Raw genomic sequence first — 72,089 nt, forward strand, 5'->3', positions numbered from 1 at the left:
CAGTGATCCATCCTCAAGACCCAGTAACCCAAAGGATTTTCGGTGGGAAAGGTGTCCAAGTCAGATCTTTCCCCTAGGTATTCCTGCATCATGTAAAACAGACGCTGGCGATGGTTGCTGGAACCGATCATACCTTGGGGCTGCGGACCAAAAAATTGTCTGAACGCATCGGTCAGACGGCCACCTTCTCCACCGCTCCTTCTTTGACTGACCGAAGCCTCAGCAACACGTTGTCCAGAAACAGGAGTTTGTAACCTCCCAGTCTCTGGGAACGCGTTGCACAGACCTTTCTGCAAGGCCTCCCGAAGATGTTTCATCCTCTGCTCCCTCTGCGAAGGCAAGATAAGGTCCGCAACCTTACCCTTGTAATGTGGATCAAGGAGGGTTGCCAGCCAGTATTGGTCCTTCTCCTTGATACCATGAATACGAGGATCCTTACGCAGGCTTTGCAGGATCAGGGAGGCCATGCAGCGTAGGTTTGCTGAGGCATTCGGTCCGGAGTCCTCTGGGTCACTAAGGACAACATGGTCCGCAGGCACCTCCTCCCAGCCACGTACAAGTCCATGTGTTTCTTGGGACTGATCCCTTAAAGACTGCTGCTGATGCTGAGTGCCAGGCTCCACCTCCATACTAACACAATCTTCCTCCTCCTCCTCCTCCTCCTCGTCCTTTTCCTGTGTGATCGGCGGGCATGTAGGAACACTGTCTGGATAAAGGGGGCCTTGAGAGCTAAGGAAGTCCTCCTCTTCCTGCCTCTGTTCTGCCTCAAGTGCCCTGTCCATTATTCCATGCAGCGTGTGCTCCAACAGGTGGACAAGGGGGACAGTGTCACTGATGCATGCACTGTCACTGCTCACCATCCTCGTGGCCTCCTCAAATGGTGACAGGACAGTGCATGCATCCCTGATCATGGCCCACTGGCGTGGGGAAAAAAAAACAAGCTCCCCTGACCCTGTCCTGGTGCCATAGTCGCACAGGTACTCATTGATGGCCCTCTGCTGCATGTGCAGCCGCTGCAGCATGGCCAACGCTGAGTTCCACCTGGTGGGCATGTCACAGATTAGGCGGTTCTTGGGCAGGTTAAACTCCTTTTGGAGGTCCGCCAGATGAGCACTGGCATTATATGACCGGCGAAAATGCACACAGACTTTCCTGGCCTGCCTCAGGACATCCTGTAAGCCCGGGTACCTGCCCAAGAACCGCTGCACCACCAGGTTAAGGACGTGAGCCAAACAGGGCACATGGGTCATTTGTCCCTGTCGGAGGGCAGAGAGGAGGTTGGTGCCATTGTCGCAAACCACCATTCCTGCTTTAAGTTGGCGTGGCGTCAACCACCTCTGAACCTGCCCCTGCAGAGCTGACAGAACCTCTGCCCCAGTGTGGCTCCTGTCCCCCAAGCACACCAGCTCAAGCACCGCATGGCATCTTTTGGCCTGCGTACTTGCGTAGCCCCTTGAACAGGTACGGAGCACCGCTGGTTCCGCGGACAAAGCACATGAAGAGGCCATGGAGGAAGAAGAAGAGGAGGGGGTGGAGGAGAGAGGTGTGTCACAATCATTAGCATTTTGGAGGCGTGGTGGCGGAACAACCTCCAACACTACTGCACCTTGTCCTGCATCCTTCCCAGCTGCCAGCAGAGTCACCCAATGCGCCGTGAAACTTAGGTAACGTCCCTGTCCATGCCTGCTGGACCATGAGTCAGCGGTAATATGCACCTTCCTGCTGACCGCCCTGTCCAGCGAGGCATGGACATTGCCTTCCACATGCCGGTAGAGAGCCGGAATCGCCTTCCGTGAGAAAAAGTGGCGTTTGGGTACCTGCCACTGAGGAACCGCACATTCCACAAACTCACGGAAGGGTGCAGAGTCTACCAACTGAAAATGTAGAAGTTGAAGTGCTAGCAATTTTGCCAAGCTAGCATTCAACCGCTGGGCATGTGGATGGCTGGAGCAAACTTCTTTCGGTGGTGCAGCAGCTGGGGCAGGGAAATTTGCCTGGTACAATCTGACGTCGGTGTACCAAAAGCAGATTGCCCACAAGTACTTGGCTGTGACACACCTAATTCTACACCTTCATTCCTCTCAGTGCAGGTCTCAGAGAGGACTGAAGGTATAGTGGGGTTGGAGATCTCAGCTGATGAGGAGCAAGGAGAGGTCCTCTTTGTTCTTTGGTGTGGGTCTTTTAGATGCGCTTGCCAACGAACTGCATGGCAGGTCAACATATGTCTGGTCAAGCATGTGGTACCCAAGCGGGAGATGTTTTGGCCACACGAGATACGCTTGAGACATATGTTGCAAATAGCAGCGGTGCGATCTGATGCACTCGTCTCAAAAAAGGCCCACACCAAAGAACTTTTTGAATAACGCGCAGAGACAGCAGCACCCTGCACATGTGGAGCTTTGGGGTGTGATGCAGTCAATGTGCTGCCCTTAGGCTGGCCCCTGGAGGGCATCCTGCCTCGTTGGTGATGTGCCGCCTCCTCCTCCTCTCTCCTATCAGGCACCCACGTTGAGTCAGTGACCTCATCATCCCCTCCCTCCTCATCACTGGAGCAAACCTGGCAGTATGCTGCAGCAGGGGGAGCATGACTGCCAGATTGCTGTCCTTCTTGGGCACCCCCTCTGTCCGTGCTCATGTTACTGCCTTCATCAAGCTCAGTATCATCATCAGAGCCTTCCAAACACTGGGCATCCTCCTGGAGCATGTACCCAACACTGTGGTCAAACAGTTCGAGGGACTCCTCAGGAGGACATGGTGGCGCTAGGGAAGGAGTCACTGATGACATTGAGCCGAGGGAAGAGGCCGCTGCTTTGCCAGACAAAGTACCCTGGGCATGGGTGAGAGAGAATGAGGAGGATGAGGACGGCTTGGTCATCCACTCGACCACGTCTTACGCATGTTGCGGCTCAACACGGCCAGCTGCCGAAAAAAAGGCCAAGCGTGTCCCACGGCCACGTGCTGATGAGGATGCACCGTCTCCACGACCAGCACTAGACACAGAGCCTGCTTGCCCTCTCTTATTGGCTTGTGACTGTCTGCCTCTCCTTCTTGGCCTTCCAGACATACTAATGGCCTGTAGCTGCACTAAGCTGGGATATATATATATATATATATATATATATATATATATATATATATATATATATATGTAATGATACTGCAGCTAGCAAAATCAACTGCCTGCCTGTAGTATGAGAACACCACCAACCTTCTACAGGTAGCTTTAGCTGAACACTGTGCAGAGCTTGCAAAAAACTAACTTGTAGCTTTTTTAGCTGCCTGCAGTAGTGATAGGATCAGGAAAACACCACCAACCTTCTACAGGTAGCTTTAGCTGAACACTGTGCAGAGCTCGCAAAAAAATAACTTGTAGGTTTAGCTGAACACTGTGAGGAGGACGCACCACACTAACTTGTAGTTTTAGCTGAACACTGTGAGCAGGACGCACTACACTAACTTGTAGCTTTAGATGAACACTGTGCAGAGATCTCACTACACTAACTTGTAGTTTTAGCTGAACACTGTGAGCAGGACGCACTGCACTAACTTGTAGTTTTAGCTGAACACTGTGAGCAGGACGCACTGCACTAACTTGTAGTTTTAGCTGAACACTGTGAGCAGGACGCACCACACTAACTTGTAGTTTTAGCTGAACACTGTGAGCAGGAGGCACCCCACTAACTTGTAGTTTTAGCTGAACACTGTGAGCAGGACGCACCCCACTAACTTGTAGTTTTAGCTGAACACTGTGAGCAGGACGCACTGCACTAACTTGTAGCTTTAGATGAACACTGTGCAGAGGTCTCACTACACTAACTTGTAGTTTTAGCTGAACACTGTGAGCAGAATCTAGTTTGCTATTCATTCTAGTAACAAACACATCTACACAACCAAAATTAGTTTCATACAAGTAGGCCCTAAAAAATGTGGTGCATTATGCATATGGCAAAAACAATGGTGTTTTATAGGCCGAAAGAAAAATTTTGATACGAACGAATAATGTGCCCATGAACATTAAAGTTGCCATTTTAAACTGTACAACAGTTCCTAAAAGCACGTGGAGCAGCACGAACGTAATAAACATAAAAAGAATAGGAACACAGCACAACTACTTTTTTTGCAGCACTCTCCGGATCTTTCTGTACTGCTCGTGTTCTCTTAATTTTAGGTCCGACCACTGCTTCCTGAGCTGATCTTTCGATCGTCGTACCCCGAAATTCTGGTGCAGACTCTTGACCACTTTCGCCATGATCTTGGCCTTTCTGACATTGGGGTTGGGGTAAGGTCCATACTTTCCATCATAGTCAGCCTTCTTCAGGATGTCCACCATCTCCAACATCTCCCCAAATTACATATTTGAGGCCTTAAATCTTCTCCTTCTGGATCCAGACGTTTCTGGCTCCGGGCTTTCCTCCCCCTCCTCCTCGTTGCTATAATTAGCACGCCCCTGTTGTGTCTCCGCCATGTGCGCTGAACGAAAAGGGGTGGGGAATAGACTAGAAAGAACGTCAGGGGCGGGCGGAGTTACACGCATGCGCAGTGTGTATAAAGCATTACACGCGTGCGTAGTACGTACGATCTGTGAGCGGAGGAAGGAGTATCGGAGGCGCCGATCGTGATAACGAAGGTAAGAGCCAAACTTGGGCCTGTACTGCTTCTAGATTGAGGCCTATATTGTAACAAGATTAGGAGAGTTTTGCCTGACATTAGGGTTTGTCTTGTGCTGTGTCTTGCAGTGAAAATGGATATCTTGAAAGATGACGACTTTATGGCAATCTTCATTGACATGTTCAGGGACCTACCTTGTCTGTGGCAGATAAACCACCCACATTATAAGAACCAAACAAAGAGGAAGGCAATTGCTGGAATTTGTGAAGATGGTGATCCCCACGGCTGACATCACCTATTTGAAGATCCTAATTGGTGGCCTGAGGAGAACTTATCTAAGGGAGCACAAGACGGTGCAGGATTCCCAGAGATCCGGAGCTGCAGATGACATCTATGTCCCCAGACTGTGGTACTATGACAGGCTGCATTTTCTGGCAGGTCAGACTGAACCCAGGTCATCACTCTCCAGTCTTCCTTCCACGCTTCCTTCCACCCCAGCTGAGGCTTCCGACGCCCAACCTGGGCCTTCCAGGCAGCAACATGTGGAGGAGCCCAGCTTGAGCCAGGTATAGCATTTCTCTAAATATTTCTGGTTTTCCAATCAATGATGTTAACTAGATTTTAGTTTGGAGTACTAATTTCTGATTGTGATTGATGATGCAAAAACTAAAACCATGTCCCTTTTTCATACACAGGGAAGTCTCAGCCAGGAGGTGGCCGGGCCAAGCAGGCTGCCTGATATGCAGGTCCCTCCCCTACACCCACAAAAACAAAGTGGCAGGAAGAGGAGTACCCTGGAGGAGGCTGCCATAGGCCTCTTTTGGAAGGCTACAGAGGCGCTGAGAAGCCCACACACTGTGGAGGAGGACTTTGCTTGCATAACTACCTGCAAAATGAGGCAGATGGAGGAGGGACAACGACTCCTTTGTGAGTCCTTAATTTTGGAAGCTCTCAATAAGGGGTTGAGGGGCCAAATAACATCCGCTACCCACATTTGTGACCTCACACATGGTCCTCCTTCTCCTCCAGGTCCTACTACTCCTCCTCCTCCTCCAGGTCCTACTAGTCCTCCTCCTCCTCCAGGTCCTACTCCTCCTCCTGCCACATCTCCAACACCTGAGCCACAGCGGGGAAGGAAGCGTGGAAAGAAGACCAGAAAGTGATGACCCTGGGTCAAGTCTGGTCTGGCAAAAGATGCAGCCTCTTGTGGTACCACAGCCTGGGGACATACATGTCATCTGCTGCTTTCATGATCTCTGGGACTTCTGGACCAGACTGCACTCCCTTAGATAAGGACTCCTCAGGCCACCAATTTTGATGTTAAATAATTGATGTCTGCCCTGGGGGTCCAAGGCTTCGCTAATTTAAGCTGTTTCTTCAGTGTTGCCTCCCTCTTTGTTTGGTTCTGAGCCCTTAATAAAGGAATTTTTGTTTCAATTATATTCTCCTATGTGTTTTTTCCTTCAAAAAGGACAGTTTGTTTGTGAGGATTCAGGTACATTTCTAAAGTACAATGTGAAATTAACAAGGGACACCAACACCAAACAATCTCCTTGAGATTAAATAACATAAGATATCAATGGTGTTGTGGTAACTTGACACACAAAACACACACAAAAATATTATGGAGTAAAACTAAAAATAAAATAGAACAAAGATCAGCCTTGAAAAAAATACAAACCTAAAAAAAAAAACAAAAAAAAACACAGCCTTTAAAAATAAAAACAACCCAAAATTAATTTTGTCTGATGTGACAAATCCAAATATATTGAGGGAGTCCCGATAAATAATAAAGAAAGAAGTATGTGAGAAGTCTGTGTGAATATGAGCAGCAAAACTACTTAATTCTTCTCACATTATAAAGAAGAAGAGAGTGCGCTGTATTAAACTATTTTTGACATTGCAGCGTGACGAAAGTGCTGTATCCATTCCGAACGCTAATTTTACCCGACCGAGCTGTTCCGTCTCGGAAATTTCTTCTGAGCATGCGTGGCACTTTGTGCATCGGAACAGGCCACACACACAGTCGGAATTGATGCGATTGGATTTTGTTGTCAGAAAATTTTATAGCCTGCTCTCAAACTTTGTGTGTCGGAAAATCCGATGGAAAATGTCCGATGGAGCCCACACACGGTCGGAATGTCCGACAACACGCTCCGATCGGACATTTTCAATCGGAAAATCTGACCGTGTGTACGGGGCATTAGAAGGGTCTGCATAAGCTAGAACCGGAGCAGTGGTAAGGCTCCATTTCAACTGTCTGGAAGCCTCTTCACACTGTGTAGTCCATTCTTCTTGGATGGACTCCTTCTTTCTGGGACCTTCCTTTGGCTTCCCCAAATCTTCTGAGTCTAAGCCAATGCCTGCCCTATATACTCAGCAGATATTTGGGCCTTAGGTGTTGTTGTGGCCACAACACTGTAAGCCCTCACAGGGCCCTGCTGTGAAATATTAGATCAATAATTGTAACTACATGCCCCTGTTGAACAGGGGCAGAAAAACTGGGCCTTTGGTGGTGGTGGTGGTGCTGGTGCCACAACACTGTAAGTCCTCACAGATACTCTTGGTGGGCGCAGAAACGGGCCCTGCTGTGAAATATTAGATCAAGAATTCTAATTACATGTCCCTGTTGAACAGGGGCTGAAAAATTGGGCCTTAGGCACTGGTGCTGGTGCCACAACACTGGAACCCCTCACAGATACTCTAGTTGGAGCGCAGGAACTAGCCCTGCTGCAAAAAATTGCATCAAAAATTGTAATTACACGCCCCTGTTAAACAGGGACAGAAAAATTGGGCCTTAGACACTGGTGCTGGTGCCACAACACTGCAACCCCTCACAGATACTCTAGTTGGCGCGCAGGAACTAGCCCTGCTGCAAAGAATTGCATCAAAAATTGTAATTACACGCCCCTATTAAACAGGGGCTGAAAAATTGGGCCTTAGACACTGGTGCTGGTGCCACAGCACTGCAACCCCTCACAGATATTCTAGTTGGAGCACAGGAACTAGCCCTGCTGCAAAGAATTGCATCAAAAATTGTAATTATACGCCCCTGTTAACTGGTTCAATACAGGGCAATTTCACCCCCTTCCTTCCCAGGCCAATTTTTCGTTTTCAGCGCTGTCGCACTTTAAACGTCAATTGCGTGGTCGTGCGAAGTTGTACCCAAAAAAAATTGCCGTCCTTTTTTCACCACAAATAGAGCTTTCTTTTGGTGGTATTTGATCGCCCCTGTGGTTTTTATTTTTTGCGCTATAAACAAAAGAAGAGCGACAATTTTGAAAAAAAACACAATATTTTTTACTTTTTGCTATAATAAATATCCCAATTTTTTCCTCAGTTTTGGCCGATACGTATTCTTCTACATATTTTTGGTAAAAAAATCGCAATAAGCGTATATTGATTGGTTTGCGCAAAAGTTATAGCGTCTACAAAATACGGGATAGATTTACGGCATTTAAAAAAAAAAATATGTATTTATTTTTTTAGCGGCGACCGCGATTTTTTTTCATGACTGCGACATTATGGCGGACACATCGGACACTTTTGACACATTTTTGGGACCATTCACATTTATACAGCGATCAATGCTATAAAATTGCATTGATTACTGTGTAAATGTGACAGGCAGTGAAGGGGTTAACCACTAGGGGGCGGGGAGGGGTTAAGTATGTTTCCTAGGGAATGATTCTAACTGAAGGGGGAGGGGACGCACAAGGGGAGGAGACCGATCAGTGTTCCTCCGTTCTGGGAACACAGATCGCTCTCCTCAGAGCTGACAGGCTGTGGATCTGTGTGTTTACACACACAGATCCACATGCCGGCCCGGTTAACGGGCAATCGCGGGTGCCCGGCTGACATCGCGGCCGCCGGGCACACGCATCGGGTCCCGAGCAACGCGGCGGGCGGGCACGCTCCCGGCGGCGCGCGCGCGCCCACTAGACGGCCGGGAATCCCAGGACGTCATATGACGTCCACCCAGGATGGGAGATCCCATCTGTGGACGTCATATGACTATAGGCGGGTATTGAAGTGGTTAAACAGGGGCTGAAAAATTGGGCCTTAGACACTGGTGCTGGTGCCACAACACTGCAACCCCTCACAGATACTCTAGTTGGAGCGTAGGAACTAGCCCTGCTGCAAATAATTGCATCAAAAATTGTAATTACACGCCCCTGTTAAACAGGGGCTGAAAAATTGGGCCTTAGCCACTGGTGGTGGGACTGGCGGCGCCCAAAACCAAAAATGTTCTTACAAGCTATCATCATGATCATTGAGGAGGAAGAGGATAATTACTCAGTATAACAGGATAGTCAATCAGCATCAGCATAGGCAGTCTTTGAAGGGATCTGACATTTCAAAAAAATGTATTCGGTTACATCAGCATCAGGTGCTTGGTAGCTGGTGGTGATCCAAGACTGATTCATTTTTATGAAGGTCAGTCGATCGACCGAGTCGGTGGACAGTCGCACCCTGTGATTGGTTACAAAGCCTCCAGCAGCACTGAATGTGCGTTCCGAAAGAACGCTGGATGCAGGACAGGCCAGTAGCTCAATTGCATACTGTGCAAGCTCTAGCCAGTGATCCATCCTCAAGACCCAGTAACCCAGAGGATTTTTGGTGGGAAAGGTGTCCAAGTCAGATCTTGCCCCTAGGTATTCCTGCACCATGTAAAACAGACGCTGGCGATGGTTGCTGGAACCGATCATACCTTGGGGCTGCGGACTAAAAAATTATCAGAATGCATTGGTCAGACGGCCACCTTCTCCACCGCTCCTTCTTTGACTGACCGAAGCCTCAGCAACACGTTGTCCAGAAACAGGAGTTTGTAACCTCCCAGTCTCTGGGAACGTGTTGCACAGACCTTTCTGCAAGGCCCCCCGAAGATGTTTCATCCTCTGCGACGGCAAGATAAGGTCCGCAACCTTACCCTTGTAACGTGGATCAAGGAGGGTTGCCAGCCAGTATTGTTCCTTCTCCTTGATACCACAAATACGAGGATCCTTCCGCAGACTTTGCAGGATCAGGGAGGCCATGCAGCGTAGGTTTGCTGAGGCATTCAGTCCGGAGTCCTCTGGGTCACTAAGGACGACATGATCCGCAGCCGCCTCCTCCCAGCCACGTACAAGTCCATGTGTTTCCTGAGACTGTAAATGATCCCTTAAAGACTGCTGCTGATGCTGAGTGCCAGGCTCCACCTCCATACTGACACAATCCTCCTCCTCCTCCTCTTCCTGTGTGATCGGCAGGCACGCAGGAACACTGTCTGGATAAAGGGGGCCTTGAGAGCTAAGGAAGTCCTCCTCTTCCTGCCTCTGTTCTGCCTCAAGTGCCCTGTCCATTATTCCACGCAGCGTGTGCTCCAACAGGTGGACAAGGGGGACAGTGTCACTGATGCATGCACTGTCACTGCTCACCATCCTCGTGGCCTCCTCAAATGGTGACAGGACAGTGCATGCATCCCTGATCATGGCCCACTGGCATGGGGAAAATAAAACAAGCTCCCCTGACCCTGTCCTGGTGCCATAGTCGCACAGGTACTCATTGATGGCCCTCTGCTGCATGTGCAGCCGCTGCAGCATGGCCAACGTTGAGTTCCACCTTGTAGGCATGTCACAGATTAGGCGGTTCATGGGCAGGTTAAATTCCTTTTGGAGGTCTGCCAGCTGAGCACTGGCATTATATGACCGGCGGAAATGCACACAGACTTTCCTGGCCTGCCTCAGGACATCCTGTAAGCCTGGGTACCTGCCCAAGAACCGCTGCACCACCAAGTTAAGGATGTGAGCCAAACAGGGCACATGGGTCAGTTGTCCCTGTCGGAGGATGGAGAGGAGGTTGGTGCCATTGTCGCAAACAACCATTCCTGCCTTAAGTTGGCATGGCGTCAACCACTTCTGAACCTGCCCCTGCAGAGCTGACAGAATCTCTGCCCCAGTGTGGCTCCTGTCCCCCAAGCACACCAGCTCAAGCACCGCATGACATCTCTTGGCCTGCATACTTGTGTAGCCCCTTGAACCCCTACGGAGCACCACTGGTTCCGAGGACAAAGCACAGGAAGAGGTCATGGAGATAGAAGAAGAGAAGGGGGTGGAGGAGAGAGGGGTGTCACAATCATTAGTAGTGGCATTTTGGAGGCGTGGTGGCGGAACAACCTCCAACACTACTGCACCTTGTCCTGCATCCTTCCCAGCAGAGTCACCCAATGCGTGATGAAACATAGGTAATGTCCCTGTCCATGCCTGCTGGACCATGAGTCAGTGGTAATATGCACCTTACCGCTGACCGCCCTGTCCAGCGAGGCATGGACATTGCCTTCCACATGCCGGTAGAGAGCCGGAATCGCCTTCCGTGAGAAAAAGTGGCGTTTGGGTACCTACCACTGAGGAACCGCACATTCCACAAACTCACAGAAGGGGGCAGAGTCTACCAACTGAAAAGGTAGCAGTTGAAGTGCTAGCAATTTTTCCAAGCTAGCATTCAACCGCTGGGCATGTGGATGGCTGGGAGCGAACTTCTTTCGGTGGTGCAGCAGCTGGGGCAGGGAAATTTGCCTGGTACAATCTGACGTTGGTGTACCAAAAGCAGATTGCCCACAAGTACTTGGCTGTGACACACCTAATTCTACACCTTCATTCCTCTCAGTGCAGGTCTCAGAGAGGACTGAAGGTATAGTGGGTTGGAGATCTCAGCTGATGAGGAGCAAGAGGTTCTCTTTGTTCTTTGGTGTGGGTCTTTTAGATAGGCTTGCCAACGAACTCCATGGCAGGTCAACATATGTCTGGTCAAGCATGTGGTTCCCAAGTGGGAGATGTATTGGCCATGCGAGATACGCTTGAGACATATGTTGCAAATAGCAGCGGTGCGACCTGATGCACTCGTCTCAAAAAAGGCCCACACCAAAGAACTTTTTGAATAACGCACAGAGACAGCAGCGCCCTGCACATGCAGAGCTTTGCGGTGTGATGCAGTCAGTGTGCTGCCCTTAGGCTGGCCCCTGGAGGGCATCCTGCCTCATTGGTGATGTGCCTCCTCCTCCTCCTCCTCCTCTCTCCTATCAGGCACCCATGCTGAGTCAGTGACCTCATCATACTCTCCCTCCTCATCACTGGAGCAAACCTGGCAGTATGCTGCAGCAGGGGGAGCATGACTGTCAGATTGCTGTCCTTCTTGGGCACCCCCTCTGTCCGTGCTCACGTTACTGCCTTCATCTAGCTCAGTATCATCATCAGAGCCTTCTAAACGCTGGGCATCCTCCTGGAGCATGTACCGAACACTGTGGTCAAACAGTTCGAGGGACTCCTCAGGAGGACATGGTGGGGCTAGGGAAGGAGTCACTGATGGCATTGAGCCGAGGGAAGAGGCCGCGTTGGCAGCTGCTTTGCCAGACAAAGTACCCCGAGCATGGGTGAAAGAGGATGAGGAGGATGAGGACGTCTTCCGCATGTTGCGGCTCAACATGGCCAGCTGCCGAAAAAAAGGCCAAGCGTGTCCCACGGCCACGTGCTGATGAGGATGCACCGTCTCCACGACCAGCACTGTTGCCTCTAGACACAGAGCCTGCTTGCCCTCTTTTATTCGTTTGTGACTGTCTGCCTCTCCTTGTTGGCCTTCCAGACATACTAATGGCCTGCAGTGAGATGTAGCTGCACTAAGCTGGGATGTATATATATATATATATATATACTGATACTGCAGCTAGCAAAATCAACTGCCTGCCTGTAGTATGAGAACACCACCAATCTTCTACAGATAGCTTTAGCTGAACACTGTGAGGAGGACTCACTACACTAACTTGTAGCTTTAGCTGAACACTGTGCACTACACTAACTTGTAGCTTTAGCTGAACACTGTGCAGAGGTCGCACTACACTAACGTGTAAATAATGTAGCTGCCTGCGGTAGTGATAGGAACAGGAAAACACCATCAACCTTCTACAGGTAGCTTTAGCTGAATACTGTGCAGAGGTCGCACTAAACTAACTTGTAGCTTTAGCTGAACACTGTTCAGAGGACACACTACACTAACTTGTAGCTTTAGCTGAACACTGTGCAGAGGTCGCACTAGACTAACTTGTAGCTTTAGCTGAACACTGTGAGGAGGACGCACTACACTAACTTGTAGCTTTAGCTGAACACTGTGATGAGGACGCACTACACTAACGTTAAAATAATGTAGCTGCCTGCGGTAGTGATAGGATCAGGAAAACACCACCAACCTTCTACAAGTAGCTTTAGCTGAACACTGTGCAGAGGTCGCACTACACTAACTTGTAGCTTTAGCTGAACACTGTTCAGAGGACGCACTACACTAACTTGTAGCTTTAGCTGAACACTGTGCAGAGGTCACACTACACTAACTTGTAGCTTTAGCTGAACACTGTTCAGAGGACGCACTACACTAACTTGTAGCTTTAGCTGTACACTGTGCAGAGGTCGCACTACACTAACTTGTAGCTTTAGCTGAACACTGTGAGGAGGACGCACTACACTAACTTGTAGCTTTAGCTTAACACTGTGCAGAGGTCACACTACACTAACTTGCAGCTTTAGCTGAACACTGTGAGGAGGACGCACTACACTAACTTGTAGCTTTAGCTGAACACTGTGCAGAGATCGCACTACACTAACTTGTAGCTTTAGCTGAACACTGAGTAGGATGCACTACACTAACTTGTAGCTTTAGCTGAACACCGTGAGGAGGACGCACTACACTAACTTGTAGCTTTAGCTGAACACTGTGAGGAGGACGCACTACACTAACTTGTAGCTTTAGCTGAACACTGTGCACTACACTAACTTGTAGCTTTAGATGAACATTGTTCAGAGGACGCACTACACTAACTTGCAGCTTTAGCTGAACACTGTGAGGAGGACGCACTACACTAACTTGTAGCTTTAGCTGAACACTGTTCAGAGGACGCACTACACTAACTTGTAGCTTTAGCTGGACACTGTGCAGAGGTCACACTAAACTAACTTGTAGCTTTAGCTGAACACTGTGAGGAGGATGCACTACACTAACTTGTAGCTTTAGCTGAACACTGTTCAGAGGACGCACTACACTAACTTGTAGCTTTAGCTGAACACTGTGCAGAGGTCACGCTAAACTAACTTGTAGCTTTAGCTGAACACTGTGAGGAGGACGCACTACACTAACTTGTAGCTTTAGCTGAACACTGTGAGGAGGACGCACTACACTAACTTGTAGCTTTAGCTGAACACTGTGATGAGGACGCACTACACTAACGTTAAAATAATGTAGCTGCCTGCGGTAGTGATAGGATCAGGAAAACACCACCAACCTTCTACAAGTAGCTTTAGCTGAACACTGTGCAGAGGTCGCACTACACTAACTTGTAGCTTTAGCTGAACACTGTTCAGAGGACGCACTACACTAACTTGTAGCTTTAGCTGAACACTGTGCAGAGGTCACACTACACTAACTTGTAGCTTTAGCTGAACACTGTTCAGAGGACGCACTACACTAACTTGTAGCTTTAGCTGAACACTGTGCAGAGGTCGCACTACACTAACTTGTAGCTTTAGCTGAACACTGTGAGGAGGACGCACTACACTAACTTGTAACTTTAGCTTAACACTGTGCAGAGGTCGCACTACACTAACTTGCAGCTTTAGCTGAACACTGTGAGGAGGACGCACTACACTAACTTGTAGCTTTAGCTGAACACTGAGTAGGATGCACTACACTAACTTGTAGCTTTAGCTGAACACTGTGAGGAGGACGCACTACACTAACTTGTAGCTTTAGCTGAACACTGTTCAGAGGACGCACTACACTAACTTGTAGCTTTAGCTGAACACTGTGCAGAGGTCACACTAAACTAACTTGTAGCTTTAGCTGAACACTGTGAGGAGGATGCACTACACTAACTTGTAGCTTTAGCTGAACACTGTGAGGAGGACGCACTACACTAACTTGTAGCTTTAGCTGAACACTGTGCAGAGGTCACGCTAAACTAACTTGTAGCTTTAGCTGAACACTGTGAGGAGGACGCACTACACTAACTTGTAGCTTTAGCTGAACACTGTGAGGAGGACGCACTACACTAACTTGTAGCTTTAGCTGAGCACTGTGCACTACACTAACTTGTAGCTTTAGATGAACACTGTGCAGAGGTCACACTAAACTAACTTGTAGCTTTAGCTGAACACTGTGAGGAAGACGCACTACACTAACTGTAAATAGTCTAGCTGCCTGACTGTGGTGCTAATAGGATCAGAAGAACACCAGCAATTTTCTTCAGGTAGCTGTAAATACTGTAACAACACAAGCCTGCCAGTAGGAAGATAATAACAGGAATGGATCTAGCTAAACTGAATACAGTGTATATATATATATATATATATATATATATATATATATATATATATATATATATATACACACACACACACACATATATACACACACACACACAACACCTGGGATGCATATATATATATATACACAATACACTGTAAGTGCAGCTAACTCACTGACTGTCCTGCCTAATCTATCTAACTTAAATCAAATGACACTGTCTCTCTGTCTATCTCTCTCAACGCCGGAACACACACTACACAGGGCCGCCGTGCAGGCGGCCTTATATAGTGTGGGACGTGTACTAAACCCCCTGAGCCATAATTGGTCAAAGCCACCCTGGCTTTGGCCAATTACAGCTCTCTGTACAGACGGTGCTGTGATTGGCCAAGCATGCGGGTCATAGTGCGTGCTTGGCCAATCATCAGCCAGCAATGCACTGCGATGCCGCAGTGAATTATGGGCAGTGACGCGCCACACGAATTTGGCGCGAACGGCCCATATTGTTCGGCAAACGGGCGAACAGACGATGTTCGAGGCGAACATGGGTTCGACTCGAACACGAAGCTCATCCCTATTCAAGACCTTCTCCAGGAGCTCTTCGTGCTCCTCCAGTGTTCTGCCAAACACTATGACATCGTCTAAATAGACCAACACCTTGATCAGGTTCATATCACCCACTGTCTTCTCCATTAATCGCTGGAAGGTTGCTGGGGCTCCAGACAGACCTTGAGGCATTCGATTAAACTCGGAGAATCCTACAGGGGTGATAAAAGCGGTCTTCTCTCTATCTTCAGGGCACATGGGGATCTGATAGTACCCATTCTTGAGATCTAGCACACTGAACCACTTTGCTCCTGTTAAACCCTGTAGAGCATCCTCTATCCGAGGTGTGGTGTACTGATCTGGGATGGTCCTCCGATTTAGTGTCCGGTAGTCAATGCATAGTTGCAAAGAACCATTCTTTTTCCTTACAACCACTATGGGAGAGGCATATGGACTCCGGGACTCTCGAATAATCCCGTCCTTTTCAGCTCAGCTAGCTGCTCCCATAGGTCTTCCAGATCTCCCAACAGGATCCGCCTTACCCTCTCCCGGAAAAGTTTATCTTCCTCCAAGCGGATTTTGTGTTCGCCACTCTTTGCAAGTCCCACATCGAACTCACTTCTTGAGAAAGCAGCCCTCCATCTCAGGAGCTGATTCTTCGCTCTCTCCATCCAGGCTGGGGTAAGAGGTGTGTTCTTTGGGTAGAACACTTCCAGGGGAATCTCTTCATCTTGTTCTCCCATGATACCATACTGTGAGACTGGGGTTGCTTGACTGACCTGTCCTAGCAGCACTCTGGCAGGCACCTTCACAGGCAAGGCTGTTGTGTTGCGAACACTGACCGAGACTCTTCCTTTACTTCTCTTCAGCGCCTTGGTTGACAAAACTTCAGGGATAACTTCCAGGCCCTTGTCTTCTTTGTGCCTGTCCGTCTCAAGGACGATGAAGGAACCGGGCTGTCTCCAACTTAGCTTGATAGAGGCTTTTAGGCAGACTACCTCACCCGGTTGTACCAGCTTTTTACTCTTGTCTAGATGCCAGATTTTTCCCACTCCTTCGGGTGGGGCCTTCTGTTCCTGCACAAGATCTTGGTACACCTGTGTTAGCATGGGGTGCACACTCTTGGCTGAAGTGCTCTTCCCCTGCACAAATGGTGTGAGCAGTCTTCTTACCAGATCAGTGTTGGTCCCAATAATGAGGGAATTCTTATCGGCCCCTTTAGGGCGAGGACACACCACTGCCAAGGTTTCGGCCTTCCCTGCCACACTTGGGTCGAAGGTAAGGCTGATGGGTAGGTAGCTATCATAGGGGAAACTCTGAGTCCCAATGCCCCATATTTGCAGTTCTTCTAATTTCTGCAGTGGCAGGTGTTTAAGGTACTTATCATAGAAGTCCCTATAAAGGAGAGTCACTTGAGCCCCAGTATCCAGGAGACCTCTGGTATAGATTCCCTTCACCTGAATGGGAACATCGAAGAAGGTCCCACTAATCTGGGTGGTAATTTAATGGGGGTAGCCAGTTTGGCCTGTTTATTGGCTTTGACCTGCACTCCTTTCTTGCGGGGCTTCGGGTTCCGCATGGCTTTCTGTGTGACCCTCTAGGTCTGGTGTGTATTAACTCCCCCTCTTTTAGTATTCTGGGTGGAAAAGAGTGAGGTACTAGGTTGCTTTAGGATGATCACGGGAGCCTTCTCTGTGAGTTTTGACCCCTCCTGTGGTCTCTTTACTTCATTGTGTTTTTTGGAGTTAGCTGACACAACAGGGCACCCGGTTGACTCCTTCACCGGGCCCTCTGAAGTTTCCCGTAATGCCTCAGGCTTCACTGGACTTGGGCAAACTCGCCGATAATGTCCGGTTCCTCCACAATTGAGGCAGACTTCATTGCTCACTGACCTCTGATTCGGGCCAGTGGATTTACTCTGAGGTACTCTGGCCATGGTCTCTCCTTCTGTGGTTACCTCGGAGAATTTTGCCATTAATGTGGTTATCATCTCCATCACTTGTGCCATTTGAGATTTCAAAGTGGCGATTTCAGAGTCTTGTTCCACTGCCCTCACAGGCCTTGCTTCAACTAGAGATGCATAGGCTGGGTGAACAGTCGCTTGCTGATCATCTAACATGGCTTCTTCATCTCTTACCAATCTGATGAGATCAGGGTATTTTAGCGACATGGCACCCACTGAGGTTTTCAAATGGAGCCAAACTGGATCAGAACATAGAGCCCCCTTGAGAATTTGCTGTATTTGGGCTTGGTCTATGGCAGAGGGCCTCATCCCTTTCTTCAACACAATTTGGTATAACATCTTATTTAGTCGTCTGATATATTCAGAAAGGCGTTCTCCTTGGCGTTGGAGGGTATGCTCAAACTGGTAGATTAAATCGGCTGCCTTTTCCAGCCGCCCAAACACCTCTTGTAACATAACCAAGTAATCGTAGGCTGTGCAGGTGGTATTACTGAACCTCAGGTTCCTGACAGCCTCTGCAGCAGCTCCTCGCAGACTTTCACTGATGCGCTGTTTCTTCTGGGCTTCTGGCAGCTCCCACTCTTCCAGAGCCTGCATGGCTTGCTCTATCCATACATCAAATTCTTCTTCTCCAGCCAGCACAGGCTATTCTCCTGAAAAAACTCTCAGCTTCCTGTACCCAGCTTTTATGCATACCGTGTTGTTCTTCTGGCACTTTGACACAAAGTCTCCCAGAGCTGCAAGGAGTTCTGGCCCTATCATGGCCAGAGACGCCGGGGGAGGGACTGTTCCTCTAGTTGTGTCCCAGTGGGGAGCACTGATGGAATCCTCATCTGAGATTTTTGGGTGTACTATGTAAAACCTTGTTTTGTTTCATAGCTGTACACTTCTGCCTTTGAAGCTCTCTGGTACTCCCTCTCTCCACTCCAACAGTGCATAAGTGCGAGAAGTCTCTTCATCTGGTTTGATGTCAATCACTCATGCTTTTCTATCTGGGGATAATGTCTTTACCATTTGACTGATCTGTTCTTTTTCCCAGGCCTCACCAGGGAGCTCAATCGCCACGCTTGCTTCTGAGTGGGCGCCTTCTGCTGCGCACCACTGGACCACAGTGGACGGGTCCATACTGGTGCCAAGGGGATGGGCTTGCTTGCAGAGTAACAGTAATCCCGGACGAGCCCCCACATGTAGCACTGACCCCCCGAAGGAGCTGCTGATTTATTTGGGCCTGTACTCTGCTTTATTTCCCCTTTGAATATCTCAGCCCCCCTGACACAGCTGTGGTGTATTAGTGTGCAGTCAAAACCAAATATAAAGGCAAGTTCAAAATACTCAATATAGTATACCTGTCTGTAGTTACCTTACCCTCCTCTTGGCTGGTGATGAAGAGAAAACAACACTCACACAGTTATACTTGAATAATAACCTTATTTACTGTAGTTGTTTTAGAAGGTTCAAACTACAATGGTTGTACTGTCAGACCAACATAGTCTGACAGTCAACTGAACTTTATAGTACAAAGATACAATACAGGTATAAAATGTATGAAATAATATATGAGTAGTGTAGCAAAGTAAATAGGATAACCGTCAGAGTGAATTTGTCTAACTATGAGCACTTTCCTATTTCCTGCGCGTTGTACAATAATTAGGGAGTTCCCTCACTTAGTATCACACTACCCCAATATAGTAAAGGGACACAAGGCCTTGTGTTTTACTAAACAGTCCTTGTTTATCTTCTTTTCTTCTGCTAGCAATAACAAGGTAGATTTGTAATCCAAAGGGTTAATGACTCCTGGTTAAATTAGACTGAAAATGTGAAAGTAAGGTTCTGGTGCAGCCGCACTATAACTAGCTTTGATGCCAGGGGCTCAGTACTAAATCCTCTTGACTCTGCATGTGAGACTATGGGTCCCAGCAACTCTGTCTTGTGTAGACGGATGTATGAAAGTGTATCAAGAAACTTTTGGGCAACAGCCCTCTCACCCAACCAGGACAGTGTTGTCAGAAGAATCCTTTCTGATGTACAAGGCTCTGCCTCCGGCCGGCCAGCACTACTGCGATGCTCCACTCCTTTTCACGAGACGCTCCGGAACTCCCAGATGACTCCGGCAGGCTCCTCTGGCTCCTTCCCAGTCTTGCCCCGCCGTCAGTCTAGCTCTGTGGGATGTCACAATACTGCTGCTCGGATCGCTGTTCCGTGGATGTAGGCCGCGCTGTGCTGGAGACCTCACACAGATCCTTCCAGGCTGGCCATGCGTGTCCAAGAGACCTAAGATGGCCACTCCCAGCCTTTTTATAATCTTCCCACAGTGCAGTTCTGTTCCCTGAGGTTTGTGGGAGTTACTGAGCATTATGGGTAGGTCAAGTTAATGTCCAAATGTAAACAAACAAAACACTTCCATGTCAACTTCTGAACAATAACAAAAAGAATATAAAGATGCAGTCCTTTTATATTTTGCCCACTAGATGGTGTCAGATGATAAGATATAACATAACACTAGATTATACATATATTATGACCACTACATTATATATACATATATATATACATACATATATACATAAATATACATATATATATATATATACATATATATATATATATATATATATATATATACACTCTGCATCCAGTGTAGCCTATATCTACAGTGAATTCTATGGTGTACTGCTTCTAATACACTTCAGGCAGTGTACACAGTATCTAATACAGTGTGTACAGTATCTACTACACTTCTGGTGGTGTACACAGTATAAAATACAGTGCAGCCGTAGTGCAGTTGCTAATACAGTGCAGGCGGTGTACACAGTATCTAATACAGTGTGTACATTATCTACTACATTTCTGGTGGTGTACACAATACAGTGCAGCCATAGTACAGTTTCTACTACTTTTCTGGTGGTGTACACAGTATCTAATACAGTGTGTACAGTTTCTACTACACTTCTGGGGGTGTAAACAGTATCTAATACAGTGTAGTGTGGTGTTGCAAAACAAAATATACATCATGTCCGGAAGACCACTGACTGTACTTGGGTTGCCTGAGAGAAGAGAGGAGGAGGCACAACTCCAACAAGGCAGGATGTCCTCTAGGGGGCAGCTTAAGGGCAGCCACCCTATTGCATCATACCGCAGAACTCCGCAGGTGCAGGGTGCTGCTGACTCCCCACTGACTTTTAAAAATTCCTTGGTGTGGGCCTCTTTTGACACGTGTGCCACAGATCTGAAGCTTTGTCCTCTGAACCAGCGGTGCTCCATAAGCGTTTAAGGGGCTACGCAAGCAGTCAGGCAAAAAGATGCCATGTGGTGCTTGAGTTGGTCTGCGTAGGGGACAGGAGCCACACTGGTGCAGAGATTCTGTCAGCTCTGCAGGGCAGGCTTAGAGGTGGTTTATGCCACGCCAGCTTAAGCCAGGAATGGTTGTATGCGACAATGGCACCAACCTTCTCTCTGCCCTCAGACAGGGACACTTGACCCATGTTCCATGTTTGGCACACGTCCTAAATTTGGTGGTTCAACGGTTCTTGAGCAGGTACCTAGGCTTACAGGATCTCCTGGGGCAGGCCAGAAAAGTCTGTGGTCATTTCCACCGGTCATACAATGCCAATGCTCGGCTGGCTGACATTCAAAGTGAATGCAACCTGCCCACCAACCGCCTCATTTGTGACATGCCCACCAGGTGGAACTCAACGTGGGCAATGCTGCAGCGGCTGCACATGCAGCAGAGGGCCATCAATGAGTACCTGTAAGAGTATGGAACCAGGTCAGGGTCAGGGGAGCTTGGCTTCTTTTTGCCACGCCAGTGGCTACTGATCAAGGATGCATGCACTGTCCTGTCACCATTTGAGGAGGCCACAAGGGTGGTGAGCAGCGACAATGCATGCATCAGTGACACTGTCCCCCTAGTCTTCCTGTTGGGGCACACGCTTCATGGAATAATGGACAGGGCACTTGAAGAAGAACAGCAGGAAGAAGAGGAGGACTTCCTTACCTCTCAAGGCCTCCTTTATCAAGATAGAATTCATGTGGGCCCGCCAAACACACAGGAAGAAGAGGAGGATTGTGTCAGCATGGATGTAGAGGATAACACTCAGCAGTTTTCAAGGGATGGTTTTCAGTCCCCAAGGAGTTGTACGTGGCTGGGAGGAGGTAGTTACGGATCATGTGATCCTTAGTGACCCAGAGGACTCAGAATCAAATGCCTCTGCAAACTTACGCTGCATGGCCTTCCTAATTCTACAAAGCCTGCGAAAGGACCCTAGGATTCGTGGTATCAAGGAGAGGGATCATTACTGGCTGGCAACCCTTCTTGATCCACATTACAAGGGTAAGGTTGCAGAACTTATCCTGCCTTTGCAAAGGGAGCAGAGGACTGCTGGATAACAAGTTGCTGAGGGTTCGTTCAGTCAGAGGAAGAGCGGTGGAGAAGGTGGCTAGCTGACCGATGCCTTTAAACAATGTTTCAGTCCTTAGTGCCAAGGTCTGATTGGTTCAAGCAACCATCGCCAGCGTCTGCATTACATGGTGCAGGAATATCTAGGGGCAAGAGCAGGCTTGGCGACCTTTCCAACAGAGCATCCACCGGGTTACTGGGTCTTGAGGACCACTGTCCAGAACTTGCTCAATATGCACTTCATGCACTGTCCTGCATCCAGCGTGCTTTCAGAACGCACATTCAGTGCTGCTCTAGGTCTTGGAACAGGACGTGGACACACAGACTCCTTTGATAGGCTCACATTCATAAAAATGAATCAGTGTTGGATCAGCAGCTATCAAGCACCTGATGCTGATGTAACTGATTGAATTGCTATGGATGTGGGATCCCTTGAAGACTGCCTATGGTGACTATCCTATTCCTCCTCAATCTTGATGATGCTAGCTTCCAACAATATTTTTGGTTTAGGGCACCACCACCACCACCCAAGGCCCAATTTTTCTGCCCCTGTTTAACAGGGGTATGTAATTACAATTTTTGATATAATATTTTAATGCAGGGCCCGTTCCTGCGCCCAACAAGAGTATCTGTGAGGGGTTACAGTGTTGTGGCACCACCAACACCAACCAAGGCCCAATTTTTCTGCCCCTGTTTAACAGGGGCATGTAATTCCAAATCTTGATATAATATTTCACAGCAGGGCCCTTTCCTGCGCCCAACAAGACTAACTGTGAGGGCTTACAGTGTTCTGGTACCACCACCACCAATGGCCCAATTTTTCTGCCCCTGTTTAAGAGGGGCATGTAGTCACAATTTTTGATATACTTCACAGCAGGGCCTGTTCCTGCGCTCACCAAGAGTAACTGTGAGGGCCTGCAGTGTTCTGGTACCACCAACACCTAAGGCCCAATTTACTGCAGAGTATATAGTGCAGGCCGTATAGTATATATACTGCTGGTCAGAGTATATAGTGCCTGGGGGATCCCCACGCCTTTTTTTAAAAAAAATTGAGTGCAGGGTTCACCTTAATATACATACCAGACCCAAAGGGCCTGGTGATGGACTGGGGGGGAGGGGGGGACCCATGCCATTTTTTTCAATGATTTTCATCTATATTGCCGGGACCCGACAATACATTACAGCCGCGAGTAGTTTTAAATTACATTTTTTCCTTTAGAAATGTCAAATTAAATTTTTTCCTTTAGAAATGTCATTTTGCTGTGGTATTGTTCTAAACACAGGAAAAATGCACTACTTTACAAGCATACTAAGGACACCCCCCAGGCACGATTGGTAAAGGAATATTTAATTTTTATTGTTTCACTTTAAGCATTATTGAAGTCATTGCTCCTGAAAAACGGACGTTTTTAAAACTTTTTTTTGCATTGATATATGTCCCCTGGGGCAGGACCACGGTCCCCAAACACTTTTTATGGAAATAACTTGCATATAAGCCTTTAAAATTAGCATTTTTGATTTTTCATGTTCATGTCCCAAAGACTTTAATGGTGTTCGCGTGATTAAAAAAATTTTTTCCCTGTTCGCTTGTTTTGCTGCGAACCGAACCAGGGGGTGTTCGGCTCATCCCTAGTGGTCGGTACAAATCTCTTTGACAATGATTGTCAGTTCAAATTCCCCCTTTAATGGAGGTCATTGTATATTCCCCCTTACACTGGTGGTTGGTGTAAATGCTCTAATTACATTGGTATCAGTGTAGAAATTCCTCTTTTCTATTGGTGGCATAAAATTCCCCGTTACATGGTGGACAGTACAAATTCCCCCTCACATTGATGGTCATTGTAAATTCCCCATTACATTGGTAGAATCCCCCACTATATACTTGCTAAAGATTTCCAGCTTTGTTCTACATGATTCAGAATTTGCCACAGTATACTGCCTCCTAACTAATCCCATCTCCCCACCACTGTCACTGTTCCATCAACCCCCCAGCATTGCCACTGATCACACACCCCCTCCCCCAGCATTGGCACTGATCCCAGGAGTCCCAGGATTCCTAGGAGTTTTCTGTCTATTAATGGGTCCCCTCGCCTCCCCAGTCCATGGTGTGCAGGCAGTGAGGAGATGATGTGCTGTAACCTTTAGCAACCAATCAGTGAGCAGTAATGCTGTGCACTAACCTCTTGCAACTAATCATTGAGCGGTAAGGATATGCAGTAACCTCTAGGAACCAATCAGTGAGCAGTAATAATATGCAGTAACCTCTAGCAACCAATTAATGAATGGTATAGATGTCCAGTAACCTCTAGTGATCAATCAGTGAGCAGTACTGATGTACAGTATTCTCTAGCAATCAATCAACAAGCTGAAATCATGTGTTGTAACATCTAGAAAATAAACAGTGAGCCATAATGTGTGCTGTAACCTCTAGCAGCCAGTCAGTGAACGGTAATGGTACCCTGTAACCTCTGGCAACCAATCGCAATCGCTGCCTGATCTGATTCAGTTAACTGATTTTGAGTCTAGCTGCTATTTATTGTATGTCTTAAAGCATGTGGAGAGCAAAATTTCATGGAGGAGGGGGCCCAAGAAAATGTTTGCCCAGTGTCCAGTCAATATTAAAGACGGCCTTGATGGGGCACATCACAGTACGGGGCACAACAGGGCACAGGGTTATGGGGCACATAAGGGTATGGGGCACAGCAGGGCACAGGCTATGGGGCACAGCAGGGCACAGGGTATGGGGCACAGCAGGGCACAATTTTTCCTATCAGTTTCCTTCAAATGCGGAGAAGCGTGGGAAGCGGCTGTAATAAGTCCTCTCTCTTGTCGCGCTGCTCCCCGGCGGCCCCTCCTCTCCTCTCGTCCATCCCAGGTGATGTCACAAGCATATGACAAGAGGAGGGGCCGCCGAGAGCAGCGCGAGATGAGAGTACTTATTACGAGAGGACTTATTATGAGAGGACTTATTACAGTGGCTTCCCATGCTACTCTGCATGTCGGCTGATCGCGGCGGACCTCCTGGTAACTTCGCCGCAGAACATCTGGGAAACCCCAGTTAAGAAATACTGCAAAAGGCAAATTAGGCAGCCGCGGGGCCCTGTGAATGTGAGGCCTTAGGCGAACACCTAATTTGCCTAATTATGGAGCCGCCTCTGGCTATACGTCCATCCCTGTACAGATGTTAACACTGGTATGTGATTTCATTGATTTTGACAGCCTGGCTTCATGATGTAACACATATTATTTTTTCCTGACAAAAAAAAAAAATGACCCTCTGCATGGAGGCACGGGTCTATGCACCTGCCTGAATTTAGCATTAAAGGATGGTTCTCCTTAAAAGAATAACATGGTGAGAAGCAACGGGGTCACTTTAAGGCCCAGCTCACCTGGGGTGTATGAATCCATGCCCCATGTGAGGACTGTGTCTACTTATACTGGGATGCACAGGAGTTCCGTGCATCCCCATGCAGACAGTCCCGTTACTATCAACTGGAGCACAGCAGCCTGCATAGACTAGGGGAACACTAGGGTTGCCAGATCATCCCTTTAAACCCGAACACATATGAATTACACATGTTCTGAGGCTAATTTAATGCAGATAAGGCGGCTGTGTCCATGCAGTCACTGCATCCCAACTGACAGCAATGTGACTGCCTGCACAGGGATGTGCTGAATTCAAACACCACATGTGAACAAAACCTAAATATTCAATATTCTTCAAGAAACATAAATATCTGCTTAAAAACAAACCAGCTATCTCATTGGTTCAACTCACCCAAATATTTTCATGTATGCAAAATGTATTCATTCTAAGTTTTCATTTAAATACAGAGCCAACCACAGGAAACATTATCTAAACAGAATCAGCACTGATCAACTTCAGACATGACACCTTTCCTGTGGTTACTTTCCATTGTGTCTTTAGTACAATGTGTGTTACTTTTCATTTAGTTTATTTATTTGAAAGTTTATTTGAACTAAGCTTTAGGATGAATTATATAACAACATTTAATATATATTTTTCAGATGTCACATCACAAGTCTCAATGATGGAGTCTGGTCCTGGGACTGTGACGCCATCAGAGACTCTGGAACTGACCTGTAAAGTGACCGGAGCCTCCCTCACTGACAGCACTAACATGCGCTGTGTGGAATGGAGCCGACAAGCTGATAGGAAACCGCTGGTGTGGTTGGGGAGAATATGTTATGAAGCAAGCACATATTATGCCAGCTTTCTTCAGGGACGACTGACTCTGACCAGAGACACAAATAAAGGAGAAGTGTTTTTAAAACTCACTGGAATGAAACCTGAAGAATCCGCCACATATTATTGTGCAAGAGAGGCACAGCGCATGATGTACTCTAACAACATGTACATAAACTTTTTTACATTTGAAAAAGACATGGTTATAGAAGAACTTAAAGTATTTGTAAATGCACATCTTCAAAAGGGCATTGTATTACAGCATATGCAATTTCATGCCTCCAAACATCTTTATTTACAGCCCGTCGATCGCGGGCTACCTGTCAACCACAGACAGGTAACAGGTAGACCGCGAACAGGTCCGCACCGCTGACCCCCACCTCCTACTTTAGGTACCGGACTGGTTCTCTCTGTGCCACCAGCCGCGCCTTCGGTCTTTCTGTCTCAACACGACCAGCCTCTGCTCCCCCCCCTGCCTCCGCCACCATCATTAGTGAACAGCGGGGAGCGAGAGCCAGCACAGCCCAGGACAGAGGGCAGGAGGAGGAGCTGGCCAAGTTAACCTGCAGGTGATTGGTTGCTAGGTCCTAAGCAACAAATCACCAGCTTGTTAAAAGTCCCTCGGTCAGCTCCCTCCCCCTGTCCACGACTGTGCTTTCTCCCGATCACCGCTGTGTGTAGAGGTAGGATGCACTGGAGCTAAGCTATGGGAGGGAAGGGGTTCAGAGGTCACTGCTAAAGGAAGGAGAAGAGGACACTACAGTGTGGGGGGTGATATAAAGGGGGCAGTGGGCACTGCTATGGGCAGGGTCACCCCCAAAGCAGTGTCTTCTACCACCCTTCACATCACCCCCCCAACTCTGCATTCTGAGCGCAATGCACTCCTTGACCCTGCATCATGAGCGCAATGCACTCCTGATCCCTGCATTCTGAGTGCAACGCACTCCTAGACCCTGCATTCTGAGCGCAACGCACTCCTGATCCCTGCATTCTAAGCACAACACACTCCTGATCCCTGCATTCTGAGCGCAATGCACTCCCGATCTCTGCATTCCTAGCACAACGCACTCCTAAACCCTGCATTCTGAGCGCACCATGCTCTTGATCCCTGCATTCTGAGCGCAACGCACTCCTTGTCCCTGCATTCTGAGCGCACCACACTCCTGATACCTGCATTGTAAATGTAAAGCACTCCTGATCCCTGCATTCTGAGTGTAATGCACTTCTGATCCCTGCATTCTGAGTGTAACACACTCCTGATCACTGCATTCTGAGCACAACACACTCCTTGACCCTGCATTCTGAACGTAACACACTCCTTATCCCTGCATTCTGAGTGTAACACACTCCTGATCCATGCATTCTGAGCGTAACGCACTCATGAACCCTGAGTGTAATGAACCTTGTACTCTCTTGTAATACTTATTTTATTTTTGTGCTCACAAACACACTGCGTTTGCAATCTACGTTTGGGTTTAACAATGTATTATACCCGCAGTAGATCACAAAGGCAGTGCTTTTTGAACACTATGCAGGAAACACACATGTAAACACACACTTTCTGGCACTGCTTTCTGGTGTCACCCGGTCCTAACAATAGGACACTGTGCCCGGTGATCTTTGACTTCATCAGTGTTGTTCAAGTAGATCTCCATCTCTCTAAGGTTGCCTACCCCTGATCTATGGCTTAGTCACAGGCAGGTGGGTTGAGGTGACATAGTGGGGTGGGGGTGGGGGGGTGCTAATATTACACATACACACAGCAGAGAAATCACTTCCCTGTCTGTGTGTGCTGCATTCCAGAACCAGCTTTCGTTTTCACAGCCACTCCCAGCTTGAGCCTCTCTATCAAAATTGAACCTGGCTCTGCAATGCAGCACACACAGACAGGGAAGTAGCTCCACCACTGTGTGTGTGATACAAGCCCATTCACCCGTCTGCTATGTCAGTAATCCAATCCATCCTCTGGACAATAATCCCACCCACTGTGTAATGTAAGCCACACCCCCCATACTAAACAAATAGGAGCTTGGAGGGTAAGTGGTCACACAGCTGACCACAGGAGATACTGGCACGCCGTCCATCAGCACACCATCCTGTAACTCCTGACAGTCATCACAGGACTTAAAACTGACCATGGCAGCACAGGTTGTCTCCCGTGCTTGCTATGGTCAGTTGGAAGCAAGGATCCAGGGAAACTGGCAGTATCAGCAGGGTTTTTAAAGAGGTAGAAGTAGAATAAATAAAAAGTTAGAATGCTACACATTATTAACCACACACATTTATTAAATCTTACTTTGAGGTTTTACATATACTTTCATTAAAAAAAGGTGAATTCATGTTATTACTGGACATTAGTGGAACGATTCCATTTTGCTTCTCTGAAACTTTGCAGACATTCTTACAAATTTAATGAAAATGATCAGGGTGCGGGCCACAGCAGGGCACATCAGGGTACAGGGTATGGGGCACAGCAGGGCACAGGGTATGGTGCACAACGGAGTACAGGGTACAGGACACAGTAGGGCACACGGTATGGGGCACATCAGGGTACGGGCCACAGCAGGGTACGGGGCACATCAGAGTATGGGCACATTAGGTTACAGGCACACCAGGGTACAGGGCAAGGGGGAAAATCAGGGTATGGGGCACATCAGGGTACGGGCCACAGCAGGGTACGGGGCACATCAGGGTATGGGCACATCAGGGTACAGGCACACCAGGGTACAGGGTACGGGGGAAAATCAAGGTATGGGGCACATCAGGGTAAAGGGCACATCAGGGTACGGGGCACATCAGGATATGGGGCATATCAGGGTACAGGCACAGCAGGGCACAGGGTATGGGGCACAGCAGGGCCTAGGGTATGGGGCACATCAGGTACAGGGTGCGGGGCACAGCAGGGCACAGGGTATGGGGCACATAAGGGTGGGTACAGGGTATGGGGCACAGCGGGGTACAGGGTATGGGCCCATCAGGGTACAAGCACAGCAGGGTACAGGGTATGGGGCACAGCAGGGCACAGGGTATGGGGCACATCAGTGTTCAGGGTAGGGGGAACATCAGGGTACGGGGCACAGCAAGGTACAGGGGACATCAGGGGATGGGCACATTAGGGTGCAGGCCACAGCAGGGCACATTAGGGTATGGGGCACAGCAGGGCACAGGGTATGGGGCACATCAGGGTACAGGATACGGGGCACATCAGGGTATGGGGCACAGCAGGGTATTGGCACAGCAGGGCACAGGGTATGGGGCACAGGGTATGGGGCACATCAGGGTACAGGGCATAGCAGGGCACAGGGTATGGGGCACATCAGGGTATGGGGTGCAGCAGGGTACAAGGTATGGGGCACAGCCAGGCCCATGGTATGGGGCACATCAGGGTACAGGCACAGCAGGACACAGGATATGAGGCACAGCAGGGTATAGGGTGCGGGGCACAGCAGGACACAGGGTATGGGGCACACCAGGGTACAGGGCACGGGGCACATCAGGGTACGGGGCACAGCAGGGTACGGGAACATCAGGGTACAGGAACATCAGGGTACGGGCCCCATGTGAGGACCGTGTCTACTTATACTGGGATGCACAGGAGTTCCGTGCATCCCAATGCAGACAGTCCCATTACTGTCAATTGGAGTACAGCAGTCTATATGGACTAGGGGCACACTAGGTTTGCCAGATCATCCCTTTAAGCCCGAACACATATGAACTACATATGTTCTGAGGCTAAATGAATGCAGATAAGGTAGCTGTGTCCATACAGTCACTGCATCCCAATTGACAGCAATGGGACTGCCTGCACAGGGATGCACGGAATTCATACGCCCCATGTGAACAAAACCTAAATTTTCAATATTCTTTAATAAAAAGAAATATCTGCTTAAAAACAAACCAGCTATCTCATTGGTTCAACTCACCCAATTATTTCCATGTATGCAAAATGTATTCAAGTTTTCATTTAAATACAGAGCCAACCACAGGAAACATTATCTGAGCAGAATCAGCACTGATCAACTTCAGACATGACACCTCTCCTGTGGTTATTTTCCATTGTGTCTCTAGTACAATGTGTGTTACTTTTCATTTAGTTTATTTATTTGAACTAAGCTATAGGATGAATTATAATACAACATTTTATATATATATATATTTTTCAGATGTCACATCACAAATCACAATGGTGGAGTCTGGTCCTGGGACTGTGAAGCCATCAGAGACTCTGAAACTCACCTGTAAAGTGACCGGAGCCTCCCTCACTGACAGCACTAACATGAACTGTGTGGAATGGAGCCGACAAGCTGATAGGAAACCGCTGGTGTGGTTGGGGAGAATATGTTATGAAGCAAGCACATATTATGCCACCTTTCTTCAGGGACGACTGACTCTGACCAGAGACACAAATAAAGGAGAAGTGTTTTTAAAACTCACTGGAATGAAACCTGAAGAATCCGCCACATATTATTGTGCGAGATACGCACAGCGTATGATGTACTCTAACAACATGTACATAAACTATTTTACATTTGAAAAATACATGGTTATAGAGAAACTTAAAGTATTTGTAAATGCACATCTTCAAAAAGGGCATTGTATTACAGCATATGCAATTTCATGTCTCCAAACATCTTTATTTAAAATAAATAAATAAATTACATATATATATATATATATATATATATATATATATATATATATATATATATATATAAAATTGTATTATTTTATTGTGTCTGTCACAGCCTTACCAGACCCTCTTAACTGTGTTGGGGGGGGGCATGTCTGTTTTGAAGGGATGGACACAGTGGAAAAGTCCCCTATGGGACATCGTCTATGGCGGGGTTGGCAACCCGTCGATCGCGGGCTACCTGTTGACTGCAGACAGACTACCGGGGGGCACATCATGATATGGGGCACATCAGGGTACAGGCACAGCAGGGTACAGGGTATGGGGCACAGCAGGGCCTAGGGTATGGGGCACATCAGGTACAGGGTGTGGGGCACAGCAGGGCACAGGGTATGGGGCACATCAGGGTGGATACAGTAGGGTGACCAGACATCCCCGCTTTCTGGGGACAGTCCCCGGATTGAAGACACTGTCCCCGGACCAAGTCTGTCCCCAGTTTTGTCCCTGGATTGGATTTGAACAGGGGCTGGAGCAATTTAAAAGACAGCCCGTGCAGAATAAAAAGAAAAAAATCTGAATTGCACTCCCCCCTCCTCTGCCGCTCCTACCAGCTTATGGGGGTTTATTTTTTTCCATTATCTGTGTCCCTTTCTGATGATCATGTGCTGGTCGGAGCGGAGGGACAATTTCTTCAGTTTCCGGCGCATGCCCATTCAGCTCCACTCGCATGTTCTTCTGCCTTGGCTCAAGTCCCGGCCATCCGCCTGCCTGCTTATCTCCTTGCCTTCCCTGGTGGAGTGATCTTTCTCTGCTCCCCACCCAGTAGTAGCCGGGGCCCGAAGAGTAAAGCCCCATACACACTATCAGATTTTCCGCTGATTTTTGTCTTCAGATTTACCAAAACCATGTAGTACAAGGGCCTGCCTGACTGCATACAAATTGAAACTCCTAAGGTTTGACCTCATATTATATGGTTTTGGTAAATCTGAAGGAAAAAATCAGCAGAAAATCTGATAGTGTGTATGGGGCTTTAGACTTGACAGGCTGTGAGGCGGGCGGCGGCGGCGGAGACGGGCAAAGAGTTGTCAATTGCTGCCATTACAAGTAAAAAAAAAAATATGTCCTCGGATTTCATTTTAAAAATCTGGTCACCTTAGGGTACAGGGTATGGGGCACAGCAGGGTACAGGGTATGGGCACATCAGGGTACGAGCACAGCAGGGTACAGGGTATGGGGCACAGCAGGGCACAGGGTATGGTGCACATCAGTGTTCAGGGTAGGAGAAACATCAGGGTACGGGGCACAGCAAGGTACAGGGCACATCAGGGTGCGGGCCACAACAGGGTGCGGGCCACAGCAGGGCACACCGCCACTGTGTGTGTGTGATACAAGCCCATTCACCCGCCTGCTGTGTCAGTAATCCAATCCACCCTCTGGACAATAATCCCGCCCACTGTGTGATGTAAGCCACACCCCCTTACTAAACAAATAGGAGCTTGGAGGGTGCGTGGTCACACAGCTGACCACAGGAGATACTGGCATGCCGTCCATCAGCGCACCATCCTGTAACTCCTGACAGTCATCACAGGACTTAAAACTGACCACGGCAGCACAGGTTGTCTCCCATGCTTCATATGCTCAGTTGGAAGCAAGGATCCAGGGGAACTGGCAGTATCAGCAGGGTTTTTAAAGAGGTAGAAGTAGAATAAATAAAAATTTAGAATGCTAGACATTATTAAGCACACACATTTATTAAATCTTACTTTGAGGGTTTACATATACTTTCATTAAAAAAAGGTGAATTCACGTTATTACTGGACATTAGTGGAACTATTCCATTTTGCTTCTCTGAAACTTTGCAGACATTCTTAAAAATTTAATGAAAATTAATTGGAGTCAATTAGAAAGGTGACAATTGGAAGAACGGAGGGTTGAGGTGGGTAAAGCATATCTTTAGACAAAATGCAAAATAATATATTAATTTCCACACTGTATTTTTAATTTTTTCTAGCCTACTCATATTAATCCAGGCAATCTTGACATTTGTAAACCTACTTTGTAAACATCTCCGCACATTTACTTCCTGAAATTCTGTGACACGTATTTACTACACCCTGTGAGTAGGCATGTAAGAGGATTTTAGTGGTTGCCTAGAATTGGCATCAGGAGCGCAAGTTTCTACCCTTCACTCCTGTCCTGCTAGAACACTGCCCCTCCTGCTGAGGCCGGACCCTCCATCATGTTGTGCCCTGCTCCTTGCCAGAGGCCTCCACACAACATGCCCAGCCATAGACCAACACAGCAGGGCACAGGGTATGGGGCACATCAGCGTTCAGGGTAGGGGGAACATCATGGTACGGGGCACAGGGTATGGGGCACAGCAGGGCACAGGGTATGGGGCACACCAGGGTATGGGGCACATCAGGGTACAGGCACAGCAGGCCACAGGGTATGGGGCACATCAGGGTATGGGGCACATCAGGGTATGGCACATTAGGGTACGGGCGCAGCAGGGCACAGGGTATGGGGCACATCAGAGTACAGGTTACAAGGCACAGCAGGGCACAGCGTATGGGGTGCATCAGGGTATGGGCCACAGCAGGGCACAGGGTATGGGGTACATCAGGGTACAGGGTATGATCCACAGCAGGGTACAGGGCACATCAGGGTATGGGCATATCAGGGTACGGGGCATAGGGTATGGGGCACATCAGGGTACAGGGCACATCAGGGTACGTGGCACATCAGAATATGGGGCACATCAGGGTATAGGCACAGCAGGGCACAGGGTATGGGGCACAGCAGGGCCTAGGGTATGGGGCACATCAGGTACAGGGCACGGGGCACATCAGGGTACGGGGCACAGCAGGGTACGGGAACATCAGGGTACAGGAACATCAGGGTACGGGCCCCATGTGAGGACCGTGTCTACTTATACTGGGATGCACAGGCAGTGGCGGAATTATAGGGGTCGCTGAGGTTGCCATGGCGACCGGGCCCCTTGCTGCAGGGGGCCCTTGAGGGCCCCCTGTATGCAGTACTTTGTTAGGAGGAGCGCAGACAAGCTCCCCGATTCCAAGCCGAACTGTATTCGGCACTGTGCAGGGAGCTGGTGACATTACAAAGAAAGTGAAAGCACAGTGCTGTGCTCTTTGTCTCCCCCTACAGTGCAGTACCCGGCAGGAAGAGCTAAGGTAAAGGTCTGCCGTTTTTTATCTACTGTATGTGTGTTTATATGTATGTGCATGTATGTATGTGTGTGTGCATGTGTGTGTGTGTATGTGTGTGTGTATGTGCATGTGTGTGTGCATCTATGTGTGTGAATGTGTGTGCATCTATGTATATGTGTGTGTATGTGTATGTGTTTATATCAGCGGCGGTGCATCCATAGGGGCGCATGGGCGCCGCCCCCTCTCTCCAGGCACCCCTCTATCACAAATAGATAGATTCATGCATAGCATAAATCTCTCTATGGCCGCCACTGCCCCCCTATTCAGACGCCTGGCCCCTTTTTGGACGCCGGGCGCCTGAATGACACCGGCGGGGGTGTTTTTAAAGCACTAATAGGCTTCAAAATAGGTGAACTGCGAGCGCCATGCTTGGCGCTCACAGTCCACCCAGGTGTGTTAGAAAAGCGAATAAATATTCGCTTTCCTAACACTGAACCGCCTCTCCACCAATCAGGTGCTCGGGTCTGTTACCCGTCACCTGATTGGCTGAAACGACAGGTGCCGCTATTGGATGCCTATCAGGAGGAGAGGATGGGAGGAGATGCATGGAGGACCCTGCTCGTCGCCGTCACCCGCTGCCCCACCGAGACAGGGTAAGTGCCGGGCAGACTGCGAGCGGGCAGGGGGGTCATAGTGGCAGCATTTGATGGCACAGTGGCTGCGTTTCAGGGCACAGTGACTGCGTTTCATAGGCACAGTGGTGTCAATTGATAGGTACAGTGACTGCGTTTGATGGGCACAGTGACTGCATTTGGGCACAGTGGCTGCATTTGATAGGCACAGTGACTGAGTTTGATGGGCACAGTGGCTGCGTTTGATGGGCACAGTGGCTGCGTTTCATAGGCACAGTGGTGGCAATTGATGGGCACAGTGGTGGCAATTGATGGGCACAGTGGCTGCGTTTGATGGGCACAGTGGCTGCGTTTCAGGGCACACTGGCTGCGTTTCATGGCACAGTGGCTGCGTTTCATAGGCACAGTGGTGGCAATTGATAGGCACAGTGACTGCGTTTGATGGGCACAGTGACTGCATTTGGGCACAGTGGCTGCGTTTGATAGGCACAGTGACTGAGTTTGATGGGCACAGTGGCTGCGTTTGATGGGCACAGTGGCTGCGTTTCATAGGCACAGTGGTGGCAATTGATGGGCACAGTGGCTGCGTTTGATGGGCACAGTGGCTGCGTTTGATAGGCACAGTGACTGCGTTGGATGGGCACAGTGGCTGCGTTTCATAGGCACAGTGGTGGCAATTGATGGGCACAGTGGTGGCAATTGATGGGCACAGTGGCTGCGTTTGATGGGCACAGTGGCTGCGTTTGATAGGCACAGTGACTGCGTTTGATGGGCACAGTGGCTGCGTTTGATGGGCACAGTGGCTGCGTTTGATGGGCACAGTTTCTGCGTTTCATAGGCACAGTGGTGGAAATTGATAGGCACAGTGACTGCGTTTGATAGGCACAGTGACTGCGTTTGATAGGCACAGTGACTGCGTTTGATAGGCACAGTGGCTGCGTTTGATAGGCACAGTGACTGAGTTTGATGGGCACAGTGGCTGCGTTTGATGGGCACAGTGGCTGCGTTTCATAGGCACAGTGGTGACAATTGATGGGCACAGTGGTGGCAATTGATGGGCACAGTGGCTGCGTTTGATAGGCACAGTGACTGCGTTTGATGGGCACAGTGACTGAGTTTGATGGGCACAGTGGCTGCGTTTGATGGGCACAGTGGCTGCGTTTGATGGGCACAGTGGCTGCGTTTGATGGGCACAGTGGCTGCATTTGATGGGCACAGTGACTGCATTTCATAGGCACAGTGGTGGCAATTGATGGGCACAGTGGCTGCGTTTGATGGGCACAGTGGCTGCGTTTGATGGGCACAGTGGTGGTAATTGATGGGCACAGTGGCAGCGTTTGATAGGCACAGTGACTGTGTTTGAGGGCACAGTGGTGGCATTTGATGTGCACAAGGGCTGCGTTTGATAGGCACAGTGACTGCGTTTGATGGGCACAGTGGCTGTGTTTGATGGGCACAGTGGCTGCATATGAAGGGCACAGTGGTGGCAATTGATGGGCACAGTGGCTGCGTTTGATAGGCACAGTGGCTGCGTTTGATGGGCACAGTGGCTGCGTTTGATGGGCACAGTGGCTGCGTTTGATGGGCACAGTGGCTGCGTTTCATAGGCACAGTGGTGACAATTGATGGGCACAGTGGTGGCAATTGATGGGCACAGTGGCTGCGTTTGATAGGCACAGTGACTGCGTTTGATGGGCACAGTGACTGCGTTTGATGGGCACAGTGACTGCGTTTGATGGGCACAGTGGCTGCGTTTGATGGGCACAGTGACTGCGTTTCATAGGCACAGTGGTGGCAATTGATGGGCTCAGTGGCTGCATTTGATGGGCACAGTGGCTGCATTTGATGGGCACAGTGGTGGTAATTGATGGGCACAGTGGCAGCGTTTGATAGGCACAGTGACTGTGTTTGAGGGCACAGTGGTGGCAATTGATGTGCACAAGGGCTGCGTTTGATAGGCACAGTGACTGCGTTTGATGGGCACAGTGGCTGTGTTTGATGGGCACAGTGGCTGCATATGAAAGGCACAGTGGTGGCAATTGATGGGCACAGTGGCTGCGTTTGATAGGCACAGTGGCTGCGTTTGATGGGCACAGTGGCTGCGTTTCATAGGCACAGTGGTGACAATTGATGGGCACAGTGGTGGCAATTGATGGGCAGAGTGGCTGCGTTTGATAGGCACAGTGGCTGCGTTTGATGGGCACAGTGACTGCATTTCATAGGCACAGTGGTGGCAATTGATGGGCACAGTGGCTGTGTTTGATGGGCACAGTGGCTGCGTTTGATGGGCACAGTGGTGGTAATTGATGGGCACAGTGGCAGCGTTTGATAGGCACAGTGACTGTGTTTGAGGGCACAGTGGTGGCAACTGATGTGCACAAGGGCTGCGTTTGATAGGCACAGTGACTGCGTTTGATGGGCACAGTGACTGCGTTTGATGGGCACAGTGGCTGCATATGAAGGGCACAGTGGTGGCAATTGATGTGCACAGTGGCTGCGTTTGATGAGCACAGTGAGGCTGCAATTGATGCGGTTTTTTTTTAAGAATTTTTCAGTTTGCTTGCACCCCCCAAAAATGTTGAGCACCATCTGCCACTGGTTTATATGTGTGTGCATATGTGCATTTATATATATATATATATATATATATATATATATATATATATATATATATATATATATATATATATGTATATGTATGTGTATGTATGTGTGTTTACATGTATAAATGCACATTTTATGTATGCGCTTTTAATCCTGACCCCCTATATGTGTCCCATTAGAACCGATTTTTTTTTTTTTTGCTTATCCATAGTACCAGCAAAAAAAAAATGCTGTTCCTCTGAAAAGTGATCCATGCTCAGATCGCTTTTCAGAGGCATTTGACAGCCGGTAAAGAGGCAATATGTTGCCTGTTTAAACCCCTTAAATGCATCATCACTATGCTGCAACTGCATGCAATGCACAGAGTTGCAGGATGGTTGCAGTGCAGCCACTTCAAGGGTGCTCTGACTGGAAAAAGATTGAGAAACACCGACATAGAGGAACCCATCTCTCGATTTTCCTCCTGCAGCCGCTGAATGCCTGTGGGAGGGATAGGAGGAGAAGCGGGGGATCGATTCCTTTAGATGCAGCCACCCACCCACTTGCGACCGGACCCTGGTGTTCTGCCATCGGGCTCGGAGAAAAGAGCCCTGTCCAGGGGTCAGGGGGGCCCTCCATGGTTTCTTGCATCGGGGCCCTGAAGATTCTAGTTACGCCTCTGTGCACAGGAGTTCCGTGCATCCCAATGCAGACAGTCCCATTACTGTCAATTGGAGTACAGCAGTCTATATGGACTAGGGGCACACTAGGTTTGCCAGATCATCCCTTTAAGCCCGAACACATATGAATTACATATGTTCTGAGGCTAAATGAATGCAGATAAGGCGGCTGTGTCCATGCAGTCACTGCATCCCAATTGACAGCAATGGGACTGCCTGCACAGGGATGCACGGAATTCATACGCCCCATGTGAACAAAACCTACATTTTCAATATTCTTTAATAAAAAGAAATATCTGCTTAAAAACAAACCAGCTATCTCATTGGTTCAACTCACCCAATTATTTCCATGTATGCAAAATGTATTCAAGTTTTCATTTAAATACAGAGCCAACCACAGGAAACATTATCTGAGCAGAATCAGCACTGATCAACTTCAGACATGACACCTCTCCTGTGGTTATTTTCCATTGTGTCTCTAGTACAATGTGTGTTACTTTTCATTTAGTTTATTTATTTGAACTAAGCTATAGGATGAATTATAATACAACATTTTATATATATATATTTTTCAGATGTCACATCACAAATCACAATGGTGGAGTCTGGTCCTGGGACTGTGAAGCCATCAGAGACTCTGAAACTCACCTGTAAAGTGACCGGAGCCTCCCTCACTGACAGCACTAACATGAACTGTGTGGACTGGATCCGACAATCTGATAGGAAACCACTGGTGTGGTTGGGGAGAATATGTTATAATGCAGGCACAGCTTATGCCAACTCTCTTCAGGGACGGCTGACTCTGACCAGAGACACAAATAAAGGAGAAGTGTTTTTAAAACTCACTGGAATGAAACCTGAAGAATCCGTCACATATTATTGTGCGAGATACGCACAGCGTATGATGTACTCTAACAACATGTACATAAACTATTTTACATTTGAAAAATACATGGTTATAGAGAAACTTAAAGTACTTGTAAATGCACATCTTCAAAAAGGGCATTGTATTACAGCATATGCAATTTCATGTCTCCAAACATCTTTATTTAAAATAAATAAATAAATTATATATATATATATATATATATATATATATATATATATATATATATATATATATATATATATATATATATATATATATATAAAATTGTATTATTTTATTGTGTCTGTCACAGCCTTACCAGACCTTTTAACTGTGTTGGGGGGGGCATGTCTGTTTTGAAGGGATGGACACAGTGGAAAAGTCCCCTATGGGACATCGTCTATGGCGGGGTTGGCAACCCGTCGATCGCGGGCTACCTGTTGACTGCAGACAGGTGACAGGTAGACCACGAACAGGTCCGCACTACCGGGGGACACATCATGATATGGGGCACATCAGGGTACAGGCACAGCAGGGTACAGGGTATGGGGCACAGCAGGGCCTAGGGTATGTGGCACATCAGGTACAGGGTGTGGGGCACAGCAGGGCACAGGGTATGGGGCACATCAGGGTGGGTACAGTAGGGTGACCAGACATCCCCGCTTTCTGGGGACAGTCCCCAGATTGAAGACACTGTCCCCGGACCAAGTCTGTCCCCAGGTTTGTCCCTGGATTGGATTTGAACAGGGGCTGGAGCAATTTAAAAGACAGCCCCTGCAGAATAAAAAGAAAAAAATCTGAATTGCACCCCCCCTCCTCTGCCGCTCCTACCAGCTTATGGGGGTTTATTTTTTTCCATTATCTGTGTCCCTTTCTGATGATCATGTGCTGGTCGGAGCGGAGGGACAATTTCTTCAGTTTCCGGCGCATGCCCATTCAGCTCCACTCGCATGTTCTTCTGCTTTGGCTCAAGTCCCGGCCATCCGCCTGCCTGCTTATCTCCTTGCCTTCCCTGGTGGAGTGATCTTTCTCTGCTCCCCACCCAATAGTAGCCAGGGCGCCGAAGAGTAAAGCCCCATACACACTATCAGATTTTCCGCTGATTTTTGTCTTCAGATTTACCAAAACCATGTAGTACAAGGGCCTGCCTGACTGCATACAAATTGAAACTCCTAAGGTTTGACCTCATATTATATGGTTTTGGTAAATCTGAAGGAAAAAATCAGCAGAAAATCTGATAGTGTGTATGGGGCTTTAGACTTGACAGGCTGTGAGGCGGGCGGCGGAGACGGGCAAAGAGTTGTCAATTGCTGCCATTACAAGTAAAAAAAAAAATATGTCCTCGGATTTCATTTTAAAAATCTGGTCACCTTAGGGTACAGGGTATGGGGCACAGCAGGGTACAGGGTATGGGCACATCAGGGTACGAGCACAGCAGGGTACAGGGTATGGTGCACATCAGTGTTCAGGGTAGGAGAAACATCAGGGTATGGGGCACAGCAAGGTACAGGGCACATCAGGGTGCGGGCCACAGCAGGGCACACCGCCACTGTGTGTGTGATACAAGCCCATTCACCCGCCTGCTGTGTCAGTAATCCAATCCACCCTCTGGACAATAATCCCGCCCACTGTGTGATGTAAGCCACACCCCCTTACTAAACAAATAGGAGCTTGGAGGGTGCGTGGTCACACAGCTGACCACAGGAGATACTGGCATGCCGTCCATCAGTGCACCATCCTGTAACTCCTGACAGTCATCACAGGACTTAAAACTGACCACGGCAGCACAGGTTGTCTCCCATGCTTGCTATGGTCAGTTGGAAGCAAGGATCCAGGGGAACTGGCAGTATCAGCAGGGTTTTTAAAGAGGTAGAAGTAGAATAAATAAAAAGTTAGAATGCTAGACATTATCAAGCACACACATTTATTAAATCTTACTTTGAGGGTTTACATATACTTTCATTAAAAAAAGGTGAATTCATGTTATTACTGGACATTAGTGGAACTATTCCATTTTGCTTCTCTGAAACTTTGCAGACATTCTTACAAATTTAATGAAAATTAATTGGAGTCAATTAGAAAGGTGACAATTGGAAGAACGGAGGGTTTAGGTGGGTAAAGCATATCTTTAGACAAAATGCAAAATAATATATTAATTTCCACACTGTATTTTTAATTTTTTCTAGCCTACTCATATTAATCCGGGCAATCTTGACATTTGTAAACCTACTTTGTAAACATCTCCGCACATTTACTTCCTGAAATTCTGTGACACGTATTTACTACACCCTGTGAGTAGGCATGTAAGAGGATTTTAGTGGTTGCCTAGAATTGGCATCAGGAGCGCAAGTTTCTACCCTTCACTCCTGTCCTGCTAGAACACTTCCCCTCCTGCTGAGGCCGGACCCTCCATCATGTTGTGCCCTGCTCCTTGCCAGAGGCCTCCACACAACATGCCTAGCCATAGACCAACACAGCAGGGCACAGGGTATGGGGCACATCAGCGTTCAGGGTAGGGGGAACATCATGGTACGGGGCACAGGGTATGGGGCACAGCAGGGCACAGGGTATGGGGCACACCAGGGTATGGGGCACATCAGGGTACAGGCACAGCAGGCCACAGGGTATGGGGCACATCAGGGTATGGGGTCACATCAGGGTACAGGCACAGCAGGCCACAGAGTATGGGGCACATCAGGGTATGGGGCACATCAGGGTATGGCACATTAGGGTACGGGCACAGCAGGGCACAGGGTATGGGGCACATCAGAGTACAGGTTACAAGGCACAGCAGGGCACAGCGTATGGGGTGCATCAGGGTATGGGCCACAGCAGGGCACAGGGTATGGGGTACATCAGGGTACAGGGTATGATCCACAGCAGGGTACAGGGCACATCAGGGTATGGGCATATCAGGGTACGGGGCATAGGGTATGGGGCACATCAGGGTACAGGGCACATCAGGGTACGTGGCACATCAGGATATGGGGCACATTAGGGTATAGGCACAGCAGGGCACAGGGTATGGGGCACAGCAGGGCCTAGGGTATGGGGCACATCAGGTACAGGGTGTGGGACACAGCAGGGCATAGGGTATGGGGCACATCAGGGTGGGTACAGAGTATGGGGCACAGCAGGGTACAGAGTATGGGGCACATCAGGGTATGAGCACAGCAGGGTACAGGGTATAAGGCACAGCAGGGCACAGGGTATGGGGCACATCAGTGTTCAGGGTAGGGCAAACATCAGGGTACAGGACACAGCAAGGTACAGGGCACATCAGGGGACGGGCACTTCAGGGTGCGGGCCACAGCAGGGCACATCAGGGTATGGGGCACAGCAGGGCACATGGTATGGGGCGCATCAGGGTACAGGGTACGGGGCGCAGCAGGGTATGGTTACATCAGGCCCATACCCTGCTGTGCCCCACAGCAGGGCACAGGGTATAGGGCACATAAGTGTACAGGCATAGCAGGGCACAGGGTATGGGGCACATCAGGGTATGGGGCACATCAGGGTATGGGGTGCAGCAGGGTACAGGGCACAGCCTGCCCATGGTATGGGGGACATCAGGGTACAGGCACAGCAGGACACAGGGTATGGGGCAGAGCAGGGAACAGGCACAGCAGGGCACAGGGTATGGGGCACATCAGGGTATGGGGTGCAGCAGGGTACAGGGCACAGCCTGGGGCACATCAGGGTACAGGCACAACAGGACACAGGGTATGGGGCACAGAAGGGTACAAGGTGCGGGGCACAGCACGGCACAGGGTATGGGGCACATCAGGGTACAGGGCACGGGGCACATCAGGGTACAGGGTGCAGCAGGGTATGTGAACATCAGAATACAGGCACATCCGGGCACAGGGGATGGGGCAGAGCTGGGTACGGGGCACATCAGGGTACGGGGCTGGGCACATCAGGGTACGGGGCACAGCAGGGTATGGATCACAACAGGGTATGGGGCACATCAGGGCACAGGGTACGGGCACAGCAGGGCACAGGATATGGGGCACATCAGGGTACTGGGCACAGCAGGGCACAGGGTATGGGGCACAGGGTATGGAGCACAGCAGGGCACAGGGCATGGGGCACAGCAGGGCATACTTTTTCCTATCAGTTTCCTTCAAATGTAGAGTAGCGTGGGAAGTGGCTGTAATAGGTCCTCTCTCATGTCACGCTGCTCCTCGGCAGCCCCTCCTCTCCTCTCGTTCATCCCAGGTGATGTCACAAGCATACGTCGAGAAGAGGGGCTGCCGGGGAGCAGCGTGACATGAGAGAGGACTTATTAAAGCCGCTTTCCATGCAACTCTGCATGTCAACTGATACTCGATCAGCTGTCTGTGATTGATGGGTAGATCGCCACGGAACTCCTGGTTGACTTTGCCGCAGAACATCTGGGAAACCCCAGTTAAGAAACACTGCAAAAGGTAAATTAGGCCCCTGTGAATGCGAGGCCTTAGGCGACCACCTAATTTGCCTAATTATTGAGCCGCCTCTGGCTATACATCCATCCCTGTATGGATGTAAACACTGGCATGTGATGCCATTGATTTTGACAGCCTGGCTGCATGATGTAACACATATTATTCCCTGACAAAAAAAAATGACCCTCTGCATGGAGGTACGGGTCTATGCACCTGCCTGAATTTAGCATTACAGGGTGGTTCTCCTTAAATAAATGTTAACATAGTGAGAAGCAACGGGGTCACTTTAACCACTAGGCGTCCGCGCTATAGCCGAAAGACGGCTACAGCGCGGACTCCAATTGCCGGGAGGGCGTCCCTGGACGTCCTCCTGTTTACTTCCGCATTGCGCGCTCCCGCGAGCGCGCATCGCGGAAGTTTTGTGCTGGCCGTGTCCCTCGGACACAGCCAGTCACAGATCACCGTAAACGGCCAATGACAGCGGCCGTTTACGGTGCGATCGGCGGTGCCAATGAGAGAGGATCTCATATGTAAACATATGAGATCATCTCTCATCGCCGGCTCTCCCTCCTCACACAGAGACAGCGTGTGAGGAGGGAGAGCGAACCGCTGCGGCGGTGAGTGTAAAAAAAAAAAAAAAAAGGTGTCCCGCTGTTAACAGTCCCTGCCATCTGCCCTGCTATCTGCCCTGTCATCTGCCCCTGTCATCTGCCCCTGTCATCTGCCATGTCATCTGCCCTGTCATCTGCCCTGTCATCTGCCCCTGCCATCTGCCCCTGCCATCTGCCCTGTCATCTGCCCCTGCCATCTGCCCCTGCCATCTGCCCCTGCCATCTGTCCCCACTGCCACATATAAGTGCCATCTGTCATCAGTGCCACATAGTGCCATCTGTCATCAGTGCCACATAGTGCCATCTGTCATCAGTGCCACATAGTGCCATCTGTCATCAGTGCCATCTGTCATCAGTGCCACCTGTCAGTGTCACGTGCCATCTGTCATCAGTGTCACATGTCATCAGTGCCACGTATTAGTGCCACCTGTCATCAGTGTCATCAGTGCCACGTATCAGTGCCACCTGTCATCAGTGTCATCAGTGCCACGTATTAGTGCCATCTGTCATCAGTGCCACGTATTAGTGCCATCTGTCATCAGTGCCATGTATTAGTGCCATCTTTCATCAGTGCCACATGTCATCAGTGCCACATATCAGTGCCATTTGTCATCAGCGCCACATGTCGTCAGTGCCACATATTAGTGCCATGTGTCATCAGTGCCACATATTAGTGCCATCTGTCAGTGCCACGTATTAGTGCCATCTGTCAGTGCCACGTATTAGTGCCATCTGTCATCAGTGCCATGTATTAGTGCCATCTGTCATCAGTGCCACGTCAGTGCCACGTATCAGTGCCATCTGTCATCAGTGCCACATCAGTGCCACGTATCAGTGCCATTTGTCATCAGTGCCACGTCAGTGTCACGTGTCATTGTCCTGGTGCTCCAGGGCCTTCAAAAGTGTAATAGGTAGTCAACAAATTAGATGTGTAATTTATGCTCCTAGAACACCTGATGGTGCTCCATGCATGTTGGGCCTCTCTATGTGGCCAGGCTGTGAAAAAGTCCCACACATGTGGTATCGTAATACTCAGGAGGAGTAGCAGAATGTATTTTGGGGTGTCATTTGTGGTATATACATGCCATGTGAGAGAAATAACCTATTACAATGACAATTTTGTGGGGGGGGGGGGGGGGGATCTTCATTTTGCAAAGAATTGTGGGAAAAAATGACAACATCAAAAACCTCACCATGCATCTTACTAAATACCTTGGAATGTCTACTTTCAAAAAAGGGGTCATTTGGGGGGTATTTGTACTTTCCTGACTTGTTCGGGTCACAAGAAATGAGATAGGCCGTCAGTGCATCAGATGTGATCAATTTTTATGATTTGCACCATAACTTGTAGACTCTCTAACTTTCAGAAAGACCAAATAATATCCACTAATTTGGGTTATTTTTACCAAAGATATGTAGCAGTATAAATTGTGGCCAAAATTTATGAAGAAAAATTACTAATTTGAAAAATTTTATCACAGAAACTAAGAAAAATGCGTTTTTTTTCAAAATTTGCGGTCTTTTTTCATTTATAGCGCAAAAAATAAAAAACCCAGAGGTGATCAAATACCACCAAAAGAAAGCTCTATTTGTATGAAAAAAAGGACAAAAAATTCATTTGGGTACAGTATTGCATGACTGAGTAATTGTCATTCAAAGTGTGAGAGCGCTGAAAGCTGAAAATTGGTCTGGTCACGAAGGGGGTTTAAGTGCCCAGTTGTCAGGTGGTTAAGGCCTAGCTCACCTGGGGTGTATGAATCCATGCCCCATGTGAGGACTGTGTCTACTTATACTGGGATGCACAGGAGTTCTGTGCATCCCCATGCAGACAGTCCGATTACTATCAATTGGAGCACAGCAGCCTGCATGGACTAGGGACACACTAGGGTTGCCAGATCATCCCTTTAAACCCGAACACATATGAATTACATATGTTCTGAGGCTAATTTAACCACTTGACAACTGGGCACTTAAACCCCCTTAATAACCAGACCAATTTTCAGCTTTTGGTGCTCTCACATTTTGAATGACAATTACTCAGCCATGCAACACTGTATCTATATGAAATTTTTGTCCTTTTTTTCACACAAATGGAGCTTTCTTTTGGTGGTATTTAATCACCGCTGGGTTCTTTATTTTTTGCGCCGTAAAAGAAAAAAGAACGAAAAATCTGTAAAAAAATGCATTTTTCTTCATTTCTGTTATAATATTTTGCAAATTAGTAATTTTTCTTCATATATTTTGGCCAAAATTTATATCGCTACATATCTTTGGTAAAATTAACCCAAATCGGTGGATATTATTTGGTCTTTGTGAAAGTTATAGAGTTCACAAGCTATGGTGCGAATATCTGAAAATTGATCACACCTGAAGTACTGACGGCCTATCTAATTTCTTGAGACCCTAACATGCCAGAAAAGTACAAATACCCCCCAAATGATACCTTTTTGGAAAGAAGACATTCCAAGGTATTTAGAAAGATGCATGGTGAGATTTTTGAAGTTGTCATTTTTTCCCACAATTCTTTGCAAAATCAAGGTTTTTTTTTTACTTTTTTTTTTCCCACAAAATTGTCATATTAGCAGGTTATTTCTCACACACCACATATGCATACCACAAATTACACCCCAAAACACATTCTGCTATTACTCCCGAGTACGGCGATACCACATGTGTGAGACTTTTACACAGCGTGGCCACATACAGAGGCCCAACATGCAGGGGAGCACCTTCAGGCGTTCTGGAGCACCCAGGCCAATTCTGACATTTCTCTCCTACATGTAAAAATCATCATTTATTAGCTAGAAAATTACATAGAACCCCAAAACATTATATATGTTTTTTTAGCAAAGACCCTAGAGAATACAATGGCGGTCGTTGCAACTTTTTATCTCGCACGGTATTTGCGCAGCAATTTTTTTAACGCGTTTTTTTTGGGAAAAAAACTGTTTTGTGCTTTACAAAAACCAAAACAGTAAAGTTAGCCTAATGTTTTTGCATAATGTGAAAGATGAAGTTATACTGAGTAAATAGATACCCAACATGTCACCTTTCAAAATTGCACGCGCTTGTGGAATGGCGCCAAACTTTGCTACTCAAAAATCCCCATAGACGAAGCTTTAAAATTTTTTACTGGTTACATGTTTTGAGTTACAGAGGAGGTCTAGGGCCAAAATTATTACTCTCGCTCTACCGATTGCAGCGATACCTCACATGTGTGGTTTGAACACGGTTTTCATATGTGGGCGGGACTTACGTATGCGTTCGCTTCTGCATGCGAGCACGCAGGGACAGGGGCGCTTTAAAATTTTTTTTTTTTTTTTATTGTTCATTTTACTTTATTTATTTTAGTTTGATGCTTTTTTCCAAAAAAAAAAAATTTTGACCACTTTTATTACTATTACAAGAAATATAAACATCCTTGTAATAGGAATATGGCATGACAGATCCTCTTTACAGTGAGATATGGGGTCAATAAGACCCCACATCTCACCTCTAGGCTGGGAAGCCTGAAATAAAAAAAAAAAAAAAAACGATCCTGGCTTCGATCGTAGCGGTGAGTCGGTAGAAGCGCGGGAGGGGGGGACATCCCCTCTCGCCTCCCGTAAGAACGATCAAGCAGTGGAACAGCTGCTATGATCGTTCTCATGGTGTAGGGAATCGCCGGCTGAAAAAGCCGATATCTGAATGATGCCTGTAGCTGCAACCATCATTCAGATATCTCCGCACAAAGTCAAGGACGTTGTATGACGGCCGGTGGGCGGGAAGTGGTTAAAACGCATTTTTTTTTTTAACACAAAGTTGTCCATTTATACAATATTTCTACCACATAACATGTACATACCAAAAATGACACCCCAAAATAGATTCCCCTGCTCCTCCTGAGTACGGCGATACCACATGTGTGAGACTTCCACAGCCTGGCCACATACAGAGGGCGAGTACAGCTGAGCATGGCTCAGCATGGCAGGGTATGGCGGGGTATTGCGGAGTATGGCGGAGTATGGCGGAGTATGGCGGGGTATGGCGGGGTATTGCAGGGTATGGCAGAGTATGGCAGAGTATGGCGGGGTATTGCGGAGTATGGCGGGGTATTGCAGAGTATGGCGGAGTATGGCGGGGTATTGCGGAGTATGGCGGGGTATGGCGGGGCATGGCAGAGTATGGCGGGGGCATGGCAGAGTATGGCGGGGGCATTGCAGAGTATGGCGGGGGCATTGCAGAGTATTGCGGGGGAATTGCAGAGTATTGTGGGGGCATTGCAGAGTATTGTGGGGGCATTGCAGAGTATGGCGGGGGCATTGCAGAGTATTGTGGGGGCATTGCAGAGTATTGTGGGGGTATTGCAGAGTATTGTGGGGGTATTGCAGAGTACTGCACAGCATTGCAGAGTATTGTGGGGGTATTGCAGAGTATTGTGGGGGTATTGCAGAGTATTGTGGGGGTATTGCAGAGTACTGCACAGCATTGCAGAGTATTGTGGGGGTATTGCAGAGTATTGCACAGCATTGCAGAGTATTGTGGGGGTATTGCAGAGTATTGTGGGGGTATTGCAGAGTATTGCACAGCATTGCAGAGTATTGTGGGGGTATTGCAGAGTATTGTGGGGGTGTTGCAGAGTATTGTGGGAGTATTGCAGAGTATTGTGGGGGTGTTGCAGAGTATTGTGGGGGTATTGCAGAGTATTGCAGGGGTGTTGCAGAGTATTGCAGAGTATTGTGGGGGTGTTGCAGAGTATTGCACAGCATTGCAGAGCGTTAGGGATGGCTGAGCAGGGATGGATGGATGCCTGGATGTCTCTGTGCAGCGCTGTGGGCACTACACATACAGCCCACAGCGCTGCAGACATCCATCCATCCGCCTCTCCGGTCACTGTGTACCGATCGGTACACAGGCGGGGAGGAGAGGGGGAGGAGAGGAACCGGCGTCATCAGATGACGCCGGTCTGTTTACATGTGATCGCGCCGTCATTTGACGGCGCGATCACATGGTAAACGGCCGCGATCAGCGGCCATTTACCGGGATCCGTGATGCGCCGGGTCCTCCGGACCCGGCGGTCACGGATGTGTTCGGGTGCGCGCCCCAGGGGGCGCGCGAGAGGGGAATTCTGGGAGGACGTCATAGTACGCCCTCCCAGAGTTATCCAACCGCCCTGCAGCCGTCATTCGGCTATGGGCCGGTTGGTAAGTGGTTAATGCAGATAAGGCGGCTGTGTCCATGAAGTCACTGAATCCCAATTGACAGCAATGGGACTGCCTGCACAGGGATGTGCTGAATTCAAACGCCCCATGTGAACAAAACCTAAATATTCAATATTCTTCAAGAAACATAAATATCTGCTTAAAAACAAACCAGCTATCTCATTGGTTTAACTCACCCAATTATTTCCATTTATGCAAAATGTATTCATTCTAAGTTTTCATTTAAATACAGAGCCAAAGACAGGAAACATTATCTGAGCAGAATCAGCACTGACCAACTTCAGACATGACACTTCTCCTGCGGTTACTTTCCATTGTGTCCCTAGTACAATGTGTGTTACTTTTCATTGTGTCTTTAGTACAATGTGTGTTACTTTTCATTTAGTTTATTTATTTGAAAGTTTATTTGAACTAAGCTATAGAATGAATTATATAACAAAAATGTATATATATATTTTTCAGATGTCACATCACAAGTCTCAATGCTGGAGTCTGGTCCTGGGACAGTGAAGCCATCAGAGACTCTGGAAATGACCTGTAAAGTGACTGGAGTCCCCCTTACTGACAGCTCTAACATGTATTGTGTGCACTGGATCCGACAATCTGAAAGGAAACCGATGGAGTGGTTGGGAAGAATATGTTGTGAAGCAAGCACATATTATGCCAGCTCTCTTCAGGGATGACTGACTGTGACCAGAGACAAAAATAAAGGAGAAGTGTTTTTAACACTCACTGGAATGAAATCTGAAGAATCCGCCACATATTATTGTGCAAGAGAGGCACAACCTATGATGTACTCTAACAACATGTACATAAACTATTTTACATTTGAAAAAGACATGGTTATAGAAGAACTTAAAGTATTTATAAATGCACATCTTCAAAAGAGCATTGTATTATAGCATATGCAATTTCCTGTCTCCAAACATCTTTATTTAAAAAAAATATATATATATCTAGATATATATCTAGATATATATCTAGATATATCTATATATATCTAGATATATATCTATATAAATAATTTTATTCTTTAATTGTGTCTGTCACAGCCTTACCAAACACTCTTAACTGTGTTGGGGGGGGGCATGTCTGTTTTGAAGGGATGGATGAGCACAGTAGAAAAGTCCCCTATAGAACATCGTCTATGGCGGGGGTCGGCAACATGTCGATCGCGGGCTACCTGTTGACCACAGACAGGTGACAGGTAGACCGCGAACAGGTCCGCACCGCCAACCCCCACCTTCTACTTTAGGTACCGGACTGATTCTCTCTGTGCCACCAGACGCGCCTTTGGTTCTTGTGTCTCAACACGACCCGCCCCCACCCCCACCTCCGCCACTCTCATTAGTGAACAGCAGGGAGCAAGAGCCAGCACAGCCCAGGACAGAGGGCGGGAGGAGGAGGAGCTGACCGAGTTAACTTTTTAAGTTAACCCACAGGTGATTGGTTGCTAGGTCTTAGGCAATAAATCAACAGCTTGTTCCTTGGTCAGCTCCCAACCCCTGTCCAGAACTGTGCTTTCTCCCGATCACCGCTGTGTGCATATCCCTGCATTCTGAGCGCAACGCACTCCTAGACCCTGCATTCTGAGCACAACGCACTCCTGATCCCTGAATTCTGAGCGCAACGCACTCGTGATCCCTGCATTCTGAGCTCAACACACTCCTAATCCCTGGATTCTGAGCGCAACGCATTCCTTGACTCTGCATTCTGAGCACAACACACTCCTGATCCCTGCATTGTGAGCGCAACACACTCCTTGACCTTGCATTCTGAGCGCTGTTGTGGAAATTTCTATTAACCACTTCAGCCCCGGAAGGTTCTGACCAGAGCACTTTTTACAATTCGGCACTGCGTCGCTTTAACTGCTAATTGCACGGTCATGCAATGCTGTACCCAAACGAAATTTGCGTCCTTTTCTTCCCACAAATAGAGCTTTCTTTTGATGGTATTTGATCACCTCTGCCGTTTTTATTTTTTGCGCTATAAACGGAAAAAGACCGAAAATTTTGAAAAAAAATGATATTTTCTACTTTTTGTTATAAAAAAAATCCAATAAACTCAATTTTAGTCATACATTTAGGCCAAAATGTATTCGGCCACATGTCTTTGGTAAAAAAAAATGTCAATAAGCGTATATTTATTGGTTTGCGCAAAAGTTATAGCGTCTACAAACTAGGGTACATTTTCTGGAATTTACACAGCTTTTATTTTATGACTGCCTATGTCATTTCATGAGGTGCTAAAATGGCAGGGCAGTACAAAACCCCCCCAAATGACCCCATTTTGGAAAGTAGACACCCCAAGGAAATTGCTGAGAGGCATGTTGAACCCATTGAATATTTTTTTTTTTTTGTCCCAAGTGATTGAATAATGACAAAAAAAAAAAAAAAATTACAAAAAGTTGTCACTAAATGATATATTGCTAACACAGGCCATGCGCATATGTGGAATTGCACCCCAAAATACATTTAGCTGCTTCTCCTGAGTACGGGGATACCACATGTGTGGGACTTTTTGGGAGCCTAGCCGCGTACGGGGCCCCGAAAACCAAGCACCGCCTTCAGGATTTCAAAGGGCATAAATTTTTGATTTCACTCCTCACTACCTATCACAGTTTTGAAGGCCATAAAATGCCAAGATGGCACAACCCCCCCCCCCCCCCCAAATGATCCCATTTTGAAAAGTAGACACCCCAAGCTATTTGCTGAGAGGCATGTTGAGTCCATGGAATATTTTATATTTTGACACAAATTGCGGGAAAGTGACAATTTTTTTTTTTTTTTTGCACAAAGTTGTCACAAAATGATTTATTGCTCAAACATGCCATGGGCATATGTGGAGTTACACCCCAAAATACATTCTGCTGCTTCTCCTGAGTACGGGGATACCACATGAGTGGCACTTTTTGGGAGCCTAGCTTCATACGGGGCCCCAAAATCCAATCACCGCCTTCAGGATTTCTAAGAGCGTTAATTTTTGATTTCACTCCTCACTACCCATCACAGTTTTGAAGGCCATAAAATGCCAAGATAGCACAAAACCCCTCAAAATGACCCCATTTTGGAAAGTAGACACCCCAAGCTATTTGCTGAGAGGCATGGTGAGTATTTTGCAGCTCTCATTTGTTTTTGAAAATGAAGAAAGACAAGAAAAACATATTTTTTTTTTCTTTTCTCAATTTTCAAGTTTGTGACAAAAAGTGAGGTCTGCAAAATACTCACTATACCTCTCAGAAAATAGCTTTGGGTGTCTATTTTCCAAAATGGGGTCATTTGGGGGGGGTTTGTGCCATCTGGGCATTCCATGGCCTCCGAAACTGTGATAGGCAGTGAAGAGTGAAATCAAAAATTTACGCCCTTAGAAAGCCTGAAGGCGGTGCTTGGTTTTCGGGGTCCCGTACGCGGCTAGGCTCCCAAAAAGTCTCACACATGTGGTATCCCCGTACTCAGGAGAAGCAACAGAATGCATTTTGGGGTGTAATTTCACATATTCCCATGGCATGTTTGAGCAATATATCATTTAGTGACAACTTTGTGCAAAAAAAAAAAAATTGTCTTTTTCCCGCAACTTGTGTCACAATATAAAATATTCCATGGACTCGACATGCCTCTCAGCAAATAGCTTGGGGGGTCTACTTTCCAAAATGGGGTCATTTGGGGGAGTTTTGAACTGTCCTGGCATTTTATGCACAACATTTAGAAGTTTATGTCACACATCACCCACTCTTCTAACCACTTGAAGACAAAGCCCTTTCTGACACTTTTTGTTTACATGAAAAATTTTTGTTTTTTTGCAAGAAAATTACTTTGAACCCCCAAACATTATATATTTTTTTAAAGCAAATGCCCTACAGATTAAAATGGTGGGTGTTTCATTTTTTTTTTCACACAGTATTTGCGCAGCAATTTTTCAAACGCATTTTTTGGGGAAAAAACACACTTTTTAAAATTTTAATGCACTAAAACACACTATATTGCCCAAATGTTTGATGAAATAAAAAAGATGATCTTAGGCCGAGTACATGGATACCAAACATGACATGCTTTAAAATTGCGCACAAACATGCAGTGGCGACAAACTAAATACATTTTTAAAAGCCTTTAAAAGCCTTTACAGGTTACCACTTTAGATTTACAGAGGAGGTCTACTGCTAAAATTACTGCCCTCGATCTGACCTTCGCGGTGATACCTCACATGCATGGGGCAATTGCTGTTTACATTTGACGCCAGACCGACGCTTGCGTTCGCCTTTGCGCGAGAGCAGGGGGGGACAGGGGTGCTTTTTTTTTTTTTCTTTATTAATTTTTAATTTTTTTTTTCTTATTTTTAAACTGTTCCTTTCATTCTTATTTTTTTTTTTAATCATTTTTATTGTTATCTCAGGGAATGTAAATATCCCCTATGATAGCAATAGGTAGTGACAGGTACTCTTTTTTGAAAAAATTGGGGTCTATTAGACCCTAGATCTCTCCTCTGCCCTCAAAGCATCTGACCACACCAAGATCGGTGTGATAAAATGCTTTCCCAATTTCCCAATGGCGCTGTTTACATCCGGCGAAATCTAAGTCATGAAATGCTCGTAGCTTCCGATTTCTTAGGCCATAGAGATGATTGGAGCCATTCTGGTCTCTGATCAGCTCTATGGTCAGCTGGCCGAATCACCGGCTGCATTCTCAGGTTCCCTGTTGGGCCAGGAGAGCCAGAGAAAAACATGGAAGACGGTGGGGGGAATCTCTCCCACTGCTTGTAAAAGCAGTCTAGAGGCTAATTAGCTGCTAGGATTGCTTTTACATGAAAGCCGACCGCTGGCTGAAAAGAATGATACCAAGATGATACCTAAACCTGCAGGCATCATTCTGGTATAACCACTCAAAGTCCAGCAACATACCAGTACGTTGCTGGTCCTTGTATTGTAAACTTTTTTTTCATGCAGCCTGTGGGCTGAACGAAAAAAAGATATTGATCGGTGGGTATGCCCACCATTAGAATACCTCCCTTCATCCGCCCACTTCTAATGATGGGCATACATGCACCATTTATATATGCCGAAGCATGAGGGCATCCTCCCGCAAAAGGCAGGAGCAAATTGCTCCTCCACCCACTGCTGCCCCCACGCTTCGGCATATATGCTGAAGTATGTAACTGTGGTGGTGAAATCACCTCCGACAGCGCTGGAGTCACGGCTTTATATATCGTGGGAGCAAACGCTGTTGCTGTCAAGATAAATAAATCCGCGCTGCAACTGAATGGCGTACCTGCTAAGCAAATGATGGTTAACAAAAAAACAAAGTAACATTACAGTATAACAGTAATACTTACCATACCTGCAAAGCAAATACAAAAAAAAACATAGTAAAAAATAAAACATTTAACGCAACCTGTGCCTACCTAAAATATATATATGCTGAAGCATGGGGGCATCCTCCCGCAAAAGGCAGGAGCAAATTGCTCCTCCACCCACTGCTGCCCCCACGCATCGGCATATATGCTGAAGTATGTAACTGTGGTGGTGAAATCACCTCCGACAGCGCTGGAGTCACGGCTTTATATGTCGTGGGAGCAAACGCTGTTGCTGTCAAGATAAATAAATCCGCGCTGCAACTGAATGGCGTACCTGTTAAGCAAATAATGGTTAACAAAAAAACAAAGTAACATTACAGTATAACAGTAATACTTACCATACCTGCAAAGCAAATACAAAAAAAAACATAGTAAAAAATAAAACATTTAACGCAACCTGTGCCTACCTAAAATATATATATGCCGAAGCATGGGGGCATCCTCCCGCAAAAGGCAGGAGCAAATTGCTCCTCCACCCACTGCTGCCCCCACGCTTCGGCATATATGCTGAAGTATGTAACTGTGGTGGTGAAATCACCTCCGACAGCGCTGGAGTCACGGCTTTATATATCGTGGGAGCAAACGCTGTTGCTGTCAAGATAAATAAATCCGCTCTGCAGCTGAATGGCGTACCTGAAAACAAAAAAGTGGTTAACAATAAAAAAACAAAGTATAAAAAAATTGCATACCTATAAAGCAAACATGATAAAAACATAACAATAAAACATTGCAGTATAGAATGCAGAACAATAGAGAGAGAATAGAGAGAGAGAACAATAAAACGACAACTATTTTTGGTTTTTTTATTTTATATTTTGTTGTATTTTTATTTTTTTATTTTTTTTTTATTTTTTATTTTTTTAACACTTTTTTTAGTAACTTTAACTTTCAACTGTAACTGTACCAGGTTTGGGTCTCTCAAAATGCGATGGCATCTTGGGAGACCCTGTGTTAGTGTGCCTAGTCTGTGCCGTGCTGAACCCTACGCTAATACTCCACTAGTGTATGGTAGCGTTCAAAACATTCACCAATGCATAGACCAGGATTGTCAGGACAGGAGGGACAACAATACCGGGTGTCACGCCTAAATCCGCGCTTGCTGCAGACACGACATCTTTTTTGGGGGGCTCGTTGGGTAGCGGTACTCTGGAGGACATAAGGAAAATGCCTCCCATGCAGCCGGCTTACTGCATTTGGATTGGGAAGGTGAGGTGGAGCACCATCTGGAAACAGAAGGGCTCTGACGATCTCTTCCTGGAATTTAAGGAAGGATCCAGTCCGTCCTGAAGCTCTGTATAGCACATGAGCATTCAGCAAAGCCAATTGAAATAAATAAACAGACACTTTTTTGTACCAGTGTCTGGCCTTACGGGCAACTAGGTACGGCGCCAACAACTGGTCGTTGAGGTCCACCCCTCCCATATTAAGGTTGTATTCGTGGACACAGAGGGGTTTCTCCACAACACCAGTCGCCGTAGTAATTTGGGTCGTCGTGTCTGCATGAAGGGAGGTAAGAACGAAAACATTCTTATTGTCCCTCCACTTCATAGCGAGCAAATTATTATAGCGAGCAAATTATTATACTGCAAGCAGGCTCTCTCCCCCAGCCTAAGACGGGACTCTACAAGCCGCTGGGGAAAGCCCCGGCGATTAGGTTGCACGGTGCCACATCGTATAATAATTGTCCACGTACAAGTGGTACCCCTTTCCGAATAAGGGTGACACCAAGTCCCACACTATCTTGCCAGCGCTTCCTATGTAGTCAGGGCAGTTTATCGGCTCTACGTGACTATCTTTGCCCTCGTAAACCATAAATCTACATGTATAGCCTGTGGCCCTGTCACAGAGCTTATACATCTTGACCCCGTATCTGGCACGCTTGCTGGGAAGGTACTGTTTGAATGACAAGCGGCCAGAAAACTTAATCAGGGACTCATCAACGCAGACAACTTGATGGGGAGTAAACAAGTCTGCAAAACACTGGTTGAAGTGGTTTACGAGGGGCCGAATTTTGTAGAGCCGATCGTATGCAGGGTCTCCACGAGGACGACAGAGTTCATTGTCGTTGAAGTGCATGAACCGCAAAATCTGCTCGTATCGTGCCCTGGTCATGGAGGCAGAGTACACGGGCATATGGTGAATTGGGTCAGTGGACCAATATGACCGCAACTCACTCTTTTTGGTTATGCCCATGAGGAGGGAAAGGCCCAGAAAGATCTTAAATTCGGAGACCGTAATTGGTCTCCAATCTCTGGCAAGGGAGGACTGGGGAATAGTGGCGATGTGTTGACCAGCGTACAAATTGCTTTGGTCCACAATAGATCTATAGAGATCTTCGGTGAAAAACAGCGAATAAAAATCCAGTGGCGTAAAGTCAACTGTTTCCACCTGAATTCCGGGTTGGCCAGTGAAAGGGGGAAGTACGGGTGCTGCAGAAGTGGTGGGTTCCCAATTCGGATTGGCGAATGCAGCAGGAAGGGCACTAAGGGCACGACGGGCCTGTGTTCGTCTTCTTCTTGGTGGCAGCGGGACACTACTTGTGCTTGCCACCTCGCCAGCTTGAACTGCACTTATGGGACTCGCCACGTCACCACGTGATACTGCAGTGCTGGATGTACGACCAGGGTGTACTAGGCCGCTGGTGCTTGCCAGTTCACCAGAAGGAGTAGCGGCACTAGTACTTCTCTGCTCCATACGAGAGCCCTGCGGTTCTTACACTTCAAGGACAGAAGAAGTTTGGGGTCTGGTACGCCTGACCCTAGCAGGGACCACAACTCCGTCGTCAGAGCTATCCGTCATGGAGCCGCTGTCCTCTACAGGATCGTATTCTGAGCCTGAATCTGACAGATGAGTGACTTCCTCTTCACTATCTGTCATGCTCAGAAACGTGTAGGCCTCTTCACTAGTGTACCTTCGATTTGCCATTTTGGCCTCTAAATTTAGGGGTACACTAGTGAGACTCACAGGCAAAAAAGCTCCTGACTGTTAGTGACTGATTCAAAACGCTACCAAAAAACTGTTAGCGATCGCAGGGATCAGGCCTGACTCTGCGAACGCTGCAGTTATGTGTGCTTAGTGTTTTGTAAGTGTCAGTTATCGATCGATACTGCACTTGGGTGGGCTGGGCTGGGCTGGGCCGAGGGGCAAAACGCAGGTGCTAGCAGGTATCTGGGCTGATCCCGCTAACACTGTGTTTCAGGGAACCCTAAACTGCTGGGGAGTATAGATCTGATCGGATCAGATATCGATCCGTTCAGATACTATAGCACTAAGGGAGGTGTATGCTGCGTGCGTGGGTTTTAGCGGTACTGGCGCTAACCTGACGCTGCCTGGGGCGACGCAGACCTTATCAGATCCTAAAAACTTAACTTATATCACCGCCGGGCAATTAGGGGGTTAAACCTTTATAAGGTAATAAACGGCGGGTGCCCTAAAACTATAATAAACTGTAATAAACTGTAATAAACTATAATAAACTACAAAAAACAAACTAGCTAACCAGCGTCACCCGTAACACTTATACGGTGATAGCTGGTGAAAGGGTTAACTAGGGGGCAATCAAGGGGTTAAAACCTTTAGCAGGTAGTATATGGGGGTCCCTGTCGCTATAAAACACTGACAGCGAACCTATATACTTACCTCCCTAACTAGCGTCACCTGTGTCACTAATACAGCGATCAGAAAAACGATCGCTTAGCGATACTGGCGACGGGGGGTAATCAAGGGGTTAACTTTTATTAGGGGGGGTTAGGGGGGTACCCTGGACCTAAAGGGGGGTACCCTAGACCTAAAGGGGGCTAACCTAACTGCCCTAACACTTGTAACTGACACAAACTGACACCAATGCAAAAAAAAAAAAAAACTGCTATTGGTGTCAGAGTGACAGGGGGTACAGGGGGGTGATCGGGGGGTGACTGGGGGGTGAAAAGTGTGCCTGCGTGTTCTACTGTAAGTGTAGTGTTGGTGCACTTACTTGGATGTCTTCTCTCCTCTGCGCCGGGACGAAAAGACTGGCTCGAGGAGGGATGACATCACTTCCTTTCCCTCTGTTTACATTACAGAGGGAAAGGAAGCGTTTTCATTCGCCGGGAGCGATCGGGAGGGGGTGGCCAACAATGGATGGCCTCCCCCTCACCTCTCATCGCCCGCGAACGAGAGCCGACCGCCTATGGCACCGGGGGGGTCCGATCGGACCCCCCACCCGCGGGAGGCAGATCACGTATGGGTACGTGATTCTGCCTGCCCGTGCCATTCTGCCGCCGTATATGTACGTTAGGCGGTCGGCAAGTGGTTAATGTATGTTGTCAGATGTCCCCCAGTGTCAGTTTTGCTGTAATGCGCTCATGTGAGCATATTCGCACATACAGACGTTGGTGGAAAACCATTGGCTGCGGAAATCTTCCCATGGACATGGCAGATCTGTTTGCTCTTTTAAGGATTTTTGTTTATGCCTCACCAAGGGACTGGCCACTCCATGGCGACCACATTTAAACTCCTAAGTGCGGGGCACAGCAGGGCACAGGGTATGGGGCACATCAGGGTACAGGGCACGGGGCACATCAGGGTACGGGGTGCAGCAGGGTATGGGAACATCAGAGTACAGGCACATCAGGGCACAGGGGATGGGGCAGAGCTGGGTACGGGGCACATCAGGATACCGGGCTGGGCACATCAGGGTACGGGACACAGCAGGGTATGGATCACAACAGGGTATGGGGCACATCAGGGCACAGGGTACGGGCACAGCAGGGCACAGGATATGGGGCACATCAGGGTACTGGGCACAGCAGGGCACAGGGTATGGGGCACAAGGTATGGAGCACAGCAGGGCACAGGGTATGGGGCACAGCAGGGCATACTTTTTCCTATCAGTTTCCTTCAAATGTAGAGTAGCGTGGGAAGTGGCTGTAATAAGTCCTCTCTCATGTCACGCTGCTCCTCGGCAGCCCCTCCATTCCTCTCGTTCATCTCAGGTGATGTCACAAGCATACGTCGAGAAGAGGGGCTGCCGGGGAGCAGCGTGACATGAGAGAGGACTTATTAAAGCCGCTTCCCATGCTACTCTGTATGTCGACTGATACTCGATCTAACCGTCAGCTGTCTGTGATTGATGGGTAGATTGCCACGGAACTCCTGGTGACTTTGACGCAGAACATCAGGGAAACCCCAGTTAAGAAACACTGCAAAAGGTAAATTAGGCCCCTGTGAGTGCGAGGCCTTAGGCGACCACCTAATTTGCCTAATTATTGAGCCGCCTCTGGCTATACATCCATCCCTGTATGAATGTAAACACTGGCATGTGATGCCATTGATTTTGACAGCCTGGCTGCATGATGTAACACAAATTATTCCCTGACAAAAAAAAATGACCCTCTGCATGGAGGTACGGGTCTATGCACCTGCCTGAATTTAGCATTACAGGGTGGTTCTCCTTAAATAAATGTTAACATAGTGAGAAGCAACGGGGTCACTTTACGGCCTAGCTCACCTGGGGTGTATGAATCCATGCCCAATGTGAGGACTGTGTCTACTTATACTGGGATGCACAGGAGTTCTGTACATCCCCATGCAGACAGTCCCATTACTATCAATTGAAGCACAGCAGCCTGCATGGACTAGGGGCACACTAGGTTTGCCAGATCATCCCTTTAAGCCCGAACACATATGAATTACATATGTTCTGAGGCTAAATGAATGCAGATAAGGCGGCTGTGTCCATTCAGTCACTGCATCCCAATTGACAGCAATGGGACTGCCTGCACAGGGGATGCAAGGAATTCATACACCCCATGTGAACAAAACCTAAATTTTCAATATTCTTCAATAAAAAGAAATATCTGCTTAAAAACAAACCAGCTATCTCATTGGTTCAACTCACCCAAATATTTTCATGTATGCAAAATGTATTCATTCTAAGTTTTCATTTAAATACAGAGCCAAACACAGGAAACACTATCTAAAAAGAATTAGCACCGATCAACTTCAGACATGACACCTCTCCTGTGCTTACTTTCCATTGTGTCTTTAGTACAATGTGTGTTACTTTTCATTTAGTTTATTTATTTGAAAGTTTATTTAAGCTAAGCTATAAGATGAATTATATAACAACATTTAATATATATTTTTCAGATGTCACATCACAAATCACAATGATGGAGTCTGGTCCTGGGACTGTGAAGCCATCAGAGACTCTGGAACTGACCTGTAAAGTGACCGGAGCCTCCCTCACTGACAGCACTAACATGCACTGTGTGCACTGGGTCCGACAATCTGATAGGAAACCGCTGGTGTGGTTGGGGAGAATATGTTATAATGCAGGCACAGCTTATGCCAGTTCTCTTCAGGGACGACTGACTCTATCCAGAGACACAAATAAAGGAGAAGTGTTTTTAAAACTCACTGGAATGAAACCTGAAGAATCTGCCACATATTACTGTGCAAGATACGCACAGCGTATGATGTACTCTACCAACATGTACATAAACCTTTTTACATTTGAAAAATACATGGTTATAGAAGAACTTAAAGTATTTGTAAATGCACATCTTCAAAAGGGCATTGTATTACAGCATATGCAATTTCATGTCTCCAAACATCTTTATTAAAAAAAAATACATACATATATGCAGTATATATATATATATATATATATATATATATATATATATATATATATATATATATAAAATTTTAATTTCATTGTGTCTGTCACAGCCTTACCAGACCCTCTTAACTGTGGTGGCATATCTGTTTTGAAGGGGTGGGCACAGTGAAAAAGTCGACTTTGGGACATTGTCTATAGCGGGGGTCAGCAACCCGTCAATCACGGGCTACCTGTCAACCGCAGACAGGTGACAGGTAGACCGCGAACAGGTCCGCACCGCTGACCCCCACCTTCTACTTTAGGTACCGGACTGGTTCTCTCTGTGCCACCAGCCGCACCTTTGGTCTTTCTGTCTCAACACGACCCGCCTCTGCTCCCGCCTCTGCCTCCGCCTCTGCCATTAGTGAACAGCGGGGAGCGAGAGCCAGCACAGCCCAGGACAGAGGGCAGGAGGAGGAGCTGGCCAAGTTAACCCGCAGGTGATTTGTGGCTAGGTCCTAAGCAACAAATCACCAGCTTGTTAAAAGTCCCTCGGTCAGCTCCCTCCCCCTGTCCACGACTGTGCTTTCTCCCGATCACCGCTGTGTGTAGAGGTAGGATGCACTGGAGCTAAGCTATGGGAGGGAAGGGGTTCAGAGGTCACTGCTAAAGGAAGGAGAAGAGGATACTACAGTGTGGGGGGGGTGATATAAAGGGGGCAGTGGGCACTGCTATGGGCAGGGTCACCCCAAAAGCAGTGTCTTCTACCACCCTTCACATCACCCCCCCAACTCTGCATTCTGAGCGCAATGCACTCCTTGACCCTGCATCATGAGTGCAATGCACTCCTGATCCCTGCATTCTGAGTGCAACGCACTCCTAGACCCTGCATTCTGAGCGCAACGCACTCCTGATCCCTGCATTCTGAGCACAACACACTCCTGATCCCTGCATTCTGAGCGCAACGCACTCCTTAACCCTGCATTCTGAGCACAGCGCACTCCTAGACCCTGCGTTTTGAGCGCATTACACTCCTGATCCCTGCATTGTGAGCGCAACACACTCCTTGACCCTGCATTCTGAGCGCAATGCACTCCCGATCTCTGCATTCCTAGCACAACGCACTCCTAAACCCTGCATTCTGAGCGCACCATGCTCTTGATCCCTGCATTCTGAGCGCAACGCACTCCTTGTCCCTGCATTCTGAACGCACCACACTCCTGATACCTGCATTGTAAATGTAAAGCACTCCTGATCCCTGCATTCTGAGTGTAACGCATTCCTGATCCCTGCATTCTGAGTGTAACACACTCCTGATCACTGCATTCTGAGCACAACACACTCCTTGACCCTGCATTCTGAGCATAACGCACTCCTTATCTCTGCATTCTGAGCGTAATGCACACCTGATCCCTGCATTCTGAACGTAACGCACTCCTTATCCCTGCATTCTGAGTGTAACACACTCATGAACCCTGCATTCTGAGTGTAATGAACCTTGTACTCTCTTGTAATACTTTTTTTATTTTTGTGCTCACAAACACACTGTGTTTGCAATCTACGTTTGGGTTTAACAATGTATTATACCCGCAGTAGATCACAAAGGCAGTGCTTTTTGAACACTATGCAGGAAACACACACTTTCTGGCACTGCTTTCTGGTGTCAACCGGTCCTAACAATAGGACACTGTGCCCGGTGATCTTTGACTTCATCAGTGTTGTTCAAGTAGATCTCCATCTCTCTAAGGTTGCCTACCCCTGATCTATGGCTTAGTCACAGGCAGGTGGGTTGAGGTGACATAGTGGGGTGGGTGCTAATATTACACATACACACAGCAGAGAAGTCACTTCCCTGTCTGTGTGTGCTGCATTCCAGAACCAGCTTTCGTTTTCACAGCCACTCCCAGCTTGAGCCTCTCTATCAAAATTGAACCTGGCTCTGCAATGCAGCACACACAGACAGGGAAGTAGCTCCACCACTGTGTGTGTGATACAACCCCACTCACCCGTCTGCTATGTCAGTAATCCAATCCATCCTTTGGACAATAATCCCGCCCACTGTGTAATGTAAGCCACACCCCCTTACCAAACAAATAGGAGCTTGGAGGGTGAGTGGTCACACAGCTGACCACAGGAGATACTGGCACGCCGTCCATCAGCACACCATCTTGTAACTCCTGACAGTCATCACAGGACTTAAAACTGACCATAGCAGCACAGGTTGTCTCCCATGCTTGCTATGGTCAGTTGGAAGCAAGGATCCAGGGGAACTGGCAGTATCAGCAGGGTTTTTAAAGAGGTAGAAGTAGAATAAATAAAAAGTTAGAATGCTACACATGATTAACCACACACATTTATTAAATCTTACTTTGAGGGTTTACATATACTTTCATTAAAAAAAGGTGAATTCATGTTAGTACTGGACATTAGTGGAACGATTCCATTTTGCTTCTCTGAAACTTTGCAGACATTCTTACAAATTTAATGAAAATGAATTGGATTCGATTAGAAAGGTGAAAATTGGAAGAAGGGAGGGTTGAGGTGGGTAAAGCATATCTTTAGACAAAATGTAAAATAATATATTAATTTCCACACTGTATTTTTAATTATTTCTAGCCTGCTCATATTAATCCGGGCAATCTTGACATTTGTAAACCTACTTTGTAAACATCTCCACATATTTACTTCCTGAAATTCTGTGACACGTATTTACTACACCCTGTGGGTAGGCATGTAAGAGGGGCTTAGTGGTTGCCTAGAATTGGCACCAGCAGCGCAAGTTTCTACCCTTCGCTCCTGTCCTGCTAGAACACTGCCCCTCCTGCTGAGGCCGGACCCTCCGCCAAGTTGTGCCCCACTCCTTGCCAGAGGTCTCTACACAACATGCCCAGCCATAGACCAGCACAGCAGGGCACAGGGTATGGGGCACAACAGGGTTCAGGGTGGGGGGAACATCAGGGTACCGGGCACAGCAAGGTATGGGGCACATTAGGGTATGGGCACATCAGGGTGCGGGCCACAGCAGGGCACATCAGGGTACAGGGTATGGGGCACAGCAGGGCACAGGGTATGGTGCACATCAGAGTACAGGGTACAGGGCACAGCAGGGCACAGGGTATGGGGCACATCAGGGTATGGGCCACAGCAGGGTACGGGGCACATCAGAGTATGGCCACATTAGGGTACAGGCACACCAGGGTACAGGGCACGGGGGAAAATCAGGGTATGGGGCACATCAGGGTACGGGCCACAGCAGGGTACGGGGCACATCAGGGTATGGGCACATCAGGGTACGGGCACACCAGGGTACAGGGTATGGGGGAAAATCAAGGTATGGGGCACATCAGGGTAAAGGGCACATCAGGGTACGGGGCACATCAGGATATGGGGCATATCAGGGTACAGGCACAGCAGGGCACAGGGTATGGGGCACAGCAGGGCCTAGGGTATGGGGCACATCAGGTACAGGGTGCGGGGCACATCAGGTACAGGGTGCGGGGCACAGCAGGGCACAGGGTATGGGGCACATAAGGGTGGGTACAGGGTATGGGCACATCAGGGTACGAGCACAGCAGGGTACAGGGTATGGGGCACAGCAGGGCACAGGGTATGGGGCACATCAGTGTTCAGGGTAGGGGGAACATCAGGGTACGGGGCACAGCAAGGTACAGGGCACATTAGGGGATGGACACATTAGGGTGCGGGCCACAGCAGGGCACATTAGGGTATGGGGCACAGCAGGGCACAGGGTATGGGGCACATCAGGGTACAGGATACGGGGCACATCAGGGTATGGGGCACAGCAGGGTATGGGCACAACAGGGCACAGGGTATGGGGCACAGGGTATGGGGCACAGCAGGGTACAGGGCATAGCAGGGCACAAGGTATGGGGCACATCAGGGTATGGGGTGCAGCAGGGTACAAGGTATGGGGCACAACCAGGCCCATGGTATAGGGCACATCAGGGTACAGGCACAGCAGGACACAGGATATGGGGCACAGCAGGGTACAGGGTGCGGGGCACAGCAGGGTACGGGGCACATCAGGGTACGGGGCACATCAGGGTACGGGAACATCAGGGTACAGGAACATCAGGGCACAGGGTACGGGCCCCATGTGAGGACTGTGTCTACTTATACTGGGATGCACAGGAGTTCCGTGCATCATAATGCAGACAGTCCCATTACTGTCAATTAGAGTACAGCAGTCTATATGGACTAGGGGCACACTAGGTTTGCCAGATCATCCCTTTAAGCCCGATCACATATGAATTACATATGTTCTGAGGCTAAATGAATGCAGATAAGGCAGCTGTGTCCATGCAGTCACTGCATCCCAATTGACAGCAATGGGACTGCCTACACAGGGATGCACGGAATTCATACGCCCCATGTGAACAAAACCTCAATTTTCAATATTCTTTAATAAAAAGAAATATCTGCTTAAAAACAAACTAGCTATCTCATTGGTTCAACTCACCCAATTATTTCCATGTATGCAAAATGTATTCAAGTTTTCATTTAAATACAGAGCCAACCACAGGAAACATTATCTGAGCAGAATCAGCACTGATCAACTTCAGACATGACACCTCTATTGTGGTTACTTTCCTTTGTGTCTCTAGTACAATGTGTGTTACTTTTCATTTAGTTTATTTATTTGAACTAAGCTGTAGGATGAATTATAATACAACATTTTATATATATATATTTTTCAGATGTCACATCACAAATCACAATGATGGAGTCTGGTCCTGGGACTGTGAAGCCATCAGAGACTCTGGAACTGACCTGTAAAGTGACCGGAGCCTCCCTCACTGACAGCACTAACATGTATTGTGTGGAATGGATCCGACAATCTGATAGGAAACCGTTGGTGTGGTTGGGGAGAATATGTTATAGTGCAGGCACAGCTTATGCCAACTCTCTTCAGGGACGACTGACTCTGACCAGAGACACAAATAAAGGAGAAGTGTTTTTAAAACTCACTGGAATGAAACCTGAAGAATCCGCCACATATTATTGTGCGAGATACGCACAGCGTATGATGTACTCTAACAACATGTACATAAACTGATTTACATTTGAAAAAGACATGGTTATAGAAGAACTTAAAGTATTTGTAAATGCACATCTTCAAAAAGGGCATTGTATTACAGCATATGCAATTTCAAGAGAGTCCCGGAGCTAAGTGCAACGATGGGCGCAGGGCCGGCATGACAATGCTGGGATGGCACATTTGCCGTCTGAAAAGAGTTTTCCCCTTTAAGAATAAAGGAGGGGCTGAGGGAGCAGTGAGGGGAAGTGGAACAGGAGGGGGGAAGTGACGTCATTCGAAGAGCGGTGGAGGAAGAAGATTCATCACAGCACCTCACCGCTCTTCAATCCAGGCATATTACCCCCTTTTTCAGTGACTCAGTGACCAGGATGGCGGCGATGGAGGGATTTTTAGATGAACTGAGAGCGGCGGTTGCCGCTCACGGCGCGGACTGGCTGCAGCAGCAGCTTTCACAGATAGCTGGGGATGGAGCAGCGGTGAGCGGGGGGGGGGGGCGCCCACACCTCGTGCACGGCGGTCCCGGCCTCCTGAGAGGTACAGCCCTGCATCAGGCCCAGGAGAGTCCCGGGGAGGGGAAGACCAGAGGACAACAGTGATCCCCAGAGCAGTATGAGCAGTCGGCCCCCTGTGACCAGAGCAGGGTAGGCAAGGGGGGCCAGTCGCAGAGGCAGAGGGACAAGTGCCAGGATGCCAAGCAGACCACGTGGCTCTTCCCCCCCAGCGCGTCGCAGGTGCATGGCACTGAGGGATGGAGCAGCAGGGACAGAGAGGAGGAATGACACCAGGGAGAGGGGATCAGCCTGCCAGGAGACAGCACAGGAGGCTGGGTCAGCTAGCAACACTCGGCAGCATAGGAGTGGGTCAGCGAGGAATGCAGGGTCGGGCTCCAGTGCAGGAAGCAGCCAGGTTATACATACCCCACAAAGCTGAAGTCGCAGGAGTTCATCTAGGGGGGCATCTAACAGGTCTGGCGGAAATTCTGAAAGAGAAGGTCGGCCACAGCACCGCAGACCCTCGGCACCCAGAGCAGCCGCGTCTGGGGTGCAGCAGGTGGTCATCAGGAATGAAGCCAGTGATGATCGATCGGAAGGAGAATTGTCCGGGTCGGATGGAGGAGAAGACCAATGACTTCCTGCGGCGGTGGTTCCAGGAGTGGCGGCTGTTGGGCCCAGTCCAGGGCAGCCCGGTGAGTGTGATTCTTCGAATTCTATTACATCTTTGTTACATACACTATTGGGGCAAGGAAAACAGGGGGGACTGACAAATAAAGGGGGGTCAACAGGGTCGGGGGGGACTGGGCCTACCATAGCTACACCGACAGTGGGGGGAATCGGGTCTGGGAACGCTGGATTACGGGAACTGTTAGTTGGGCTGAAGGAGCTAGTAGCACGGGTTGAGGCAGGGACGAGTAGTAGTCCCGCGAGGGCATGGACGGCACCTACCCTCCCGCAGACAGGGGGGGAAACGCAGGGCACAGGCGTTCCACCTGTGGCACCGGTAGGGGATGTCACCCCGACAGTAGTGGCCACGACTTCGGGGGATCAAGGGAAGATGGGCGACAAAAGGCCGGATTCAGTTAGGTTGGCAGATGCGGCTAGGAGCGAAGTGTACGTGTGTTTTGAGGGACCTTTGGGTGCCCATTTGAAGGCGGAGATAAAAGAAAAGATATGGAAGGGCGAATACGTGGAAATTTTCACGTTATTGCCGTTGGAAAAATTTAACCTGGATAGGTTAAAACCAGTGGAGGGCAAGAAGGAGGATGAGGAAAAGCGGAGATACCGCTTAATTCCGCGTACATTTGCTAATTGGCTACAGACGTTTGCCATTTTAGCAAGCGTGGTAGGTGAAAAGGCACCAGAGAACTGCTCGGCTTTATTTGTTTATCTAGAAGCCATTAGCGAAGCCCACAGGACGTATGGCGGCATGGCTTGGCTACGTTACGATGAACAATTCCATCAGCGGATGGCGGTAAGACCAACTCTGCGCTGGGACCATAAAGACATAAGCCTATGGATGAGGTTGATGACGGCGGCGAGGGCCCCGAATCAGTTTTTTCAGGCAGGGGTCGGAGGTTCCGCAGCTCCAGGACAACCGGCCGAAAAAAGATGGGGTTATTGCTGGCAGTTCAAAGAGGGCTAAAAAGAAAAATGAAAAAACCGCGCTGCGGAGCCAGAAGATACAAACAGATCAATAGCTGCACCTAAAACACACCAATATCTGTGTATAAAGTCAAGAATAAAAATAAAAAAGAGCGCTTATAATCTGTGATAACCTTTAGACAGTGCAAATAATTAAATGTGCCACATGGAAAATAAAATCAAATATGTATAGCGACAAAACCTATTACAAAAAACACATATATAAAGTAAATGAATGCATGGGCCAATCTATTACAACTGATGTGACAATACGGTGATGGGTGTTAAGGGGGTCACAGTCCATAAGGTGAAGCAGGCAGAGTTCATCAATGAAGAGAATCTCCCTCCACTATGGAAGGACTAATAGTCCTTAAGGATGGATCAAAGGGACAAACAAATGAGTGAGATGGTGTGACTCCACTTGTAGTGACTTCAAATGATGGAAAACAGGTGAAAGATGGACTCTTACCCTCCGTGTTGGACCCCCTCACTGGCGAGGTCTATCGAGCGTGCAGACTTTGCCCTCTGCAGGGACCGTGTCGCGATGGTATCCGTCACAGCTGACAGGAACGGTGTCTCAGGTCCGGGCTGATCCAAGTCATGAGCCAGGGGGGGGAGAGAAACTCTCTTGCTCCAAGTAGGGTAAAAGGAAGAAAAAAACAGGGCTCCAATAGTGTAAAAACGTTTCGGATTTTAATTATAAAAATAATACAAAAAAACGGAGAGTGCACGCTCCGTGAAAGTAGTAAGAACAATAAAATATGCCGGCAATTAGAATAAGCAGCAACCCGTGCAATACATGGGGCAATCGACGTGACGGCTAACAACACGTAGCCACGCCTACGCGATTGCCCCATGTATTGCACGGGTTGCTGCTTATTCTAATTGCCGGCATATTTTATTGTTCTTACTACTTTCACGGAGCGTGCACTCTCCGTTTTTTTGTATTATTTTTATAATTAAAATCCGAAACGTTTTTACACTATTGGAGCCCTGTTTTTTTCTTCCTTTTACCCTACTTGGAGCAAGAGAGTTTCTCTCCCCCCCCTGGCTCATGACTTGGATCAGCCCGGACCTGAGACACCGTTCCTGTCAGCTGTGACGGATACCATCGCGACACGGTCCCTGCAGAGGGCAAAGTCTGCACGCTCGATAGACCTCGCCAGTGAGGGGGTCCAACACGGAGGGTAAGAGTCCATCTTTCACCTGTTTTCCATCATTTGAAGTCACTACAAGTGGAGTCACACCATCTCACTCATTTGTTTGTCCCTTTGATCCATCCTTAAGGACTATTAGTCCTTCCATAGTGGAGGGAGATTCTCTTCATTGATGAACTCTGCCTGCTTCACCTTATGGACTGTGACCCCCTTAACACCCATCACCGTATTGTCACATCAGTTGTAATAGATTGGCCCATGCATTCATTTACTTTATATATGTGTTTTTTGTAATAGGTTTTGTCGCTATACATATTTGATTTTATTTTCCATGTGGCACATTTAATTATTTGCACTGTCTAAAGGTTATCACAGATTATAAGCGCACTTTTTTATTTTTATTCTTGAGTTCAAAGAGGGCACCTGCAGATTTGGATCCAACTGTCGCTTTAAACATATGTGCTCCGGCTGCGGGGGATCTCATGCGCTGTCCAAATGTTTTAAAAAAGGAAAAGGTCGGGTTGGAGATGCTTCGGGTAAGAGGGAGGACGCCGGTGCGGGTGGAAAGGATGCGTCCTTTCCTCAGTAGATACCCCGATCGGACAGCGGCTGCTATATTAGAAGCTGGATTTACGAGCGGTTTTCGGATTCCGTGTTCTTTGGCAACAACACCGCCAGAGGCTCAGAATCTGAAGTCGGCGATGCAACATCCAGTGATAGTTGCCGAGAAATTGGGCAAGGAGGTGGCGTTGGGTCGCATGGCGGGCCCTTTCAAAGACTTGCCGCTGCCGGATTTGGCGGTCTCCCCTTTGGGAGTTGTTCCCAAAAAGGAGCCCAATAAGTTTAGGCTCATACACCACCTCTCTTTTCCCAAAGGGGGGTCGGTCAATGATGCCATTGCTCCTGAAGAGTGCACGTCATTTGACGCGACTGTGGCATGGGTCCGGAGGTATGGGCAGGGTTCCTTAATGGCAAAGTCTGATATAGAATCGGCTTTCCGGTTATTGCCGGTGCACCCGGACAGTTTTCGGTTACCAGGATGTACCTGGGAAGGAGCTTACTATGTGGATAGATGCCTGCCCATGGGATGCTCTATATCTTGCGCCCTTTTTGAGACATTCAGCTCATTCTTGGAATGGGCGGTTAGGGATGTCGCGGGGATCAACTCAGTCATTCATTATTTGGACGATTTCTTATGTGTTGGCCCAGCTGGCTCTAAGATTTGTGCGGTTCTGTTGGGTACACTGCACCACCTGGCGGATCGTTTTGGGGTTCCACTAGCCCCTGAAAAAACGGAAGGTCCAACTGTGACTATAACGTTTCTGGGCATTGAGATAGACTCAATGAGGATGGAGTGCAGGCTTCAGATGGACAAGCTGGTGCAGTTACAGAAGAAAGTGCGTGGGACCATAGGGGTTAGAAAAATACAACTACGAAAACTTCAATCTTTACTGGGAAAGCTGAACTTTGCTTGCCGAATCATGCCGATGGGCAGAGTTTTTTGCAGGCGTTTGGCGGCTGCTACAGCAGGGATCAGGGCGCCAACACATTTTGTCAGTCTTACTCGGGAACATAGAGAAGATTTGCGTGTATGGCAGGTTTTCTTAGAGTCCTTTAATGGAAGGGCTCTTTGGATGTCGGGTCCTGTCAGCAATTGTGACCTGGAACTATTCACCGATGCGGCCGGCTCCACAGGGTTAGGGGCTTTCTGCAAAGGTCATTGGTGCATGGCCAGATGGCCGTTGGCATGGCAAGAGGCAGGGTTCTTGAAGAACCTAGTTCTATTGCAACTGTTCCCTATTGTTGTGGCCATGGAACTGTGGGGGGAATCCTTCAGAAATTTAAAAGTACGCTTCAATTGTGACAATTTGGGGGTGGTCCAAGTGGTTAACCAGCTGACTGCAGCATCGGTTCCAGTGGTCAAGCCTGGTTTACTTGTTTAAAAGAACTGGGAATAGCCTCAGATGATTCGGCAGTCGGACATGCTGTTCTGTATTTCATCATTCAGGGTTTTGAAAAGGGTATCTCGGCAGCTGCCATAGACCGCGAGTTGGCAGGTTTGGCCTTTCTTTTTAAATGGCAAGGGCTCTGTGATTATACCAAGGAATTTTGGGTAAGACAGGCTGTAAAAGGGTATAGGAAGACAAAAAAAAGCAGGGATAGGAGGCGACCGGTATCGTTTGACATGTTGAGAAGGTTGCTTGGTTGTTTGGAAACAATATGTATATCCGTTTACGAACGCATGTTATTTCGGGCAGCTTTTGCTTTGACATTTTTTGGGCCACTGCGCATCAGCGAGTTAGTCAGCCCCTCTAAGACAATACCAGGGGGCCTCATGGTGGGAGATGTAGAGTTGTGGCATGAGTCGATTAGAGTGTGGATCAGAAGGTCTAAGACTGATCAGGCTGAAAAAGGCAGGTATTTGGATGTTGGCAGGATTGACGAGGTAAGTATCTGCCCGGTCATAAAATCCTTTTTGGAGATTAGATCGGAGTTTGGGGGGCCCTTGTTAATACATGAGGATGGCGTGTTTTTATCTAAATTTCAGTTTATAGCGTTTTTTAAAAAATGTGTGGTCAGGGTGGGGTGCGACCCGCGACAATTTTCCTCTCATTCCTTTATTGGATTGGGGCGGCCACAGAGGCTGCTAGGGCAGGTTTGAGCCAGGACGTCATTAGACGTATTGGAAGGTGGGATTCGGATAGATTTAAATTGTACGTCCGCCCACAACTGTTGCAAGTATAGTTGGTTAAGTTACAGGGCATGTTGTTTGATACTGTATGTTTATTGGAGTTTTGTATTGTTCTTCTTGTTTACAGGTAATGATGTGGGCCTGGTATGGATACTTGGCCAAAGTTTAGGATCCCCAGGCAAGAAGCACTCATCAGGTGGATCGGGGTTCCGGGTATGCGATGGAACAGGGTGTTGGGGGAGGTATATAGATTTTCCAGATTAGATCAG

The sequence above is a fragment of the Aquarana catesbeiana genome, linkage group LG01, assembly GCF_042186555.1.
Source record: "Aquarana catesbeiana isolate 2022-GZ linkage group LG01, ASM4218655v1, whole genome shotgun sequence".
In the NCBI taxonomy this organism is placed as follows: Eukaryota; Metazoa; Chordata; class Amphibia; order Anura; family Ranidae; genus Aquarana; species Aquarana catesbeiana.